At 50.3% G+C, this 64,102-nt stretch overlaps 59 non-coding genes across 59 annotated transcripts; all 59 read right to left on the reverse strand.

Annotated features, from left to right (window-relative positions):
• Positions 1-23,077: 23,077 nt before the first annotated feature.
• Positions 23,078-23,159, reverse strand: TRNAL-CAG (transfer RNA leucine (anticodon CAG)). The gene has a single exon. It is a non-coding gene; the product is annotated as a tRNA-Leu (tRNA).
• A 211-nt stretch (positions 23,160-23,370) lies between these two features.
• On the reverse strand, positions 23,371-23,452 carry TRNAL-UAG (transfer RNA leucine (anticodon UAG)). Its single transcript has one exon. It is a non-coding gene; the product is annotated as a tRNA-Leu (tRNA).
• Positions 23,453-23,848: 396 nt separating this feature from the next.
• TRNAL-AAG (transfer RNA leucine (anticodon AAG)) lies at positions 23,849-23,931 on the reverse strand. The gene has a single exon. It is a non-coding gene; the product is annotated as a tRNA-Leu (tRNA).
• A 204-nt stretch (positions 23,932-24,135) lies between these two features.
• TRNAL-CAG (transfer RNA leucine (anticodon CAG)) lies at positions 24,136-24,217 on the reverse strand. The gene has a single exon. It is a non-coding gene; the product is annotated as a tRNA-Leu (tRNA).
• Positions 24,218-24,428: 211 nt separating this feature from the next.
• On the reverse strand, positions 24,429-24,510 carry TRNAL-UAG (transfer RNA leucine (anticodon UAG)). Its single transcript has one exon. It is a non-coding gene; the product is annotated as a tRNA-Leu (tRNA).
• Positions 24,511-24,903: 393 nt separating this feature from the next.
• On the reverse strand, positions 24,904-24,986 carry TRNAL-AAG (transfer RNA leucine (anticodon AAG)). The gene has a single exon. It is a non-coding gene; the product is annotated as a tRNA-Leu (tRNA).
• A 204-nt stretch (positions 24,987-25,190) lies between these two features.
• TRNAL-CAG (transfer RNA leucine (anticodon CAG)) lies at positions 25,191-25,272 on the reverse strand. Its single transcript has one exon. It is a non-coding gene; the product is annotated as a tRNA-Leu (tRNA).
• Positions 25,273-25,483: 211 nt separating this feature from the next.
• Positions 25,484-25,565, reverse strand: TRNAL-UAG (transfer RNA leucine (anticodon UAG)). The gene has a single exon. It is a non-coding gene; the product is annotated as a tRNA-Leu (tRNA).
• Positions 25,566-25,960: 395 nt separating this feature from the next.
• Positions 25,961-26,043, reverse strand: TRNAL-AAG (transfer RNA leucine (anticodon AAG)). The gene has a single exon. It is a non-coding gene; the product is annotated as a tRNA-Leu (tRNA).
• Positions 26,044-26,247: 204 nt separating this feature from the next.
• On the reverse strand, positions 26,248-26,329 carry TRNAL-CAG (transfer RNA leucine (anticodon CAG)). The gene has a single exon. It is a non-coding gene; the product is annotated as a tRNA-Leu (tRNA).
• A 211-nt stretch (positions 26,330-26,540) lies between these two features.
• TRNAL-UAG (transfer RNA leucine (anticodon UAG)) lies at positions 26,541-26,622 on the reverse strand. The gene has a single exon. It is a non-coding gene; the product is annotated as a tRNA-Leu (tRNA).
• A 395-nt stretch (positions 26,623-27,017) lies between these two features.
• On the reverse strand, positions 27,018-27,100 carry TRNAL-AAG (transfer RNA leucine (anticodon AAG)). Its single transcript has one exon. It is a non-coding gene; the product is annotated as a tRNA-Leu (tRNA).
• A 204-nt stretch (positions 27,101-27,304) lies between these two features.
• Positions 27,305-27,386, reverse strand: TRNAL-CAG (transfer RNA leucine (anticodon CAG)). Its single transcript has one exon. It is a non-coding gene; the product is annotated as a tRNA-Leu (tRNA).
• Positions 27,387-27,597: 211 nt separating this feature from the next.
• Positions 27,598-27,679, reverse strand: TRNAL-UAG (transfer RNA leucine (anticodon UAG)). Its single transcript has one exon. It is a non-coding gene; the product is annotated as a tRNA-Leu (tRNA).
• Positions 27,680-28,080: 401 nt separating this feature from the next.
• Positions 28,081-28,162, reverse strand: TRNAL-AAG (transfer RNA leucine (anticodon AAG)). The gene has a single exon. It is a non-coding gene; the product is annotated as a tRNA-Leu (tRNA).
• A 204-nt stretch (positions 28,163-28,366) lies between these two features.
• On the reverse strand, positions 28,367-28,448 carry TRNAL-CAG (transfer RNA leucine (anticodon CAG)). Its single transcript has one exon. It is a non-coding gene; the product is annotated as a tRNA-Leu (tRNA).
• A 211-nt stretch (positions 28,449-28,659) lies between these two features.
• Positions 28,660-28,741, reverse strand: TRNAL-UAG (transfer RNA leucine (anticodon UAG)). Its single transcript has one exon. It is a non-coding gene; the product is annotated as a tRNA-Leu (tRNA).
• Positions 28,742-29,140: 399 nt separating this feature from the next.
• On the reverse strand, positions 29,141-29,223 carry TRNAL-AAG (transfer RNA leucine (anticodon AAG)). The gene has a single exon. It is a non-coding gene; the product is annotated as a tRNA-Leu (tRNA).
• A 204-nt stretch (positions 29,224-29,427) lies between these two features.
• On the reverse strand, positions 29,428-29,509 carry TRNAL-CAG (transfer RNA leucine (anticodon CAG)). The gene has a single exon. It is a non-coding gene; the product is annotated as a tRNA-Leu (tRNA).
• Positions 29,510-29,720: 211 nt separating this feature from the next.
• Positions 29,721-29,802, reverse strand: TRNAL-UAG (transfer RNA leucine (anticodon UAG)). The gene has a single exon. It is a non-coding gene; the product is annotated as a tRNA-Leu (tRNA).
• Positions 29,803-30,199: 397 nt separating this feature from the next.
• Positions 30,200-30,282, reverse strand: TRNAL-AAG (transfer RNA leucine (anticodon AAG)). Its single transcript has one exon. It is a non-coding gene; the product is annotated as a tRNA-Leu (tRNA).
• Positions 30,283-30,486: 204 nt separating this feature from the next.
• TRNAL-CAG (transfer RNA leucine (anticodon CAG)) lies at positions 30,487-30,568 on the reverse strand. The gene has a single exon. It is a non-coding gene; the product is annotated as a tRNA-Leu (tRNA).
• Positions 30,569-30,779: 211 nt separating this feature from the next.
• On the reverse strand, positions 30,780-30,861 carry TRNAL-UAG (transfer RNA leucine (anticodon UAG)). Its single transcript has one exon. It is a non-coding gene; the product is annotated as a tRNA-Leu (tRNA).
• A 398-nt stretch (positions 30,862-31,259) lies between these two features.
• TRNAL-AAG (transfer RNA leucine (anticodon AAG)) lies at positions 31,260-31,342 on the reverse strand. Its single transcript has one exon. It is a non-coding gene; the product is annotated as a tRNA-Leu (tRNA).
• Positions 31,343-31,546: 204 nt separating this feature from the next.
• On the reverse strand, positions 31,547-31,628 carry TRNAL-CAG (transfer RNA leucine (anticodon CAG)). Its single transcript has one exon. It is a non-coding gene; the product is annotated as a tRNA-Leu (tRNA).
• Positions 31,629-31,839: 211 nt separating this feature from the next.
• On the reverse strand, positions 31,840-31,921 carry TRNAL-UAG (transfer RNA leucine (anticodon UAG)). The gene has a single exon. It is a non-coding gene; the product is annotated as a tRNA-Leu (tRNA).
• A 399-nt stretch (positions 31,922-32,320) lies between these two features.
• Positions 32,321-32,403, reverse strand: TRNAL-AAG (transfer RNA leucine (anticodon AAG)). Its single transcript has one exon. It is a non-coding gene; the product is annotated as a tRNA-Leu (tRNA).
• Positions 32,404-32,607: 204 nt separating this feature from the next.
• On the reverse strand, positions 32,608-32,689 carry TRNAL-CAG (transfer RNA leucine (anticodon CAG)). Its single transcript has one exon. It is a non-coding gene; the product is annotated as a tRNA-Leu (tRNA).
• A 211-nt stretch (positions 32,690-32,900) lies between these two features.
• On the reverse strand, positions 32,901-32,982 carry TRNAL-UAG (transfer RNA leucine (anticodon UAG)). Its single transcript has one exon. It is a non-coding gene; the product is annotated as a tRNA-Leu (tRNA).
• Positions 32,983-33,381: 399 nt separating this feature from the next.
• On the reverse strand, positions 33,382-33,464 carry TRNAL-AAG (transfer RNA leucine (anticodon AAG)). Its single transcript has one exon. It is a non-coding gene; the product is annotated as a tRNA-Leu (tRNA).
• Positions 33,465-33,668: 204 nt separating this feature from the next.
• TRNAL-CAG (transfer RNA leucine (anticodon CAG)) lies at positions 33,669-33,750 on the reverse strand. Its single transcript has one exon. It is a non-coding gene; the product is annotated as a tRNA-Leu (tRNA).
• A 211-nt stretch (positions 33,751-33,961) lies between these two features.
• Positions 33,962-34,043, reverse strand: TRNAL-UAG (transfer RNA leucine (anticodon UAG)). Its single transcript has one exon. It is a non-coding gene; the product is annotated as a tRNA-Leu (tRNA).
• Positions 34,044-34,441: 398 nt separating this feature from the next.
• On the reverse strand, positions 34,442-34,524 carry TRNAL-AAG (transfer RNA leucine (anticodon AAG)). The gene has a single exon. It is a non-coding gene; the product is annotated as a tRNA-Leu (tRNA).
• A 204-nt stretch (positions 34,525-34,728) lies between these two features.
• On the reverse strand, positions 34,729-34,810 carry TRNAL-CAG (transfer RNA leucine (anticodon CAG)). Its single transcript has one exon. It is a non-coding gene; the product is annotated as a tRNA-Leu (tRNA).
• Positions 34,811-35,021: 211 nt separating this feature from the next.
• Positions 35,022-35,103, reverse strand: TRNAL-UAG (transfer RNA leucine (anticodon UAG)). The gene has a single exon. It is a non-coding gene; the product is annotated as a tRNA-Leu (tRNA).
• A 399-nt stretch (positions 35,104-35,502) lies between these two features.
• Positions 35,503-35,585, reverse strand: TRNAL-AAG (transfer RNA leucine (anticodon AAG)). The gene has a single exon. It is a non-coding gene; the product is annotated as a tRNA-Leu (tRNA).
• A 204-nt stretch (positions 35,586-35,789) lies between these two features.
• On the reverse strand, positions 35,790-35,871 carry TRNAL-CAG (transfer RNA leucine (anticodon CAG)). Its single transcript has one exon. It is a non-coding gene; the product is annotated as a tRNA-Leu (tRNA).
• Positions 35,872-36,082: 211 nt separating this feature from the next.
• On the reverse strand, positions 36,083-36,164 carry TRNAL-UAG (transfer RNA leucine (anticodon UAG)). Its single transcript has one exon. It is a non-coding gene; the product is annotated as a tRNA-Leu (tRNA).
• A 399-nt stretch (positions 36,165-36,563) lies between these two features.
• Positions 36,564-36,646, reverse strand: TRNAL-AAG (transfer RNA leucine (anticodon AAG)). Its single transcript has one exon. It is a non-coding gene; the product is annotated as a tRNA-Leu (tRNA).
• A 204-nt stretch (positions 36,647-36,850) lies between these two features.
• On the reverse strand, positions 36,851-36,932 carry TRNAL-CAG (transfer RNA leucine (anticodon CAG)). Its single transcript has one exon. It is a non-coding gene; the product is annotated as a tRNA-Leu (tRNA).
• Positions 36,933-37,143: 211 nt separating this feature from the next.
• On the reverse strand, positions 37,144-37,225 carry TRNAL-UAG (transfer RNA leucine (anticodon UAG)). Its single transcript has one exon. It is a non-coding gene; the product is annotated as a tRNA-Leu (tRNA).
• Positions 37,226-37,623: 398 nt separating this feature from the next.
• TRNAL-AAG (transfer RNA leucine (anticodon AAG)) lies at positions 37,624-37,706 on the reverse strand. Its single transcript has one exon. It is a non-coding gene; the product is annotated as a tRNA-Leu (tRNA).
• Positions 37,707-37,910: 204 nt separating this feature from the next.
• TRNAL-CAG (transfer RNA leucine (anticodon CAG)) lies at positions 37,911-37,992 on the reverse strand. The gene has a single exon. It is a non-coding gene; the product is annotated as a tRNA-Leu (tRNA).
• Positions 37,993-38,203: 211 nt separating this feature from the next.
• TRNAL-UAG (transfer RNA leucine (anticodon UAG)) lies at positions 38,204-38,285 on the reverse strand. Its single transcript has one exon. It is a non-coding gene; the product is annotated as a tRNA-Leu (tRNA).
• Positions 38,286-38,683: 398 nt separating this feature from the next.
• Positions 38,684-38,766, reverse strand: TRNAL-AAG (transfer RNA leucine (anticodon AAG)). The gene has a single exon. It is a non-coding gene; the product is annotated as a tRNA-Leu (tRNA).
• A 204-nt stretch (positions 38,767-38,970) lies between these two features.
• On the reverse strand, positions 38,971-39,052 carry TRNAL-CAG (transfer RNA leucine (anticodon CAG)). The gene has a single exon. It is a non-coding gene; the product is annotated as a tRNA-Leu (tRNA).
• Positions 39,053-39,263: 211 nt separating this feature from the next.
• TRNAL-UAG (transfer RNA leucine (anticodon UAG)) lies at positions 39,264-39,345 on the reverse strand. The gene has a single exon. It is a non-coding gene; the product is annotated as a tRNA-Leu (tRNA).
• A 399-nt stretch (positions 39,346-39,744) lies between these two features.
• On the reverse strand, positions 39,745-39,827 carry TRNAL-AAG (transfer RNA leucine (anticodon AAG)). Its single transcript has one exon. It is a non-coding gene; the product is annotated as a tRNA-Leu (tRNA).
• A 204-nt stretch (positions 39,828-40,031) lies between these two features.
• TRNAL-CAG (transfer RNA leucine (anticodon CAG)) lies at positions 40,032-40,113 on the reverse strand. The gene has a single exon. It is a non-coding gene; the product is annotated as a tRNA-Leu (tRNA).
• A 211-nt stretch (positions 40,114-40,324) lies between these two features.
• Positions 40,325-40,406, reverse strand: TRNAL-UAG (transfer RNA leucine (anticodon UAG)). The gene has a single exon. It is a non-coding gene; the product is annotated as a tRNA-Leu (tRNA).
• A 398-nt stretch (positions 40,407-40,804) lies between these two features.
• On the reverse strand, positions 40,805-40,887 carry TRNAL-AAG (transfer RNA leucine (anticodon AAG)). The gene has a single exon. It is a non-coding gene; the product is annotated as a tRNA-Leu (tRNA).
• Positions 40,888-41,091: 204 nt separating this feature from the next.
• TRNAL-CAG (transfer RNA leucine (anticodon CAG)) lies at positions 41,092-41,173 on the reverse strand. The gene has a single exon. It is a non-coding gene; the product is annotated as a tRNA-Leu (tRNA).
• Positions 41,174-41,384: 211 nt separating this feature from the next.
• TRNAL-UAG (transfer RNA leucine (anticodon UAG)) lies at positions 41,385-41,466 on the reverse strand. The gene has a single exon. It is a non-coding gene; the product is annotated as a tRNA-Leu (tRNA).
• A 403-nt stretch (positions 41,467-41,869) lies between these two features.
• On the reverse strand, positions 41,870-41,952 carry TRNAL-AAG (transfer RNA leucine (anticodon AAG)). The gene has a single exon. It is a non-coding gene; the product is annotated as a tRNA-Leu (tRNA).
• A 204-nt stretch (positions 41,953-42,156) lies between these two features.
• TRNAL-CAG (transfer RNA leucine (anticodon CAG)) lies at positions 42,157-42,238 on the reverse strand. Its single transcript has one exon. It is a non-coding gene; the product is annotated as a tRNA-Leu (tRNA).
• Positions 42,239-42,449: 211 nt separating this feature from the next.
• Positions 42,450-42,531, reverse strand: TRNAL-UAG (transfer RNA leucine (anticodon UAG)). Its single transcript has one exon. It is a non-coding gene; the product is annotated as a tRNA-Leu (tRNA).
• A 396-nt stretch (positions 42,532-42,927) lies between these two features.
• Positions 42,928-43,010, reverse strand: TRNAL-AAG (transfer RNA leucine (anticodon AAG)). The gene has a single exon. It is a non-coding gene; the product is annotated as a tRNA-Leu (tRNA).
• A 204-nt stretch (positions 43,011-43,214) lies between these two features.
• On the reverse strand, positions 43,215-43,296 carry TRNAL-CAG (transfer RNA leucine (anticodon CAG)). Its single transcript has one exon. It is a non-coding gene; the product is annotated as a tRNA-Leu (tRNA).
• A 211-nt stretch (positions 43,297-43,507) lies between these two features.
• TRNAL-UAG (transfer RNA leucine (anticodon UAG)) lies at positions 43,508-43,589 on the reverse strand. The gene has a single exon. It is a non-coding gene; the product is annotated as a tRNA-Leu (tRNA).
• Between the last annotated feature and the right edge of the window lie 20,513 nt (positions 43,590-64,102).

Here is a 64,102-nt window from a genome sequence, read left to right on the forward strand (position 1 = left end):
AGGATAAATATTATTTATTTGGTGCTTTCAGTGTGCTTGATGCTGTACAAACATGCAAGAAAATACTACCATTTCCATGAGGAACTTACCAGCTAAAAGAGACAGTACAGTGTAGAGTCATAATACAAATGGCAAGGTGAATGTTGAAGGTTTTTTTAAATACCCCGGCTATTTTAGCAGAGGGTGTTAATATTCTGCACCTCCTCTTTTTCTCTAGTGTCTACTGAAAAACATAAGGCATCCCCATATAGCGCCCCATCCACCTGGTTACCTCCTGTAGCACCAAACTCCTTATAGGATTTGATGAACAGGCCTGGGTTAATCTGGCTCCTGCCTCCAGCACAGTGTTTGTTTTTCCATATGAATTTATTTGGCGGTGCTGCTACCCCTTCACGGCAGGGTCACCAAGGCAGCTTGAAAGGAAAATTTTAAGCACAAAGTAACTCCCACTTACTTGTTAAATAGTTGGAGATGCCCAAGAAATAACATAAACACACACAATATACTCAGCAGAGTGATTTTAATAAACAGAAAGTAAATATAAGCTAGCAGGGTAAAACACTGCTTTCAGGGTCACTGGAATCCACGTTGATAATACCTATGGATTTCCCCAGTCATGTGACCTGATAGAGCAAGCGTAAAATTCAGTATCCCATTGGCACACGCACTTCCTTGATGTCTTGTGGCAGTGATATCTTCTGTAGCAGCAATGCAACTTGGCTGACTGGATTCAGTAGAGCCTCAAAGACTCACACGTGGAGTAAGATGGTAAGTCCTTCCACAGGTTTAATTGACAGCAGATAATATAATCCCTAAACCTCTGACTTGAGGACACAGTTTGGGGAGTAAGGGGGATCCCAAACAATTTCTCTGACTATCTATCTAAAAGATGGTGCACTCACAAATCTGCAATTGATTCTTAGGTTCAAAGATGAATCTGGACTCCTCAGCAGCTGCAGAAGTGCTGACAATCCCAGCTGGCAGGGAGCATCCGCATGCAGGAAGCAGGCTGCTTCTGTTCCCAAGATTTCCCTTCACCACAAAGGGCTGCAGGGCTCAAGGTGCAAACTAAAATAACTCTAATTCTGATCTCCTGCCCTAGCGTAGGATACACTCACAGCAGGCAGCGCTGAGCTAACAGCAAGAGCAAAACCTGCCACATGGTAACTCAGGGTTTCTACAGGTATGTTAGCAACAAGAAAAAGGTCAGGGAAAGTGTGAGCCCCTTACAGAAAGGGGAAGGTATGATATAAGCAGTGACAGATAATGTGGAAAAAGCTGAAGTACTCAATGCTTTTTTTGCCTCTATATTGATAGACAGGGTCAGCTCACAGACTACTGCACTGGGAAGCACAGAATGGGGAGGAGGTGAGCAGCCCTCAGTACTGAAAGAACAGGTTCAGGACTATTTAGAAAGGCTGGACATATACAATTCCATGGGGCCGGATGCAATGCATCTGAGGATAATGATGGAGTTGGCTGATGTGATTGCAGAGCCATTGGCCATTATCTTTGAAAACTCATGGCGATCTGGAGAGATCCTGGATGATTGGAAAAAGGCAAATATAGTGCCCATCTTCAAAAAAGAGAAGGAGGTTCTGGGGAACTACATACTGCTCAGCATCACCTCAGTCCCTGAAAAAATCATGGAGCAGGTCCTCAAGGTATCCATTTTCAGGCACTTGGAAGAGAGCAAGGTGATCAGGAACAATCAGCGTGGATTCACCAGAGGCAAGTCATGCCTGACCAACCTGATTGTCTTCTATGATGAGATGACTGGCTCTGTGGATGTGAGGAAAGCGGTGGATGTGATATACCTTGACTTTAGCAAAACTTTTGATATGGTCTCCCACAGTATTCTTGCCAGCAAGTTAAAGAAGTATGGGTTGGATGAATGGATTATAAGGTGGATAGAAAGCTGGCTAGATCATGGGGCTCAAAGGGTAGTGATCAACGGATCGATGTCTAGTTGGCAGCTGGTAACAAGCAGAGTGCCCAGGGTTTCGGTCCTGGGGCTGGTTTTGTTCAACATCTTCATTAATGATCTGAACGATGGGGTGGATTGTACCCTCAGCAAGTTTGTAGATGGCACTAAGCTGGGGAGAGAGGTAGATACGCTGGAGGGTAGGGATAGGATACAGAGTGACCTAGACAAATTGGAGGACTGGCCCAAAAGAAATTTGATGACCTTCAACAAAGACAAGTGCAGAGTCCTGCACTTAGGATGGAAGAATCTCATGTACTGCTACAGACTGGGGACCAACTGGCTAGGCAGCAGTTCTGCAGAAAAGGACCTGGGGGTCACAGTGGATAAGAAGCTGGATATGAGTCAACAGTGCGCCCTTTTTGCTAAGAAAATTAACGGCATACTGGGCTGCATTAGTAGGAGCATTGCCAGCAGATCGAGGGAAGTGATTATTCCCCTCTATTCAGCACTGGTGAGGCCACATTTGGAGTATTGTGTCCATTTTGGGTTCCCCCACTACAAAAAAGGATGTGGACAAGTTGGAGAGAGTCCAGTGGAGGGCAACAAAAATGATTAGGGGGCTGGAGCACATGACTTATGAGGGAATTAGGCATGTTTAGCCTGCAGAAGAGAAGAATGAGGGGGGATTTGATAGCAGCCTTTAACTACCTGAAGGGGGGTTCCAGAGAGGATGGAGATAGGCTGTTCTCAATGGTAGTAAATGATAGAACTAGGAGCAATGGTTTCAAGTTGCAGTGGGGGAGGTTTAGGTTGGATATTAGGAAAACGTTTTTCACTAGGAGGGTGGTGAAGCACTGGAATGGGTTACTGAGGGAGGTGGTGGAATCTCCATCCTTTTAAAGTGTGTCTTGACAAAGCCCTGGCTGGGATGATTTAGTTGGGGTTGGTCCTGCTTTGATCAGGGGGTTGGACTAGATGAGCTCCTGAGGTCCCTTCCAACTCTAATTTTCTATGATTCTAGGATTCTATCTCAGGATGAACCCAGCATGCAGGCCTGGGATTCATCAGTTTATCTCACAGCCAGTCCTGCCCTTTACAGTGGCTGGCTTCAGGTTTCTGCAAAGTGGTTTCTCCCCTCTCACAGTGCTCCCAAGGGTGGGCTTCTCACTTCCTGTTGGTCATGCTAGCTCTTCTTCCCTGACTTTTCCTTGTCAATCATTTGACTCTACCCCCACTCCTTTCTGTCACACATTGCTCGTCTTTGGTGCAGATGTGCGCCCTGCTATCCTCCCTGAGCCAACAGGGGCCCTTGTTGCTTGGAACAGTGTCTCTCCTCACTCTCTTTTGGTTGCCTAGCAGACACAAAGTCTGTCCTTGGCTTCCCTTCCCTCCAGGGGCAGCATGCCTCTCCCTCAGCTACAAGCACAGAGACCCAGGAACCAAGATAAACTCCTTGGTGGTTACACCCAGAAAGAGTGATGCAGTGGACAGAGTGACAGACTGGCAACCAGGAAAGCTGGTTTGCATTCTTGGCTTTGCTACTGTTCTGTGGTCTTGGACACAGAACTCATAAGAACATAAGAATGGCCATACTGAGGTCAGACCAATGGGCCATCCTGCCCAGTATCAACGTAGCCAATGTCAGATGCTTCAGAGGGAATGAACTGAACAGGGCAATTATCAAGCGATCCATCCCCTGTCATTCAGTCTCAGTATCTGGCTGTGAGAGGCCCAGGGATACCCAGAGCATGGGGTTGCATCTCTCACCATCTTGGCTGATATCTATTGATGGACCTTTTCTCCATGAATTTATCTAATTCTTTTTTGAACCTCATTATAGTTTTGGCCTGCATAACACCCCAACATCCCAATGAGTTCCACAGGTTGACTGTGCATTGTGTGAAGAAGTACTTCCTTCTGTTTGTTTTAAACCTGCTGTCTATTAAATTCATTGGGGTTTGGGGCTTCTGACCTCTGGTTCTTGAGTTTCATGAAGGAGAAAATAACACCTCTTTATTCACTTTCTCCACAACATCCATGATTTTATAGCCCTCTATCTTATCCTCCCCTTAGTCATCTCTTTTCCAAGCCGAATAGTCCCCGTCTTTTTCATCTCTCCTCATATGGAAGTTGTTCCGTACCTCTTAATCAGTTTTGTTGCCCTTCTCTGTACTTTTTCCAATTCTAATATATCTTTTTTAAGAAGGGGTAACCAGAACTGCACACAGTATTCAAGATGTGGGCATACCACGGATTTATAGTGGCATTATGATATTTACTGTCTTATTACCTGTCCTTTTCCTAGTAGTTCCTAACATTCTGTTAACTCTTTTGATTGCCACTGCACATTGAGTGGATGTTTTCAGAGAACTATCAACGATGACTCTAAGATCTCTTTCTTAAGTGGCAATAGCTAATTTAGACCCCCATCATTTTGTAATTATATTTTCCAATGTGCATTACTCTGCATTTATCAACATTGAAGTTCATCTGCCCTTTGTTGCCAACACAGATGAGATCCCTTTGTAACTTTTCGCATTCTGCTCAGGGCGCCAGGCTTCTGCCCCACGGGCACTGGGACTCAGGTTTCAGCGACAGGGCACTGGGGTTTGGGTCTTCTGCTGCAGGGCCGGGGGGCTCCGAACTTTAGCCATGCAGCTTCGGGGCTCAAGGCTCCAAACTTTCTGCCCTGGGCCCCAACCAGTCTAACACTGGGCCTGCTTCACAGACCCTCCCTCCTGCTGAAACCAACTCACAGATCCCCAGGGGGTTGCAGATCCCTAGTTGAGAACCACTGACCTAGCACACAGAGAAACTAAGTGACTTGCCCATGAGCACATGGAAGTCAGCAGCAATACCAGGAACAGAACCCAGATCTCCGATCCAGTGCCTTAGACATAAGGGCAGTCTTCCTTTCACGTCTGCTTGTCTCTCCCTATCCCTCTTGCTCTCCTCTTTCCTATGGTCCCCACCCACACCCCTGTCCATCTCCCCTTCTTTCCCTGGGTTTTCCCAATTTTGCTCCCTCTCCCCCTCAATTTCCGATTTTTTCTTCCCCTCACCTGTCTACCCTCTCTCACTCCCACTGAAGGAGCCCAACTTTATACTAGCTGCCACTCTTTCTGTGGGCCTTCTAGATTTTTTTCCTCTCAACTTTCTCTGTGTCAGTTTTTCATTTTCTATCTTTGGCTTGCCTTGTTCCTGGTATCTTGCTCTTCCCTTTCCTATCTCACGTGCCTGCACTTGCTCCTCCACCCATCCACTCATTCATTCTCATGCTCATTGTATCATAATTCACCCATATTCACCTACTCATTCATTCTCACACATTCATTCATTTACTCCTCCAGTCACTCCACTTCATTCACTCACACACACACTCCCACACTCACCTACCCTGTCTTTGTACTCAAATGCTGGAATGATCTCCGATTTTTGTCAGAGTCCTGTACTCTAATTCATGTCCTGAAACACTGGCTTGGTTAGTAATTTATTACACATACCTAATTGCTCCTGCCCTACAAGTGAAAAATAGACTGCTCTTTGTCCAAATCTCAGAATACACTAGTGTAAGATACTGACCCTAATTCACCCTTGGTGACCTTCACTGAAGTGAATAGATTTACGCCAGGGATGAAACGGACTCAGTGCATCAGCCAATTTCAATAGCACAACCACCTTGTTAGCTTAATTATTGGTAAGTACACATTATGAAGACAATCTACTAAGTACATTAGTCAAAAAATATGAAGCAACACAAATAAAATGTTAGAGCTGGTTGCAAATTGGAATTTCTGTCCCACAGGAAACATTTGAAAATTTGTTTTCATCACAAATCATGTAAAAAAGTGGAAATATCTTCGTCTCCCTAACCTGCCCATCCAGCATAAGGGAAATTCTGAAAAAAATTTGTTCTAGAAATGTAGAAATGTTTAATTTATACATCCCTGGAATGATATGAAATGTTTTGACATTCCTGGATTGAAATGTTTTCAGTTCAACATTAATCTGTGTACCCCTGAGTTGCTGTGATGCCTCATGTAGTTCATGTACCTCATACATGGGGCGGTGTTCTTGGCTGGATTATATAACCCTGTGGTGGGGCGTCTGCCCCACACTAGCCAGGAGAGGGTTAATAAAATCCTAGGGAAGCTGCGCTAAGAGCATCCAAACAGGGCTGAGGAGACCCTATATAGGCAGCCAGCAGAGCAGGCTGTCATTTCTAGAAACTCAGGAAGAGGTTATCAGGAGTGGCATTTGAACCCATCCCTCTGCGGAGATTGCGACTTGAACACAGCACCTTAGACCGCTCAGCCATCCTGACCCAATACAGCTGTCTGCCGCCTCTCTCTTCAGTGCTGCTCTCTCTGCCCGGGACACGGCACGCAATGGAGTCCCACCCTGTCTTTGACTGGCCGAGGTCCCGGAGGAGGACAAAGGCAAGGCACAAACGACAGCAGAAGAAAATCGGCAGGAACCCACAACAAAGGGGAACCTGAAATAAACAAAAAATATTTCAATGTTCCCTCAGAAAGATTGAAATTTTTTGGAAAAAATCAAAGTTTTCCAGTGAAAATTATTCCATAAAAAACAGTTTCAATGGAAAATTCCCAATGACCTCCAGGAAATATCTACAACAATCTTTTACTTCATATACTGCAAGTAATAATTATTTTTTCTGTTCACATTTTTTTATTTTTTCCTCTACACAAACTATAAACCCAAGTAACCCTCTAATTATCAGGCACAGAAATGCTGATGATCTATATTGGTAGCAGACAGCTGATTCCCTGAGAAGCATATTGTATTCTGTAAAGCTCTGGCATTGGGATTGTGGAAGGGCTAAGGCCAAAGATCTGGAAGATCTGGGCCAAAGTTCTTAAGAATGGTCAGTGATTTTGGGTGCCCATTTTGGTTCTAATTTTCACAAGTTCTCGGCACTCCAGTAGAAGTTAATGGATGACATGGATGCTTTGCATCTCTGAAAATCAGGGCTAAGGTGTCTGAAGTTGGGCACACAGAATGACTGGCCACTGTTGTAAATTTAGGTCCTGAGAGTTTTTCTTGTTCTTTCAGCCTGAATAATAATTGAAGCTGAGCTTTATCACATTGAACTCACCAATAGTATTTCAAGCCTCGTACGAAGAAGGACTGGGAGGCTTGGTTAAAGTTCGTTTTAATGGCAGTGGCGCTCAGACCCTTCTCCAAGCTGAGCTGGTCAGACTCAGCACTGAGTACATTGATGTTGGTGCAGAATGCTCCTACCACTGTGCTGGAATCTCGGCACCATTCACCATCCCAGGTGCCCAGAAAGAAACACAAGCAACAGTGGGCAGAGAGGGGCTGTTCCCCAAGTCAGGAGAAGATTGGCTGCACAGCATGTGCGAGGGGTATAGCAGGCTTGTGGAGGCTAAGCCCTGCCTGGAAGCTCCTGCTCCCCCTCTCTGCCCTGCCCACGCTCCATCCTTGCTCCACTCCACCTTGCCCATCCCTGCCCAGTTGGAGGGCACAGGGCCGCAGGAGTGACTGCTGTGACCCTGCGAGGAAAAGGACCCATGCTGGGGCTTTGTGGGCTAGAAACCCCCGGGCCCTTTGGGGTGGGATGCCCAGGGCTGGCTGCGGACTCAGGGCCTGGCACAGAGCCCAGGGCTGCCTGGGACATGGCCCCCTTCTTGCTCCCTGATCTGCATTGCCGTGGGAGCGCACCACACTCAGGAGCAGGGAGGCAGCAGCAAAGATGGACTCATGGCTGCTGCAGCTGCTGGGAACGAGCGAGTGCATCCAGGTTCTCCCCCCCGCCCTCAGTTTCCCCCCATGGCCTCACAGGCCACCCCTGGACTCACCCTCTGCGCAGAAGCCTCTCCCAGGGCATCTCCCCTCCACCTAGCTGCTGCTGCCCTGCAGCTGCCGACCCCATGCCCTGCTCCTGCATCCCAGCCATGCGCCCGCACCCCACTCCCCAGCAAGATGCTGCCCTCATGAGTGGGAGGGTGGCTTCAGGAGAGGGGGACTGAGCAGGAACGAGGCCTTAAGCAGAGCGGGGGTGGAGCGTGGGCTTGGTCTCCCCGCCCCTCTCACCCAGCCTCCCCAAAAGCAGTAGGCACATGCCACCCATGGTGCAGAGTGCAACTGAGATCAGGCCACTTCTGCACCTCAGCGCTGCAGGTGGCACTGTCAACTCCGGGCCGTTCACAGGTTCCCTTGAATCTGGTTCCGAGTGGTCGATGTGGTGCCAGCACTGGAGCGGTGCTGTCCACTCCAGAAGCGTTTGATTTGGCCAGAGACCAACTGGCACTCTCGGTTCTGCCGTTGACGGCACTACAAGAGTTGGCAGCTTCACTGCCAGTGGGCAGAAGGGAGCAAAGGGGCCCAAGCTGCTGCCCAATGGTACCATCTAGAAGGAAGCCATCCTTACTGTCCCTGGCACAAGCTTCCCTGCTCCAGCGCTGGTCCCCGGCACTCATGGGAACCGCACCCTATGATCCCCGGAGGAAGGCTCATCTTCTGAGCCAGATGCTGGATCTTACGCCTCACGCCCCTGAAGCCACTCTGATAAACTTTCCAGGCTGCCTTCCCCCACCATGGACCCGGGTGCATGGATGCCTCAGAATGCCTGGCCCAGTGGTCACTGGCTGATGCCAATGCTTTGGCCTTTTTGTAACCCATAGGGATGTTCCCCAGTGCCTGGAACCCATTTGAGGCACTCCTTCTTGGTGTCCTTGGAGAGAAGGGTGCCTCCGTCCCACCACATGGCACCCGATCTGGACTCTGGTGCTGAGCCCAGTATTGACCTTCAGATCTGGACTTCAAGGATCTGGTCGGTGCGGAGAAAGATGAGGGGGTGTGACCCTTCCCATGCCCAGGGTAGCCCCCTGAAAATGCCAAGATCAGAGCAGGCTGCAAACGGAGAGCAGATTCTCCCAGCACTGGTGGGTGGCACTGAAGCCAGACTTCCCAACCAGCCACAAACTGCGCTTCTGAATCCCCACAGAGACCAGTATACACACAGTCCCCTTTACGGCATTTCAGATTCTGGCTCCCAATCAGCCACTAGGTCCAGTAAAGAGACCAGCTATTTAAACTCTATGCTCTTTACTTAAAAGGTTCCCTCTGACCCAAAGGGTCAGTCAGAGTACCAGATCAATATACGTTTGGATCTTACCCAAAATATCACACTGCCAGCCAGTCCTTTAAACTAAAGGTTAATTGCAAAAAGAAAGAAACAAACTATAAGAGAAATGTTAAAAGGTCAAAGCAAATCAGATACATACAAATGATGGAAAGTCCATATACATCAAGTTTCTGGAAGAAATGTGGAGTTGCAGGCTTGTACAGTTCCTCTGGCATACATCCAGTATCTGGATGGGTCTTAGTCCTTCGGTTCAGTTGCAAATTAATTGATCCAGAGGCAGGTCTATGTCTGTAGCTGAACAGGAACAAAAACAAAATGGTTTCCCAGGCCACTGCCTTATATACCTTCTGGCCTTGGCCATGCTGTTTGTGGAATTTTACAGGGACTAAAATGGAGTCCAGAGTCACATGGGCCAGTCCTGGTGCCTCATCAGGTATGCCTTTAGTTTCTTCTTGGACTCCTTGCATCTGTGAAGGTTTCAATGGGCCTTCAAGCAGGCAATTGTTTTGCATCCATCCTGTCTGAGTCATTTCCCAGACAGCACAATTTGAAATACAGATATATCAAATATATCTATAACTTCTATTTCACATATCACACAGGAACATAAGTATTATCATCTTATTTAGCATATTACAACTTTTCTAACATCATGTATCTGACATGGCTTAGCTCACATGAATTATTATGATTTTGACATATTGATGTTAAATGCTCCCCCCAATCTAACCAGCATGACAGGGGGGAGTCTCCCTGCCGGTGCAGGCCACATCCCCAGACAAGGAAGTGTCAGTTGTGGGCATGTTGCCTCCCCAGGATGACTTCAAGGCCCACCAGGAATTATTAAAGAGGATGGCCTCGAACTTAAGTTTGCAAGCAGAGGTACTGAAAGAATCCTCCCATACCACTATTGACATCCTGGCCACTGCAGGCCCATCTAAAGTGGCCTTCCCTCTCAGTGAAGCCATTATGGAATCAGTAAAAGCCCTGTGGCAAACCCCGGCTTCCCTTCCCCTTAGCTCAGAAAGGGCTGAGAAGAAGTACTTTGTGCCCACCCAAGGTATGAGTTCCTCTACTTGCACCCGCCCCCAGGGTCTCTGTTGATCTCACTGGCCAATGAACAGAAAAGACAGGGGCTGCACGGAGCGCCACCTAAATCAAAATCCAAGAAACTGGATCTTTTTTGCAGAAATGTTTATTCTATGGGAGGGTTACAACTCCGTATCACCAACCAGCAGGTGTTGCTGGGTAGATGTGATTTTAACTTGTGGGACTCAATGTCAAAGTTCAAAGCCTTGCTTCTCCAGGAGTCCAGACAGGAGTTCCTCTCCCTGGTGGAGGAGGGGAAGGTGATAGCCAGGACTTCCTTGCAAGCCACCCTGGATGCAGTGGATTTTGCGGCCAGGTCCATGGGTTCAACAGTAGTCATACGTAGGAGTTCATGCCTACACTCCTCTGGTCTCTCCACTGAGGTCCAGCAGTCCCTTCAGGATCATCCCATTACAGGGGTCTCACACTTCTTGGAGCAGATGGGCACAAAGCTCCCTGGGCTGAAGGGCTCCATAGCTACCCTCAAGTCCCTGGGCCTGTATACTCTGTCGACATTGAGGCAGCACTACAGATCTCAGCAGCCCAGCCATTTTTTGGCCTCACCATCCCATGAAGACCGGTATAAGAAATGCAACATGGGTTTTAAGCATCGGCATCCTCCCCTGCCCACCTCAGTGTCCTAGTTGGGCCCAGCGAGGCACTCAGGGAGCCCAAAAAACTACTTTAGTTGTGGTGCCCAAAGATGTTATACCAGTTCCCGTGTTACGGGTCCTGTGGCCCCTTTATTTGCAAACCGCCTGTTCCATTTCAGCTTGGCATGGTCTCTCATCATCACAGACCACAGTGGATGTGGGTTACCAGCTCTGGTTAATTTCTACTGCTCCCTCCCCCTCTTTAGGGACCCTTCTCAAGAGAAACTTCTAATCCAGCAGGAGCAAGCCCTTCTCTGAGTGGAGACTATGGAAGAGGTTCCACAGGACCTAAGAGGGAAAGGTTTTTACTCCCACTATTTCCTAATTCCAAAAGCCAAGACTGGTCTCCGACCTATTCTAGGCCTGCACTGGCTTAACAGCTACTTCAGGAAGCTAAAGTTCCACATGGTCTCCCTGGTTTCCATTATCCGCTCCCTGGATCCTGTGGACTGGTACGCCATTCTCAACTAAAAAGATGCTTATTTCCATATAGGCTCAATTTTCCAAGGCCACAGGACTTTTCTCAGGTTTGTTGTAAACAGAGCCTATTCACAGTTCTCCTTTTTGGCCTCTTGGTGGTCCCACAGGTCTTGACAAAGTCCATGACAGTAGTGGCGACCTTTCAGAGCCAACAGTGAGGGCAAGTCTACCGTAGCTAGACGACTGTTTTGTTAAAGTAGGCCAGCCCATGGCTCAGGTAGAAATCAACATCCGCCTAATACAGTCTACCTTCCAAACCCAAGACCTGCTAATAAACGAGCAGAAGTCTTCTTCTCGTGCTACTGCAAAGGACAGAATTAATTGGAACAGTGCGTGACTCCACCCAGCCCAGGGCCTTCCTCCCAGAGGGTGGCTTTCAGACAACGACATCACTAATAATGCATGTCAGAAACCACCCCATTATGACAACCCATTTCTGCCTAAGACTTTTAGGCCCCATGCCACATGTGCGTACATGGTGCAGCATGCAAGGCTACCACTCTGGCCCCTTCAGCCCTAGCTAGTTTCAGCGTATGCACAGTGCTTTCCCCAGTCCTCGCCATTCATGACTGGCATCAGGACACAATATGGGGCGACAGAGGCATTTCTTTCACACGGCTCCAACCTACCATATCCCTACTCTCAGATGCTTTGGAGTTAGGCTGGCATGCTCAGCTGTGTCCCCTCAGAACACAAGGAATATGATACCCAGATCAGCTTTCATTGCACATTAAAAACTACAAAGCTAGAAGACACGCCACCAAAAACACAGTGCTTTAGACCACGTGGAAACCCTCTCTCAGCTCACTGTTGCCTGAGAGGGCAACGCACAGTCGCAGTGAAGTCAAGGCCCGCATGTGGGGCCCAGAGCATGTAGCTGAGCATCAAGAAAAGCAAATGACTACCTTCCCTGCCATGTACTACCTACACCACCAGCAGGCCCTGGAGGAGGAAGGGGGAACTCCACCTCTGAGGAAATAAAAGGCAGACACACAAAAGTCAAGGCCCGATCCTGTGGGTGAGAAAAAACCACTAGCTCCTGAAGGAAAATAATTGTCTGCTTGACTATAGTTACTCCATTTTTGCAGCTTCTTTGTTTATAAGGCAAGGCCGTTTCACTCTATGCACAGATCATGGAAAGTTCTTAGGAATGCAGAATGAGATAAGCCTCGGCTGAATTCAGCAAGCTCTGCAACCTTGATAGATAAGTTGTAGTTAGCTGCAAAATATCTGTAAAAGTATCTTATGAATAATAATATAGACCAATAGCTATAGAGAAAATAGGTTTGTGCCCTTGTAAGGGGGATATGTATGGTCTTGTCATGAATGTTTAAGTAGCAATAAGGTATAAAACTGTCTGTAATCCTTTGTTCGGGGTCTTTTTCCACTGTCCACTTGTGGGCTTGGGAATTGACCTTCTGCAGAATAAACTCTTTTGGAGACTGTCCAGCCTGAAATCCTGTGTGGGTCTCTTATCGGTGCAAGGTAACGAACCACACTTGGAATCTTTTTCCAACATTCCCAGTGATAGAAACCAAAACAGCAGGCACATAGCACAATAGAAAGGCCAAACAGGAATGTTAGGACAGGGATTCAAACCCATGGACGCAGCCAAAATTGCGCAAAGTCCAGGTACTCTGTTGTAGGCCAGAGCATGATGCTGAGTGCCAACAAAAGCAGCAGACTCTCCTCCCTTAAAAGCGCAAAACAGCAACACCAGCCTGAGGATTTGAAACACCAATTTTAGGGGAAACTATAACCTTAAAGCACCACTTTAAACTGTTCAGCCACTCACACTTGAAGCACCCATCTTCTGTCTTTTTCTTGAGTGCTCATTTCTGAGGCCAGGGCACAGCACTCAACGCAATCCCACTCTGGCTTCGACAGGCCTGGCTCCCTCAGGAGGAAGTAGCAACGCCTCCTCTGAAGAGATATAAGGCAAGCTACAAACGAGAGCAGAAGACAAATGGTAGGAACACCCGTCCCCCCATCCAAAAAAAAACAAAAAACCCAGCCATCTTGATGGAAAGCAGCTGTCTGTCTTCTCTTTGTTGACCGCTGCTTTCTGCACAGTGCACCACAGCGTCCCGCTCTGGCTTAGAGAGGCCAATGTCCATCAGGAGGAAATGGCAAAGCCTCCTCAAAAAGATTTAAGGCAAGGCACAAATGACAGCAGAAGAAAACCTGCAGGAACCCACAAAAAAGGAAAAAACCCACAGCAGTTTTTCAAGTGTGGGATTTGAACCCACACTTCCGAGGAGCCTGCAGTCTAAATACAGTGCCTGCAATCTTGATCCACATAGAAAATGTCATTCTGGAGGGGAGTCGAAGAAAAAGCACATCATGGTGCCAAGGATAGGAGAAGAGAGCACCAAAGCTCTTTTCTGTGAGAAGCAGAAGAATGCTGGTGTAGGGGTCTCCCCAGTTGAGCTTTTCCACTTAACCAGGGAAAGATTTGAACCCATGATTTTAGGGGAGACTGCCACCTGAATACAATGCCTTAGACTACTCAGCTAACTTAATAGTCTGGCTGATGATCTTGCTCAGCTAGCTGTCAGCTACTTTAACGCAGGGCCTTATACTGCTCGGCCACCCTGACCCAAAAAGCCTGTCCGCTCCTCTCTGCGGCCGAGGCATGGTGGGCAACACAGTCCCACTCTGGCTTTGACAGGCCGAGTTCTCTCAGGAGGAAACAGCAACTGCTCCTCTGAAGAGATATAAGGCATGATACAAATGAGAGAAGACAACTGGCAGGAACCCGCAAAAAAGAAAAACCATAGAGGTGACTGCAGGGAATGGGATTTGAACTCATGCTTTGAAAGGAGATTGCAACACAGGGTTTTGGACTGCTTGGCTACTCTGATCCAAAGCAGCCATCTGCTGCCTCTTTCTTGAACATGCCTTTTTTTGCGGCTTGGGCACAGCATGCAACACAGTCCCGCTCTGGCTTCGACAGGCTGAGCTCCCTCAGGAGGAAGTGGCAACTCCTCCTCTGAAGAGATATAATGACATTACAAAACAGAGCAGAAGGCAACTGGCAGGAACCCAAAAAGGAGGAAAAACCATCCAGCAGCTTTGTCAGGAGTAGGATTTGAACCCATGTCTCCTAAGACACTGCAGCCTAAACACAACACCTATGACTACTCAGCCACCCTGACAAAAGGCTCGTTTTAGGAGGGAGTCGAAGAAAAAGGCACACCATGGCGCCTAGCATAAGGGTCAAGAATCTCAAAGCTCTTTTCTGTGAGAAGCAGAAAGAAAGGCACCGTAGGGGTCCCCCCACAGGGAAACTTTTCCTACTGCATGATTTGAACCCTTGGCACAAGAGAAGGCTGTAATTTGAACCAAGTGTCTTAGACTGCTCCGTCATCCTCACTACCCAGCAGGAGGGTCTTTTGAGGGGTGTCAAAGAGAAAGCATTGTACAGAGGATGGCACATGGCTATGAGCACCACAGCTCTTTCCCAGGAGCAGCAAGAGGAGCACCACTCCACAGGTCACCCCCCAATACATTAAGGGGTAAGCACCAGGGAGGGTGAAGAGCTGTTGAAATAAATGGATGATATTGGCGTAAAAGCACATGGCTTAAACTGGCCATGAACAGATTCAAGCTACAAATTAGAAACAAGTTTCTTATCACCTGAAGGATGAGGTGTTGGAACAGCTTCCCAATAGGAGTTGTGGGGGGCAAACAACATAATTAGTTTTAAATGAGAGTTGGACACATTTGTGAATTATGAGGTTAATTGTTGCAGTAGACAGCAGGGAACAGCAGTCCCAGGGCTCATTTCTGGTTTATGATGTCTGTTTCTAACCTGAAGCATGAGCTTTTTTCAGCCACCTACCTGCAGGGGTCAGAAGGAATCTCCCCCACCATGTGTTCTGGGTGGTTTTCATTTATCTCCTTCCTCTGAAGCATCAGGGATGACGTAGCTGGAGATGGGACACTGGACAGGTGGGTCAGTGTTCTAAGGTGGTACTGAGCTCCTGCTCTCTCTTGCAGCTGATTGGCTGCTTGGTTCTTCTTCACATGCTCAGTGTCTAATGGATTGCCATGTGGTGGGGTCAGGCAGGAATTTTCCCTCAACACCACTTGAGACTGGTAGTGACCTTGGGGTTGGTTGGTTTTTTTTTTTTTTTTCCTTTCTGCTGCAGAATGTGGATACGAGTCACTTGCCAGGATTGCCTGGGTATATCTCTGTGATCCTAGGCACCCCTCTGTTCACATCTAACACACTACTGCAAAAAGTGTCTTGGGAGGTATCGTTTGAAAATGAACAACGCCTCAATTTCCTGAGCAGTATCCTGATTGGTAAGCAAAGCGAGATAGCTACCACTCCTAGGTGAAGACTGTCTCTTCTTCCTTCAGGTTCCCTCAGGCCCTTGGTCTATTTTCTGAGTCCCTCATAGTAGGGTTTTGGCTACCCCGAGGCCTTCTGATCTATGATCCCTTGGAGCAGGGTCTAGGTTACCCTGAGGCCCTCTGATCTTAATCCTTCTTCTGTCCAACAGTATCACTGGCCCTCTTGGATACATGCAATATAGATAGAAATGGTAGATACCATGTGATCTTCCCAATACGTATACCCTCCTCCCAAAGGAGTCACATATCCCTACAATATGCATAATATGCTTTGCCAGTGAATTATGTGGCATATCCCAATTAATTCATAATTTGGGAAAGGGCTGCAGGGACTGGTTGATATTCACTTATCGTGGACTACTCCCCTCCAGGTACCTGATGTCACGTCATTCTATAGGGTTAGTTGATCCAGGTCAGCTCATCCCAGATTCGCCATTACACGCCTCCACATGTACACACCAGGAAAACTGGCCACTGGCTGACCGTGACCGTTGGTCTTCCACATCAGCATACCTGCTTACACAGGGGCTGGACAAACATTTGTGACACGTATTGATGCCAAGTGCAAGTTTGGCCTTTTCAGTGATGTTTCATAGTCTAGTGATATGAGACCCTGCTCCCAGAATCCTCTAACACTCAGGCTCACCAAACTTGTCCACTGTGATACTACTAGTGATTCAGCACCGTCCCAGCAACGATTCTGATTGCTGCAGCCCAAAAAAGGCCTGTAACTCAGTTGGAAGCAGTTAACCACTTGCTGTTGGAATATTGCAGACAACTGGGCTAAGGAGACAATTGGCTCAGTAACTGGGTGCATCTATATTTAGGAGGACCAGACATTCATGGAGAGTGTTCAGAAGGGGGCGGGAAGGCTCTGTGTAAGTCTTCTACTCTTGCTGTATGCCTGCGTATGTTCTGTTTTGCTTGGGAAGTAAATAATCCGTGTACGTGTGGTGAAAGGGAAGCAGCCTGGGTGTGTTTGTGACTGAAAGATCATGAAAGCAGGTTAGGCAGCGCTGCTCACAGGGCAGCGGAAGAAGTGTCCTGTGACACTCAGTATCATTTAATGTGTGATCTCTTGTTATTAAACTTGTTTTGCTTTTGTTATAAATCATCAGTGCTGGGTAAGCTCAGTAAAGCGTGTGCTTCCAGTAAGCTATTAGGTCAGAGTGTCGTACTGTCTCTGGACAGGCAATGTACCTAATACTTTTGGTCCAGTGAGCGTAAATAGCCCCTTGAGGAGGAGGATTTTAGGACAAATTCGGGGCTGGAAGGGTCCTAAAATCAGCCTTCCAGGAGTATCAAAGTTGGGTGAGGCTTGTGGCTGGTGGGCAGGCTCTTGGGGGTCAGTGCTGAATCAAAGCTGCACAGCCACAAGACAGCCAGGGTTACAAGGCAGACATTGACTGAACCCTTTCCTGGCCTTGGTGAACCATTATACTGTCATTTCCCTGCCTGAGTGGAATATCCACAGTGACCCAGTAGCAGAGGGGGTAGCTACAGTCCAGCAGACAGGTAGGTATAGCCTAAAGAAATTTGGGTCTGGCAGGTGGCCTGCAGTTGCCTCATTCTTAGTGCAGAGGGGCAGTCCATGAAACCTGTCATTCCCAGCATACATTGCAGCCAGGCTGTCCAGATCAACAGGGCGTATTATCTATGGGGCCTTGTATATTCTCCACACTACACATCCATTGTAAAAATTAAGGCGGCTGCAAGCTGGCCTATTATCTACAAGTGAGGTGTGGTTTTCCTTCAGCTGGGCAAACTTTGAACACCTCAGTGCTTGGAATCACAATTTGCCTTTCCTCTAATGATCTCCAAGTGCTTTACAAAGGTTCAGAGAGGAAAACTGAGGGGTGGAGGGGCTAAGTAACTTGCTTTCAGTGCTCTAAGTGAGTCCGTTAGGAGTAGAACCAGATCAGCTAATCCCTGTGTCTTAAAACTATTGCCTACGCTCTAGTAAGTGACAGGGGACCTGGAATATGAAAAGGCAGCCAGAAAAAGAAAGGGTATTTCAATATAATGGATCTGTTTGGCCATGAATACTGACGGTGTGGGAACAGAGAGATAAGGCTAACTGTGATTCATTGCAGAGCAACGTGGTTCGGGCTGTAGCCTGCTATGTTGCATGCACTGCTGCATTGTTGCATTTGTATGTATTTAAGAAACCTGACTGGAAAACTGACATGTAACTAACTACTCTTGCTATTTAATTTGCCTGATGTGTGCTGCTTTTCTAGAGGTGACATAGCTAATATTGATGATGGCCATCGTTTAAATACGGTGCTCGAGAAAGAGCTCCCTGATCTCTCTCCCATCTATTCCTGACATGTTTAGCACACAGATTCTTTTTCTTTGCGCTTTCTATATCCCAGGAAAGCCAGCTGATTCATATTTAATAAGTTTTCCATTTAAAGGGATGTGACACAAATTATAAAGCTCAAATGTCTTTGTGTGTCACAGAGTACATACATCCCACTGATTTGGAATGTGAACTACAGCAGAAACTAAGTCAACCACCTCTTAGCTGCCAGGTGTTTAAAAAAAACCCAGCATTTTATTCTAGACATTTCTGTTCATCTCCATTTTTACAGTAAACCACTAGGTATGTTGTGCCACCAACTGGCAAAAAATACAATGGCTTAAGAACCGGGGGGGTTGAAACAGAATCTATAGGTCCTAATGTGAATTGAGTTTCTTCCAGTAAAGTGCTTCAGAAGTCTTTTGGGAAGGTTTCCAGGAACTCAGTATTAAAATTTCTCTGCTTCTGACAGAGCTCACCTGCCTTTCAAATACTGCTGTATCAGCCATGCCAGAGACGTCCTCACTCTGTGTTATGATTTTTCCCAGTTTTCAAGCCTTGGTGAGCATGTATGGCTCTGCCTGCCAAGCTTTATTATAAACTAGAGGGAACATCTTGTTAAACTACATGGAGCACAACTCGTGTACATTCCCTCAGATCAACATCCAAAACGGGATGATAAATAAAATATGCTGTGTCTATCCTGGGCCTTGAGAGAAAAAAACGTGTGATGTTTTTCTGCCACTTGCTTCCCCATCTTTGCCCCCTTCTCATAGGTTCCTCTGGTCGATTATTATTAGCAAGCCACTCAAGCTGAATAACTGACTAGAAGAAGATGCAGGTTGCTGGAGAAGCACCAGGAGCCAGGATGAAGGCAGGTAGTTGTTTCAAAGCTCCACGTGACTAGGCAGAGTGGGTCAGTTCACATCATCCCCAGCCATTCTCTTTGCACATCTGCCAATCATGTCCCTTTTGATTTTTGTGAGCAACCCTGATTGAGTTGTCTGGGATTAAAAGCCAAAATGGGTCACAAAATGCAAAAACCCACTCCACATCAATTCCATTTAAACCAAAAAGCGGGATGAGCGGTGATCAAGGGAAGCCAAAGTCACTTTTTTTTAAAGGAAATGTATACAGGGTGGGGGGGGCATCACCCACCCACACACAGCCCCTCCATTTCCTTCCGACACAAGTGCCGTCCAGCTTCACTACTATCTGCCTTTCAGTGCTTTAGTGAGTCCGTTAGGAATAGAACCAGGTCAGCTAATCCCTGTGTCTTAAAACTATTGCCTACGCTCTAGTAAGTGACAGGGGACCTGGAATATGAAAAGGCACAAGTGCTGTCCAGCTTCACTACTATCTGCCTTTATCCCCCCCACCCCGCTGGCCAGTGTCAATGAGTGGGAGTAACATGCACGTGCACCTTGTCCCTTGGGGCTGCAGCCACAGAGCACTGATTCCTCTAGATTGGCGCCTAGCCCTTGAGTGCTGCTAGGCGGGATCTGCAAGTAGCTCGGCTGCCTCCCCTCCTTCTTTCTCGCTGCTTCCCCTGCTGGATCTTAGCTAGCATCAAGAAACTGGCACCAAAAAGGAGACAGGCATGAGGGGAAAAAGTGCCAATGGCTCACGCAGTGCCCTGAGGAACAGGGTTGGAGTTGGTGCACAGGCTGGATCAAGTCAGGATATCATTAAGATGTTGGAAAGAATTCAGGATTTTGTCTGCTGCTTTGTTCTCTACCCCATCCTCCAGGTTGTCTCTTGCCTTTCTACTCATCTGTCTCACTGTTCTTTGCCTCCCTGTGCTGGTAGGCACTTATGGGGCTAATGCTGAAAGTCTTAGTATGCTCAGGGGGCGTGCTGACTGTTAGGGTCACTGCCAGATTTGCAAATACATCACTTATCTCGGTGGGAACCGCACACCCCTCTCCATGCTCCCGCCTCCGTCATAACATGACCCTGTCAGCAGACCTAAGGAAGTCAGCAGGAACAGGGGAACAGCCTTTGTGAGCATGCACTCCGTCTCTTGCGCTCTCTGTCTGGGTTTGTGCCTCAGAAGTTCTTTGGGGCCAGGATTGTCTTTTGGGTATATTTACACTGCAATTACAAACTCACAGCTGGTCCTTGCCGGCTGACTCAGGCTCTTGGGGCTCTGGTGCGTTTCATTGCAGTGTGGACATCTGGGCGGCAATGAAATAGCCCTGTGAGCCGGAGTCAGCTGGGACGGGCTAACCATGAGTGTCTAATAGCAATGTAGACATACACTTTGTTATGTCTGTACAGGGCCTGGCACAACATGGTCTTGATTTCTGTGGGAGACCCATAAGTGCTACTCCTAAGTGTTAAGAGTCAAATAATTAAGGAAAGCTCCAGACCACACAAAGGCATTAACCTATGGTAAGTTATTGATCCATATACTCAAACTTGAGTAAAAATCCTTGAAAGGATCTTGAAGCTAGCAAAATTAGTGGGAAATTCTGAGTTCAGGTTCAACTTGAATGAAACTTGACTGTTTGACAGAACCTGTGTAATAAAGGCAGCCAAGATTGTCCATGTGGCCCCCAGAACGCCACTCTGAGGTGACCTTTTGCATCTGTAACAGTTTCAACACATCAGTGACCATGGCAAACTTGAATCTTGAGTGTATAGATCAAGATTTTCAAAAGGGATTTTTGGGTCTGGCTTGAGAGCCATTACTGGACTGGATTGGGCTCAGCACTTTCTGAAAGTCAGGATTCTTCAAAGCATCTCAAGCTGGGCCTTCACAAGTGCAATTCGTATTTTGAAAGTCTTGGCCACAGCATGAGGGCCATCCCCAATCCACAGTAATAACTGACAAATGCCTTGTGAGGTGCTAGGTAGCTTGTCTACTCATAAAAGTCTTCTAGGGCCAGATCAGGATTTTACAGCAGTGTCCTGAACACAGAATGTTAGTGTAGCGATGAAGTAGCATGCTTACCATCAGAAACGTGTGCATCCTGTGACCAACTGTTTCATACACAGTGTCACTTTCAGGACAATGCCCCAAACAAAATGATCACCAAACCACCCCCCCAACAGTACAGCATTTTTTAAAAGACTAGACACTGCTTGCAGCATGCTACAAGAGAGAATTTGTGAGATCATATAACATATGTAAAAGTGCCATCTGGTAACTGCATTTTCACATGCATCCCAGAGTGCTGGTGAAATCGCAACCCCCAGTGATCTCACGCTGCGCTTATGATGTCCTCAAAACTTTCCAAACTGAGTTTGTGTTTGAAAACAGCTGTTTTTTCTCAGCGGCGGCCTCTAACCGTCTCCCATATTGGGAAGAGTTTAGGAAAACAGAGGTTCAGGGAGACAGACATAACAGGTACCTGGAGACCAGTTCATTCTAAAAACTTGTGTAAACATAGGCACCCTGTACTTCAGGGGCCTTGGAACTTAATTGGGAGTTTTACAGTTGGGAAGATCCCAGGAGACTACAACTCCCATGATGCCTTGGGGAAAAAGGAGAGAGACTCTTCCCCTTCCAGGGAGCTCAGGAAAAAAGGATGTGGGGACTCCATTTTGACTTTTGGGGTGGCATGTGGCCGAGGCTGGACACTGCTGGTGAGAGCTTGCTGGAGTTTTTGATTGAGCGGGAGCTTCAGAGGTTGGTGGCATTGCGCAAGCCAGGGCAGGGACTGAGCCTAGAGCTGACTGAGGTGGGCCTGCAGTGAAGGTGGTGTGAGTACCCCCCCCCCCTTTTTTGTTTGGGGCAGGGCTTGTAAAAGAAGGGGCACAGCAGAGAGACAGTCTCTTTGAGCAGGGACAACTCCAAATCTTCAGCTTGATACCTTGGCTGAACTGATACACTGAATCAACAGCGTGCTATCTCCTGCTTCAGAACTTCAAATGAGCCCACGCAAGCAAGGAGTCAGGGTTCTGAACTCTAGGGGAGTGTACACTCCGGAGGTGGGGTAAATAGTGGCAGTGTAAATGCCAGTTAAGCAAGTTTCATTTCTTACTCATACTATTTTTATTAATTGATTTATTCAACTGCCCCTGTGGATTTAAAATAGTAGTGATGTTTAATTTCAGTCTGTTATGCCATATTTCCTTAATTGTCAAGTAAAGGTGTGTTAACTCTAATATAAGTATATTGGTTGTTTAGTTTGCATAATTGCAATTTTTGAGTTAGACCCATGCCACAGATTATTAGAATTATTATTCTAGGTTTAGTCCTGGAAACTCCCAAGGCCCGCTATTGAGCATGTACAGAATACAGCCAGGTGGAGGCACTGCCAATTTTAAATTCCTTTAAGAGTAAAGGGACTGAAGCAGAGGGGTGGATAGAGGATTCCCACCAATCCTACATGATCACTGGGATACTCTGGATCTCCTTTGTTGTAAGCAACCTTAGGCACTCTTGCACACCGGTGAGCATTGCCTGCTCCCAAGTAACCCAGAAAAAGAAGCGGGGTTACAAAAACAATTAAGTATGTTGCTTAAAGAGAGGATAAAATTGAACATCATTCTTTGTTATGGTCTGACGTATAAGTTTTAACTCAGACAAAACAGAAGCTATTCGATGAGCTAACCTTTTGTGCTGAGCGGTTTTATCCATAGCCTCATCCCAGGAGGCAGAAGTAGGGCTGTGTAACATCGCAGGGGTCAGTTCACAACAATTCAATTCCTAGGACCAAACAGCAGAGGAGCAGTGGTGGGGGAACACAGTCCCTCCAAGGGAGGGGAAGTGGTGGCAGGTATGAGAGAGGTCTCAGAGAAAAGATGCGGGGAGCAGCGACTGCCTTGCAAAGATCTGCAGCTGACACAAGAAAGGTCTCATCAGGCTTTTTGTTTTATGTCAGTCGCTCCTCTGTCAAATACTTTTCTCACATATATTATTTTGTTCAGCTTTGTAGATATGATAAATCATATCAGGCTCGACATTTCTTAGCATTTACTAACCATGTCACTCACTTGAAAGCAGCTTTCTGTGGACAAGACACAGCGCACAATGGAGTCCCGCTCTGACTTCGACTGGCCGAGGACCCGGAGGAGGAAGTGGCAACTCCTCTTCCGAAGAGATAGAAGGCACGCTACAGACAAGAGCAGAAGACATCCGTCACGAACCCCCACCCCCTTTCCCAACAGGGAGGCCAGCGGCCTGTCAGAAGTGGGATTCGAACCCACGCCTCCGAGGAGACTGCGACCTGAACGCAGCGCCTTAGACCGCTCGGCCATCCTGACCCGAAGCAGCTGTCTGCCTCCTCTCTCTTCAGCGCTGCTCTCTCTGCCCGGGACACGGCGCGCTACGGAGTCCCGCCCTGGCTTCGACTGGCCGAGGTCCCGGAGGAGGAAGTGGCAACTCCTCCTCTGAAGAGATAAAAGGCAAGGCACAAACGACAGCAGAAGAAAAGCGGCAGGAACCCACGAAAAAGGAAAAACACCCACCGCAGGCTGTCAGGAGTGGGATTCGAGCCCACGCCTCCGAAGAGACTGCGGCCTAAACGCAGCGCCTTAGACCGCTCGGCAATCCTGACCCACCCAAAAAGCCTCCTTTTGGAGGGGAGTCGAAGAAAAAGCGCACCCCGGCGCCAAGCACAGGGGAGGAGAGCGCCGCCGCTCTTTTCCACCAGAAGCAAGCCGCTCCAGGGATCTCGCCCAAGGGAGCTGTTCCATCTGTCAGGGGGAGGATTGGAACCCACCTATCCGCAGGAGACCGGCACCTCAACGCACTGCCTTAGACCGCTCAGCCAAGCTGAGGGCCGGGCCGCCGACGTCGCTCAGCTAGCTCTGGGCGCGGAGGGCAACGCTCACTCGCACTAAAGTCGAGGTCCCCCTCCTGCCCGGCGGAGCAGCCCCAAAAGCAGCGGCCTCCCTTCCCTCGCCACAACGGGCAGGGAAGACTAGACTAGACTAGGCAAGCCAGAGGCCAATGTCAGGGGAGGGATTTGAACCCCCGCCTCCAGGGGAGACTGCGACCTTAACGCAGCGCCTTAGACCGCTCGGCCACCCTGACCCGAAGCAAGCCTCGGCTGCCTCTTACTTGAACGTTCTTTTCCGCGGCCGGGAACACAGTCCCGCTCTGGCTTCGACGGGACTGGCTCCATCAGGAGGAAGTGGCAACTCCTCCTCCGAAGAGATCGAAGGCACGCTACAGACAAGAGCAGAAGACATCCGTCACGAACCCCCACCCCCTTTCCCAAAAGGGAGGCCAGCGGCCTGTCAGAAGTGGGATTCGAACCCACGCCTCCGAGGAGACTGCGACCTGAACGCAGCGCCTTAGACCGCTCGGCCATCCTGACCCGAAGCAGCTGTCTGCCTCCTCTCTCTTCAGCGCTGCTCTCTCTGCCCGGGACACGGCGCGCTACGGAGTCCCGCCCTGGCTTCGACTGGCCGAGGTCCCGGAGGAGGAAGTGGCAACTCCTCCTCTGAAGAGATAAAAGGCAAGGCACAAACGACAGCAGAAGAAAAGCGGCAGGAACCCACGAAAAAGGAAAAACACCCACCGCAGGCTGTCAGGAGTGGGATTCGAACCCACGCCTCCGAAGAGACTGCGGCCTAAACGCAGCGCCTTAGACCGCTCGGCAATCCTGACCCACCCAAAAGCCTCCTTTTGGAGGGGAGTCGAAGAAAAGCGCACCCCGGCGCCAAGCACAGGGGAGGAGAGCGCCGCCGCTCTTTTCCACCAGAAGCAAGCCGCTCCAGGGATCTCGCCCAAGGGGCTGTTCCATCTGTCAGGGGGAGGATTGGAACCCACCTATCCGCAGGAGACCGGCACCTCAACGCACTGCCTTAGACCGCTCAGCCAAGCTGAGGGCCGGGCCGCCGACGTCGCTCAGCTAGCTCTGGGCGCGGAGGGCAACGCTCACTCGCACTAAAGTCGAGGTCCCCCTCCTGCCCGGCGGAGCAGCCCCAAAAGCAGCAGCCTCCCTTCCCTCGCCACAACGGGCAGGGAAGACTAGACTAGACTAGGCAAGCCAGAGGCCAATGTCAGGGGAGGGATTTGAACCCCCGCCTCCAGGGGAGACTGCGACCTTAACGCAGCGCCTTAGACCGCTCGGCCACCCTGACCCGAAGCAAGCCTCGGCTGCCTCTTACTTGAACGCTCTTTTCCGCGGCCGGGAACACAGTCCCGCTCTGGCTTCGACGGGACTGGCTCCATCAGGAGGAAGTGGCAACTCCTCCTCCGAAGAGATCGAAGGCACGCTACAGACAAGAGCAGAAGACATCCGTCACGAACCCCCACCCCCTTTCCCAAAAGGGAGGCCAGCGGCCTGTCAGAAGTGGGATTCGAACCCACGCCTCCGAGGAGACTGCGACCTGAACGCAGCGCCTTAGACCGCTCGGCCATCCTGACCCGAAGCAGCTGTCTGCCTCCTCTCTCTTCAGCGCTGCTCTCTCTGCCCGGGACACGGCGCGCTACGGAGTCCCGCCCTGGCTTCGACTGGCCGAGGTCCCGGAGGAGGAAGTGGCAACTCCTCCTCTGAAGAGATAAAAGGCAAGGCACAAACGACAGCAGAAGAAAAGCGGCAGGAACCCACGAAAAAGGAAAAACACCCACCGCAGGCTGTCAGGAGTGGGATTCGAACCCACGCCTCCGAAGAGACTGCGGCCTAAACGCAGCGCCTTAGACCGCTCGGCAATCCTGACCCACCCAAAAAGCCTCCTTTTGGAGGGGAGTCGAAGAAAAGCGCACCCCGGCGCCAAGCACAGGGGAGGAGAGCGCCGCCGCTCTTTTCCACCAGAAGCAAGCCGCTCCAGGGATCTCGCCCAAGGGAGCTGTTCCATCTGTCAGGGGGAGGATTGGAACCCACCTATCCGCAGGAGACCGGCACCTCAACGCACTGCCTTAGACCGCTCAGCCAAGCTGAGGGCCGGGCCGCCGACGTCGCTCAGCTAGCTCTGGGCGCGGAGGGCAACGCTCACTCGCACTAAAGTCGAGGTCCCCCTCCTGCCCGGCGGAGCAGCCCCAAAAGCAGCGGCCTCCCTTCCCTCGCCACAACGGGCAGGGAAGACTAGACTAGACTAGGCAAGCCAGAGGCCAATGTCAGGGGAGGGATTTGAACCCCCGCCTCCAGGGGAGACTGCGACCTTAACGCAGCGCCTTAGACCGCTCGGCCACCCTGACCCGAAGCAAGCCTCGGCTGCCTCTTACTTGAACGCTCTTTTCCGCGGCCGGGAACACAGTCCCGCTCTGGCTTCGACGGGACTGGCTCCATCAGGAGGAAGTGGCAACTCCTCCTCCGAAGAGATCGAAGGCACGCTACAGACAAGAGCAGAAGACATCCGTCACGAACCCCCACCCCCTTTCCCAAAAGGGAGGCCAGCGGCCTGTCAGAAGTGGGATTCGAACCCACGCCTCCGAGGAGACTGCGACCTGAACGCAGCGCCTTAGACCGCTCGGCCATCCTGACCCGAAGCAGCTGTCTGCCTCCTCTCTCTTCAGCGCTGCTCTCTCTGCCCGGGACACGGCGCGCTACGGAGTCCCGCCCTGGCTTCGACTGGCCGAGGTCCCGGAGGAGGAAGTGGCAACTCCTCCTCTGAAGAGATAAAAGGCAAGGCACAAACGACAGCAGAAGAAAAGCGGCAGGAACCCACGAAAAAGGAAAAACACCCACCGCAGGCTGTCAGGAGTGGGATTCGAACCCACGCCTCCGAAGAGACTGCGGCCTAAACGCAGCGCCTTAGACCGCTCGGCAATCCTGACCCACCCAAAAAGCCTCCTTTTGGAGGGGAGTCGAAAAAAAGCGCACCCCGGCGCCAAGCACAGGGGAGGAGAGCGCCGCCGCTCTTTTCCACCAGAAGCAAGCCGCTCCAGGGATCTCGCCCAAGGGAGCTGTTCCATCTGTCAGGGGGAGGATTGGAACCCACCTATCCGCAGGAGACCGGCACCTCAACGCACTGCCTTAGACCGCTCAGCCAAGCTGAGGGCCGGGCCGCCGACGTCGCTCAGCTAGCTCTGGGCGCGGAGGGCAACGCTCACTCGCACTAAAGTCGAGGTCCCCCTCCTGCCCGGCGGAGCAGCCCCAAAAGCAGCGGCCTCCCTTCCCTCGCCACAACGGGCAGGGAAGACTAGACTAGACTAGGCAAGCCAGAGGCCAATGTCAGGGGAGGGATTTGAACCCCCGCCTCCAGGGGAGACTGCGACCTTAACGCAGCGCCTTAGACCGCTCGGCCACCCTGACCCGAAGCAAGCCTCGGCTGCCTCTTACTTGAACGCTCTTTTCCGCGGCCGGGAACACAGTCCCGCTCTGGCTTCGACGGGACTGGCTCCATCAGGAGGAAGTGGCAACTCCTCCTCCGAAGAGATCGAAGGCACGCTACAGACAAGAGCAGAAGACATCCGTCACGAACCCCCACCCCCTTTCCCAAAAGGGAGGCCAGCGGCCTGTCAGAAGTGGGATTCGAACCCACGCCTCCGAGGAGACTGCGACCTGAACGCAGCGCCTTAGACCGCTCGGCCATCCTGACCCGAAGCAGCTGTCTGCCTCCTCTCTCTTCAGCGCTGCTCTCTCTGCCCGGGACACGGCGCGCTACGGAGTCCCGCCCTGGCTTCGACTGGCCGAGGTCCCGGAGGAGGAAGTGGCAACTCCTCCTCTGAAGAGATAAAAGGCAAGGCACAAACGACAGCAGAAGAAAAGCGGCAGGAACCCACGAAAAAGGAAAAACACCCACCGCAGGCTGTCAGGAGTGGGATTCGAACCCACGCCTCCGAAGAGACTGCGGCCTAAACGCAGCGCCTTAGACCGCTCGGCAATCCTGACCCACCCAAAAAGCCTCCTTTTGGAGGGGAGTCGAAGAAAAAGCGCACCCCGGCGCCAAGCACAGGGGAGGAGAGCGCCGCCGCTCTTTTCCACCAGAAGCAAGCCGCTCCAGGGATCTCGCCCAAGGGAGCTGTTCCATCTGTCAGGGGGAGGATTGGAACCCACCTATCCGCAGGAGACCGGCACCTCAACGCACTGCCTTAGACCGCTCAGCCAAGCTGAGGGCCGGGCCGCCGACGTCGCTCAGCTAGCTCTGGGCGCGGAGGGCAACGCTCACTCGCACTAAAGTCGAGGTCCCCCTCCTGCCCGGCGGAGCAGCCCCAAAAGCAGCGGCCTCCCTTCCCTCGCCACAACGGGCAGGGAAGACTAGACTAGACTAGACTAGGCAAGCCAGAGGCCAATGTCAGGGGAGGGATTTGAACCCCCGCCTCCAGGGAGACTGCGACCTTAACGCAGCGCCTTAGACCGCTCGGCCACCCTGACCCGAAGCAAGCCTCGGCTGCCTCTTACTTGAACGCTCTTTTCCGCGGCCGGGAACACAGTCCCGCTCTGGCTTCGACGGGACTGGCTCCATCAGGAGGAAGTGGCAACTCCTCCTCCGAAGAGATCGAAGGCACGCTACAGACAAGAGCAGAAGACATCCGTCACGAACCCCCACCCCCTTTCCCAAAAGGGAGGCCAGCGGCCTGTCAGAAGTGGGATTCGAACCCACGCCTCCGAGGAGACTGCGACCTGAACGCAGCGCCTTAGACCGCTCGGCCATCCTGACCCGAAGCAGCTGTCTGCCTCCTCTCTCTTCAGCGCTGCTCTCTCTGCCCGGGACACGGCGCGCTACGGAGTCCCGCCCTGGCTTCGACTGGCCGAGGTCCCGGAGGAGGAAGTGGCAACTCCTCCTCTGAAGAGATAAAAGGCAAGGCACAAACGACAGCAGAAGAAAAGCGGCAGGAACCCACGAAAAAGGAAAAACACCCACCGCAGGCTGTCAGGAGTGGGATTCGAACCCACGCCTCCGAAGAGACTGCGGCCTAAACGCAGCGCCTTAGACCGCTCGGCAATCCTGACCCACCCAAAAGCCTCCTTTTGGAGGGGAGTCGAAGAAAAGCGCACCCCGGCGCCAAGCACAGGGGAGGAGAGCGCCGCCGCTCTTTTCCACCAGAAGCAAGCCGCTCCAGGGATCTCGCCCAAGGGAGCTGTTCCATCTGTCAGGGGGAGGATTGGAACCCACCTATCCGCAGGAGACCGGCACCTCAACGCACTGCCTTAGACCGCTCAGCCAAGCTGAGGGCCGGGCCGCCGACGTCGCTCAGCTAGCTCTGGGCGCGGAGGGCAACGCTCACTCGCACTAAAGTCGAGGTCCCCCTCCTGCCCGGCGGAGCAGCCCCAAAAGCAGCGGCCTCCCTTCCCTCGCCACAACGGGCAGGGAAGACTAGACTAGACTAGACTAGGCAAGCCAGAGGCCAATGTCAGGGGAGGGATTTGAACCCCCGCCTCCAGGGGAGACTGCGACCTTAACGCAGCGCCTTAGACCGCTCGGCCACCCTGACCCGAAGCAAGCCTCGGCTGCCTCTTACTTGAACGCTCTTTTCCGCGGCCGGGAACACAGTCCCGCTCTGGCTTCGACGGGACTGGCTCCATCAGGAGGAAGTGGCAACTCCTCCTCCGAAGAGATCGAAGGCACGCTACAGACAAGAGCAGAAGACATCCGTCACGAACCCCCACCCCCTTTCCCAAAAGGGAGGCCAGCGGCCTGTCAGAAGTGGGATTCGAACCCACGCCTCCGAGGAGACTGCGACCTGAACGCAGCGCCTTAGACCGCTCGGCCATCCTGACCCGAAGCAGCTGTCTGCCTCCTCTCTCTTCAGCGCTGCTCTCTCTGCCCGGGACACGGCGCGCTACGGAGTCCCGCCCTGGCTTCGACTGGCCGAGGTCCCGGAGGAGGAAGTGGCAACTCCTCCTCTGAAGAGATAAAAGGCAAGGCACAAACGACAGCAGAAGAAAAGCGGCAGGAACCCACGAAAAAGGAAAAACACCCACCGCAGGCTGTCAGGAGTGGGATTCGAACCCACGCCTCCGAAGAGACTGCGGCCTAAACGCAGCGCCTTAGACCGCTCGGCAATCCTGACCCACCCAAAAAGCCTCCTTTTGGAGGGGAGTCGAAGAAAAAGCGCACCCCGGCGCCAAGCACAGGGGAGGAGAGCGCCGCCGCTCTTTTCCACCAGAAGCAAGCCGCTCCAGGGATCTCGCCCAAGGGAGCTGTTCCATCTGTCAGGGGGAGGATTGGAACCCACCTATCCGCAGGAGACCGGCACCTCAACGCACTGCCTTAGACCGCTCAGCCAAGCTGAGGGCCGGGCCGCCGACGTCGCTCAGCTAGCTCTGGGCGCGGAGGGCAACGCTCACTCGCACTAAAGTCGAGGTCCCCCTCCTGCCCGGCGGAGCAGCCCCAAAAGCAGCAGGCCTCCCTTCCCTCGCCACAACGGGCAGGGAAGACTAGACTAGACTAGGCAAGCCAGAGGCCAATGTCAGGGGAGGGATTTGAACCCCCGCCTCCAGGGGAGACTGCGACCTTAACGCAGCGCCTTAGACCGCTCGGCCACCCTGACCCGAAGCAAGCCTCGGCTGCCTCTTACTTGAACGCTCTTTTCCGCGGCCGGGAACACAGTCCCGCTCTGGCTTCGACGGGACTGGCTCCATCAGGAGGAAGTGGCAACTCCTCCTCCGAAGAGATCGAAGGCACGCTACAGACAAGAGCAGAAGACATCCGTCACGAACCCCCACCCCCTTTCCCAAAAGGGAGGCCAGCGGCCTGTCAGAAGTGGGATTCGAACCCACGCCTCCGAGGAGACTGCGACCTGAACGCAGCGCCTTAGACCGCTCGGCCATCCTGACCCGAAGCAGCTGTCTGCCTCCTCTCTCTTCAGCGCTGCTCTCTCTGCCCGGGACACGGCGCGCTACGGAGTCCCGCCCTGGCTTCGACTGGCCGAGGTCCCGGAGGAGGAAGTGGCAACTCCTCCTCTGAAGAGATAAAAGGCAAGGCACAAACGACAGCAGAAGAAAAGCGGCAGGAACCCACGAAAAAGGAAAAACACCCACCGCAGGCTGTCAGGAGTGGGATTCGAACCCACGCCTCCGAAGAGACTGCGGCCTAAACGCAGCGCCTTAGACCGCTCGGCAATCCTGACCCACCCAAAAAGCCTCCTTTTGGAGGGGAGTCGAAGAAAAGCGCACCCCGGCGCCAAGCACAGGGGAGGAGAGCGCCGCCGCTCTTTTCCACCAGAAGCAAGCCGCTCCAGGGATCTCGCCCAAGGGAGCTGTTCCATCTGTCAGGGGGAGGATTGGAACCCACCTATCCGCAGGAGACCGGCACCTCAACGCACTGCCTTAGACCGCTCAGCCAAGCTGAGGGCCGGGCCGCCGACGTCGCTCAGCTAGCTCTGGGCGCGGAGGGCAACGCTCACTCGCACTAAAGTCGAGGTCCCCCTCCTGCCCGGCGGAGCAGCCCCAAAAGCAGCAGCAGCCTCCCTTCCCTCGCCACAACGGGCAGGGAAGACTAGACTAGACTAGGCAAGCCAGAGGCCAATGTCAGGGGAGGGATTTGAACCCCCGCCTCCAGGGGAGACTGCGACCTTAACGCAGCGCCTTAGACCGCTCGGCCACCCTGACCCGAAGCAAGCCTCGGCTGCCTCTTACTTGAACGCTCTTTTCCGCGGCCGGGAACACAGTCCCGCTCTGGCTTCGACGGGACTGGCTCCATCAGGAGGAAGTGGCAACTCCTCCTCCGAAGAGATCGAAGGCACGCTACAGACAAGAGCAGAAGACATCCGTCACGAACCCCCACCCCCTTTCCCAAAAGGGAGGCCAGCGGCCTGTCAGAAGTGGGATTCGAACCCACGCCTCCGAGGAGACTGCGACCTGAACGCAGCGCCTTAGACCGCTCGGCCATCCTGACCCGAAGCAGCTGTCTGCCTCCTCTCTCTTCAGCGCTGCTCTCTCTGCCCGGGACACGGCGCGCTACGGAGTCCCGCCCTGGCTTCGACTGGCCGAGGTCCCGGAGGAGGAAGTGGCAACTCCTCCTCTGAAGAGATAAAAGGCAAGGCACAAACGACAGCAGAAGAAAAGCGGCAGGAACCCACGAAAAAGGAAAAACACCCACCGCAGGCTGTCAGGAGTGGGATTCGAACCCACGCCTCCGAAGAGACTGCGGCCTAAACGCAGCGCCTTAGACCGCTCGGCAATCCTGACCCACCCAAAAAGCCTCCTTTTGGAGGGGAGTCGAAGAAAAAGCGCACCCCGGCGCCAAGCACAGGGGAGGAGAGCGCCGCCGCTCTTTTCCACCAGAAGCAAGCCGCTCCAGGGATCTCGCCCAAGGGAGCTGTTCCATCTGTCAGGGGGAGGATTGGAACCCACCTATCCGCAGGAGACCGGCACCTCAACGCACTGCCTTAGACCGCTCAGCCAAGCTGAGGGCCGGGCCGCCGACGTCGCTCAGCTAGCTCTGGGCGCGGAGGGCAACGCTCACTCGCACTAAAGTCGAGGTCCCCCTCCTGCCCGGCGGAGCAGCCCCAAAAGCAGCAGCAGCCTCCCTTCCCTCGCCACAACGGGCAGGGAAGACTAGACTAGACTAGGCAAGCCAGAGGCCAATGTCAGGGGAGGGATTTGAACCCCCGCCTCCAGGGGAGACTGCGACCTTAACGCAGCGCCTTAGACCGCTCGGCCACCCTGACCCGAAGCAAGCCTCGGCTGCCTCTTACTTGAACGCTCTTTTCCGCGGCCGGGAACACAGTCCCGCTCTGGCTTCGACGGGACTGGCTCCATCAGGAGGAAGTGGCAACTCCTCCTCCGAAGAGATCGAAGGCACGCTACAGACAAGAGCAGAAGACATCCGTCACGAACCCCCACCCCCTTTCCCAAAAGGGAGGCCAGCGGCCTGTCAGAAGTGGGATTCGAACCCACGCCTCCGAGGAGACTGCGACCTGAACGCAGCGCCTTAGACCGCTCGGCCATCCTGACCCGAAGCAGCTGTCTGCCTCCTCTCTCTTCAGCGCTGCTCTCTCTGCCCGGGACACGGCGCGCTACGGAGTCCCGCCCTGGCTTCGACTGGCCGAGGTCCCGGAGGAGGAAGTGGCAACTCCTCCTCTGAAGAGATAAAAGGCAAGGCACAAACGACAGCAGAAGAAAAGCGGCAGGAACCCACGAAAAAGGAAAAACACCCACCGCAGGCTGTCAGGAGTGGGATTCGAACCCACGCCTCCGAAGAGACTGCGGCCTAAACGCAGCGCCTTAGACCGCTCGGCAATCCTGACCCACCCAAAAAGCCTCCTTTTGGAGGGGAGTCGAAGAAAAAGCGCACCCCGGCGCCAAGCACAGGGGAGGAGAGCGCCGCCGCTCTTTTCCACCAGAAGCAAGCCGCTCCAGGGATCTCGCCCAAGGGAGCTGTTCCATCTGTCAGGGGGAGGATTGGAACCCACCTATCCGCAGGAGACCGGCACCTCAACGCACTGCCTTAGACCGCTCAGCCAAGCTGAGGGCCGGGCCGCCGACGTCGCTCAGCTAGCTCTGGGCGCGGAGGGCAACGCTCACTCGCACTAAAGTCGAGGTCCCCCTCCTGCCCGGCGGAGCAGCCCCAAAAGCAGCAGCAGCCTCCCTTCCCTCGCCACAACGGGCAGGGAAGACTAGACTAGACTAGGCAAGCCAGAGGCCAATGTCAGGGGAGGGATTTGAACCCCCGCCTCCAGGGGAGACTGCGACCTTAACGCAGCGCCTTAGACCGCTCGGCCACCCTGACCCGAAGCAAGCCTCGGCTGCCTCTTACTTGAACGCTCTTTTCCGCGGCCGGGAACACAGTCCCGCTCTGGCTTCGACGGGACTGGCTCCATCAGGAGGAAGTGGCAACTCCTCCTCCGAAGAGATCGAAGGCACGCTACAGACAAGAGCAGAAGACATCCGTCACGAACCCCCACCCCCTTTCCCAAAAGGGAGGCCAGCGGCCTGTCAGAAGTGGGATTCGAACCCACGCCTCCGAGGAGACTGCGACCTGAACGCAGCGCCTTAGACCGCTCGGCCATCCTGACCCGAAGCAGCTGTCTGCCTCCTCTCTCTTCAGCGCTGCTCTCTCTGCCCGGGACACGGCGCGCTACGGAGTCCCGCCCTGGCTTCGACTGGCCGAGGTCCCGGAGGAGGAAGTGGCAACTCCTCCTCTGAAGAGATAAAAGGCAAGGCACAAACGACAGCAGAAGAAAAGCGGCAGGAACCCACGAAAAAGGAAAAACACCCACCGCAGGCTGTCAGGAGTGGGATTCGAACCCACGCCTCCGAAGAGACTGCGGCCTAAACGCAGCGCCTTAGACCGCTCGGCAATCCTGACCCACCCAAAAAGCCTCCTTTTGGAGGGGAGTCGAAGAAAAGCGCACCCCGGCGCCAAGCACAGGGGAGGAGAGCGCCGCCGCTCTTTTCCACCAGAAGCAAGCCGCTCCAGGGATCTCGCCCAAGGGAGCTGTTCCATCTGTCAGGGGGAGGATTGGAACCCACCTATCCGCAGGAGACCGGCACCTCAACGCACTGCCTTAGACCGCTCAGCCAAGCTGAGGGCCGGGCCGCCGACGTCGCTCAGCTAGCTCTGGGCGCGGAGGGCAACGCTCACTCGCACTAAAGTCGAGGTCCCCCTCCTGCCCGGCGGAGCAGCCCCAAAAGCAGCAGCAGCCTCCCTTCCCTCGCCACAACGGGCAGGGAAGACTAGACTAGACTAGGCAAGCCAGAGGCCAATGTCAGGGGAGGGATTTGAACCCCCGCCTCCAGGGGAGACTGCGACCTTAACGCAGCGCCTTAGACCGCTCGGCCACCCTGACCTGAAGCAAGCCTCGGCTGCCTCTTACTTGAACGCTCTTTTCCGCGGCCGGGAACACAGTCCCGCTCTGGCTTCGACGGGACTGGCTCCATCAGGAGGAAGTGGCAACTCCTCCTCCGAAGAGATCGAAGGCACGCTACAGACAAGAGCAGAAGACATCCGTCACGAACCCCCACCCCCTTTCCCAAAAGGGAGGCCAGCGGCCTGTCAGAAGTGGGATTCGAACCCACGCCTCCGAGGAGACTGCGACCTGAACGCAGCGCCTTAGACCGCTCGGCCATCCTGACCCGAAGCAGCTGTCTGCCTCCTCTCTCTTCAGCGCTGCTCTCTCTGCCCGGGACACGGCGCGCTACGGAGTCCCGCCCTGGCTTCGACTGGCCGAGGTCCCGGAGGAGGAAGTGGCAACTCCTCCTCTGAAGAGATAAAAGGCAAGGCACAAACGACAGCAGAAGAAAAGCGGCAGGAACCCACGAAAAAGGAAAAACACCCACCGCAGGCTGTCAGGAGTGGGATTCGAACCCACGCCTCCGAAGAGACTGCGGCCTAAACGCAGCGCCTTAGACCGCTCGGCAATCCTGACCCACCCAAAAAGCCTCCTTTTGGAGGGGAGTCGAAGAAAAAGCGCACCCCGGCGCCAAGCACAGGGGAGGAGAGCGCCGCCGCTCTTTTCCACCAGAAGCAAGCCGCTCCAGGGATCTCGCCCAAGGGAGCTGTTCCATCTGTCAGGGGGAGGATTGGAACCCACCTATCCGCAGGAGACCGGCACCTCAACGCACTGCCTTAGACCGCTCAGCCAAGCTGAGGGCCGGGCCGCCGACGTCGCTCAGCTAGCTCTGGGCGCGGAGGGCAACGCTCACTCGCACTAAAGTCGAGGTCCCCCTCCTGCCCGGCGGAGCAGCCCCAAAAGCAGCAGCAGCCTCCCTTCCCTCGCCACAACGGGCAGGGAAGACTAGACTAGACTAGGCAAGCCAGAGGCCAATGTCAGGGGAGGGATTTGAACCCCCGCCTCCAGGGGAGACTGCGACCTTAACGCAGCGCCTTAGACCGCTCGGCCACCCTGACCCGAAGCAAGCCTCGGCTGCCTCTTACTTGAACGCTCTTTTCCGCGGCCGGGAACACAGTCCCGCTCTGGCTTCGACGGGACTGGCTCCATCAGGAGGAAGTGGCAACTCCTCCTCCGAAGAGATCGAAGGCACGCTACAGACAAGAGCAGAAGACATCCGTCACGAACCCCCACCCCCTTTCCCAAAAGGGAGGCCAGCGGCCTGTCAGAAGTGGGATTCGAACCCACGCCTCCGAGGAGACTGCGACCTGAACGCAGCGCCTTAGACCGCTCGGCCATCCTGACCCGAAGCAGCTGTCTGCCTCCTCTCTCTTCAGCGCTGCTCTCTCTGCCCGGGACACGGCGCGCTACGGAGTCCCGCCCTGGCTTCGACTGGCCGAGGTCCCGGAGGAGGAAGTGGCAACTCCTCCTCTGAAGAGATAAAAGGCAAGGCACAAACGACAGCAGAAGAAAAGCGGCAGGAACCCACGAAAAAGGAAAAACACCCACCGCAGGCTGTCAGGAGTGGGATTCGAACCCACGCCTCCGAAGAGACTGCGGCCTAAACGCAGCGCCTTAGACCGCTCGGCAATCCTGACCCACCCAAAAAGCCTCCTTTTGGAGGGGAGTCGAAGAAAAAGCGCACCCCGGCGCCAAGCACAGGGGAGGAGAGCGCCGCCGCTCTTTTCCACCAGAAGCAAGCCGCTCCAGGGATCTCGCCCAAGGGAGCTGTTCCATCTGTCAGGGGGAGGATTGGAACCCACCTATCCGCAGGAGACCGGCACCTCAACGCACTGCCTTAGACCGCTCAGCCAAGCTGAGGGCCGGGCCGCCGACGTCGCTCAGCTAGCTCTGGGCGCGGAGGGCAACGCTCACTCGCACTAAAGTCGAGGTCCCCCTCCTGCCCGGCGGAGCAGCCCCAAAAGCAGCAGCAGCCTCCCTTCCCTCGCCACAACGGGCAGGGAAGACTAGACTAGACTAGGCAAGCCAGAGGCCAATGTCAGGGGAGGGATTTGAACCCCCGCCTCCAGGGGAGACTGCGACCTTAACGCAGCGCCTTAGACCGCTCGGCCACCCTGACCTGAAGCAAGCCTCGGCTGCCTCTTACTTGAACGCTCTTTTCCGCGGCCGGGAACACAGTCCCGCTCTGGCTTCGACGGGACTGGCTCCATCAGGAGGAAGTGGCAACTCCTCCTCCGAAGAGATCGAAGGCACGCTACAGACAAGAGCAGAAGACATCCGTCACGAACCCCCACCCCCTTTCCCAAAAGGGAGGCCAGCGGCCTGTCAGAAGTGGGATTCGAACCCACGCCTCCGAGGAGACTGCGACCTGAACGCAGCGCCTTAGACCGCTCGGCCATCCTGACCCGAAGCAGCTGTCTGCCTCCTCTCTCTTCAGCGCTGCTCTCTCTGCCCGGGACACGGCGCGCTACGGAGTCCCGCCCTGGCTTCGACTGGCCGAGGTCCCGGAGGAGGAAGTGGCAACTCCTCCTCTGAAGAGATAAAAGGCAAGGCACAAACGACAGCAGAAGAAAAGCGGCAGGAACCCACGAAAAAGGAAAAACACCCACCGCAGGCTGTCAGGAGTGGGATTCGAACCCACGCCTCCGAAGAGACTGCGGCCTAAACGCAGCGCCTTAGACCGCTCGGCAATCCTGACCCACCCAAAAAGCCTCCTTTTGGAGGGGAGTCGAAGAAAAGCGCACCCCGGCGCCAAGCACAGGGGAGGAGAGCGCCGCCGCTCTTTTCCACCAGAAGCAAGCCGCTCCAGGGATCTCGCCCAAGGGAGCTGTTCCATCTGTCAGGGGGAGGATTGGAACCCACCTATCCGCAGGAGACCGGCACCTCAACGCACTGCCTTAGACCGCTCAGCCAAGCTGAGGGCCGGGCCGCCGACGTCGCTCAGCTAGCTCTGGGCGCGGAGGGCAACGCTCACTCGCACTAAAGTCGAGGTCCCCCTCCTGCCCGGCGGAGCAGCCCCAAAAGCAGCAGCAGCCTCCCTTCCCTCGCCACAACGGGCAGGGAAGACTAGACTAGACTAGGCAAGCCAGAGGCCAATGTCAGGGGAGGGATTTGAACCCCCGCCTCCAGGGGAGACTGCGACCTTAACGCAGCGCCTTAGACCGCTCGGCCACCCTGACCTGAAGCAAGCCTCGGCTGCCTCTTACTTGAACGCTCTTTTCCGCGGCCGGGAACACAGTCCCGCTCTGGCTTCGACGGGACTGGCTCCATCAGGAGGAAGTGGCAACTCCTCCTCCGAAGAGATCGAAGGCACGCTACAGACAAGAGCAGAAGACATCCGTCACGAACCCCCACCCCCTTTCCCAAAAGGGAGGCCAGCGGCCTGTCAGAAGTGGGATTCGAACCCACGCCTCCGAGGAGACTGCGACCTGAACGCAGCGCCTTAGACCGCTCGGCCATCCTGACCCGAAGCAGCTGTCTGCCTCCTCTCTCTTCAGCGCTGCTCTCTCTGCCCGGGACACGGCGCGCTACGGAGTCCCGCCCTGGCTTCGACTGGCCGAGGTCCCGGAGGAGGAAGTGGCAACTCCTCCTCTGAAGAGATAAAAGGCAAGGCACAAACGACAGCAGAAGAAAAGCGGCAGGAACCCACGAAAAAGGAAAAACACCCACCGCAGGCTGTCAGGAGTGGGATTCGAACCCACGCCTCCGAAGAGACTGCGGCCTAAACGCAGCGCCTTAGACCGCTCGGCAATCCTGACCCACCCAAAAAGCCTCCTTTTGGAGGGGAGTCGAAGAAAAGCGCACCCCGGCGCCAAGCACAGGGGAGGAGAGCGCCGCCGCTCTTTTCCACCAGAAGCAAGCCGCTCCAGGGATCTCGCCCAAGGGAGCTGTTCCATCTGTCAGGGGGAGGATTGGAACCCACCTATCCGCAGGAGACCGGCACCTCAACGCACTGCCTTAGACCGCTCAGCCAAGCTGAGGGCCGGGCCGCCGACGTCGCTCAGCTAGCTCTGGGCGCGGAGGGCAACGCTCACTCGCACTAAAGTCGAGGTCCCCCTCCTGCCCGGCGGAGCAGCCCCAAAAGCAGCAGCAGCCTCCCTTCCCTCGCCACAACGGGCAGGGAAGACTAGACTAGACTAGGCAAGCCAGAGGCCAATGTCAGGGGAGGGATTTGAACCCCCGCCTCCAGGGGAGACTGCGACCTTAACGCAGCGCCTTAGACCGCTCGGCCACCCTGACCCGAAGCAAGCCTCGGCTGCCTCTTACTTGAACGCTCTTTTCCGCGGCCGGGAACACAGTCCCGCTCTGGCTTCGACGGGACTGGCTCCATCAGGAGGAAGTGGCAACTCCTCCTCCGAAGAGATCGAAGGCACGCTACAGACAAGAGCAGAAGACATCCGTCACGAACCCCCACCCCCTTTCCCAAAAGGGAGGCCAGCGGCCTGTCAGAAGTGGGATTCGAACCCACGCCTCCGAGGAGACTGCGACCTGAACGCAGCGCCTTAGACCGCTCGGCCATCCTGACCCGAAGCAGCTGTCTGCCTCCTCTCTCTTCAGCGCTGCTCTCTCTGCCCGGGACACGGCGCGCTACGGAGTCCCGCCCTGGCTTCGACTGGCCGAGGTCCCGGAGGAGGAAGTGGCAACTCCTCCTCTGAAGAGATAAAAGGCAAGGCACAAACGACAGCAGAAGAAAAGCGGCAGGAACCCACGAAAAAGGAAAAACACCCACCGCAGGCTGTCAGGAGTGGGATTCGAACCCACGCCTCCGAAGAGACTGCGGCCTAAACGCAGCGCCTTAGACCGCTCGGCAATCCTGACCCACCCAAAAAGCCTCCTTTTGGAGGGGAGTCGAAGAAAAAGCGCACCCCGGCGCCAAGCACAGGGGAGGAGAGCGCCGCCGCTCTTTTCCACCAGAAGCAAGCCGCTCCAGGGATCTCGCCCAAGGGAGCTGTTCCATCTGTCAGGGGGAGGATTGGAACCCACCTATCCGCAGGAGACCGGCACCTCAACGCACTGCCTTAGACCGCTCAGCCAAGCTGAGGGCCGGGCCGCCGACGTCGCTCAGCTAGCTCTGGGCGCGGAGGGCAACGCTCACTCGCACTAAAGTCGAGGTCCCCCTCCTGCCCGGCGGAGCAGCCCCAAAAGCAGCAGCAGCCTCCCTTCCCTCGCCACAACGGGCAGGGAAGACTAGACTAGACTAGGCAAGCCAGAGGCCAATGTCAGGGGAGGGATTTGAACCCCCGCCTCCAGGGGAGACTGCGACCTTAACGCAGCGCCTTAGACCGCTCGGCCACCCTGACCCGAAGCAAGCCTCGGCTGCCTCTTACTTGAACGCTCTTTTCCGCGGCCGGGAACACAGTCCCGCTCTGGCTTCGACGGGACTGGCTCCATCAGGAGGAAGTGGCAACTCCTCCTCCGAAGAGATCGAAGGCACGCTACAGACAAGAGCAGAAGACATCCGTCACGAACCCCCACCCCCTTTCCCAAAAGGGAGGCCAGCGGCCTGTCAGAAGTGGGATTCGAACCCACGCCTCCGAGGAGACTGCGACCTGAACGCAGCGCCTTAGACCGCTCGGCCATCCTGACCCGAAGCAGCTGTCTGCCTCCTCTCTCTTCAGCGCTGCTCTCTCTGCCCGGGACACGGCGCGCTACGGAGTCCCGCCCTGGCTTCGACTGGCCGAGGTCCCGGAGGAGGAAGTGGCAACTCCTCCTCTGAAGAGATAAAAGGCAAGGCACAAACGACAGCAGAAGAAAAGCGGCAGGAACCCACGAAAAAGGAAAAACACCCACCGCAGGCTGTCAGGAGTGGGATTCGAACCCACGCCTCCGAAGAGACTGCGGCCTAAACGCAGCGCCTTAGACCGCTCGGCAATCCTGACCCACCCAAAAAGCCTCCTTTTGGAGGGGAGTCGAAGAAAAGCGCACCCCGGCGCCAAGCACAGGGGAGGAGAGCGCCGCCGCTCTTTTCCACCAGAAGCAAGCCGCTCCAGGGATCTCGCCCAAGGGAGCTGTTCCATCTGTCAGGGGGAGGATTGGAACCCACCTATCCGCAGGAGACCGGCACCTCAACGCACTGCCTTAGACCGCTCAGCCAAGCTGAGGGCCGGGCCGCCGACGTCGCTCAGCTAGCTCTGGGCGCGGAGGGCAACGCTCACTCGCACTAAAGTCGAGGTCCCCCTCCTGCCCGGCGGAGCAGCCCCAAAAGCAGCAGCAGCCTCCCTTCCCTCGCCACAACGGGCAGGGAAGACTAGACTAGACTAGGCAAGCCAGAGGCCAATGTCAGGGGAGGGATTTGAACCCCCGCCTCCAGGGGAGACTGCGACCTTAACGCAGCGCCTTAGACCGCTCGGCCACCCTGACCCGAAGCAAGCCTCGGCTGCCTCTTACTTGAACGCTCTTTTCCGCGGCCGGGAACACAGTCCCGCTCTGGCTTCGACGGGACTGGCTCCATCAGGAGGAAGTGGCAACTCCTCCTCCGAAGAGATCGAAGGCACGCTACAGACAAGAGCAGAAGACATCCGTCACGAACCCCCACCCCCTTTCCCAAAAGGGAGGCCAGCGGCCTGTCAGAAGTGGGATTCGAACCCACGCCTCCGAGGAGACTGCGACCTGAACGCAGCGCCTTAGACCGCTCGGCCATCCTGACCCGAAGCAGCTGTCTGCCTCCTCTCTCTTCAGCGCTGCTCTCTCTGCCCGGGACACGGCGCGCTACGGAGTCCCGCCCTGGCTTCGACTGGCCGAGGTCCCGGAGGAGGAAGTGGCAACTCCTCCTCTGAAGAGATAAAAGGCAAGGCACAAACGACAGCAGAAGAAAAGCGGCAGGAACCCACGAAAAAGGAAAAACACCCACCGCAGGCTGTCAGGAGTGGGATTCGAACCCACGCCTCCGAAGAGACTGCGGCCTAAACGCAGCGCCTTAGACCGCTCGGCAATCCTGACCCACCCAAAAAGCCTCCTTTTGGAGGGGAGTCGAAGAAAAGCGCACCCCGGCGCCAAGCACAGGGGAGGAGAGCGCCGCCGCTCTTTTCCACCAGAAGCAAGCCGCTCCAGGGATCTCGCCCAAGGGAGCTGTTCCATCTGTCAGGGGGAGGATTGGAACCCACCTATCCGCAGGAGACCGGCACCTCAACGCACTGCCTTAGACCGCTCAGCCAAGCTGAGGGCCGGGCCGCCGACGTCGCTCAGCTAGCTCTGGGCGCGGAGGGCAACGCTCACTCGCACTAAAGTCGAGGTCCCCCTCCTGCCCGGCGGAGCAGCCCCAAAAGCAGCAGCAGCCTCCCTTCCCTCGCCACAACGGGCAGGGAAGACTAGACTAGACTAGACTAGGCAAGCCAGAGGCCAATGTCAGGGGAGGGATTTGAACCCCCGCCTCCAGGGGAGACTGCGACCTTAACGCAGCGCCTTAGACCGCTCGGCCACCCTGACCTGAAGCAAGCCTCGGCTGCCTCTTACTTGAACGCTCTTTTCCGCGGCCGGGAACACAGTCCCGCTCTGGCTTCGACGGGACTGGCTCCATCAGGAGGAAGTGGCAACTCCTCCTCCGAAGAGATCGAAGGCACGCTACAGACAAGAGCAGAAGACATCCGTCACGAACCCCCACCCCCTTTCCCAAAAGGGAGGCCAGCGGCCTGTCAGAAGTGGGATTCGAACCCACGCCTCCGAGGAGACTGCGACCTGAACGCAGCGCCTTAGACCGCTCGGCCATCCTGACCCGAAGCAGCTGTCTGCCTCCTCTCTCTTCAGCGCTGCTCTCTCTGCCCGGGACACGGCGCGCTACGGAGTCCCGCCCTGGCTTCGACTGGCCGAGGTCCCGGAGGAGGAAGTGGCAACTCCTCCTCTGAAGAGATAAAAGGCAAGGCACAAACGACAGCAGAAGAAAAGCGGCAGGAACCCACGAAAAAGGAAAAACACCCACCGCAGGCTGTCAGGAGTGGGATTCGAACCCACGCCTCCGAAGAGACTGCGGCCTAAACGCAGCGCCTTAGACCGCTCGGCAATCCTGACCCACCCAAAAAGCCTCCTTTTGGAGGGGAGTCGAAGAAAAAGCGCACCCCGGCGCCAAGCACAGGGGAGGAGAGCGCCGCCGCTCTTTTCCACCAGAAGCAAGCCGCTCCAGGGATCTCGCCCAAGGGAGCTGTTCCATCTGTCAGGGGGAGGATTGGAACCCACCTATCCGCAGGAGACCGGCACCTCAACGCACTGCCTTAGACCGCTCAGCCAAGCTGAGGGCCGGGCCGCCGACGTCGCTCAGCTAGCTCTGGGCGCGGAGGGCAACGCTCACTCGCACTAAAGTCGAGGTCCCCCTCCTGCCCGGCGGAGCAGCCCCAAAAGCAGCGGCCTCCCTTCCCTCGCCACAACGGGCAGGGAAGACTAGACTAGACTAGGCAAGCCAGAGGCCAATGTCAGGGGAGGGATTTGAACCCCCGCCTCCAGGGGAGACTGCGACCTTAACGCAGCGCCTTAGACCGCTCGGCCACCCTGACCCGAAGCAAGCCTCGGCTGCCTCTTACTTGAACGCTCTTTTCCGCGGCCGGGAACACAGTCCCGCTCTGGCTTCGACGGGACTGGCTCCATCAGGAGGAAGTGGCAACTCCTCCTCCGAAGAGATCGAAGGCACGCTACAGACAAGAGCAGAAGACATCCGTCACGAACCCCCACCCCCTTTCCCAAAAGGGAGGCCAGCGGCCTGTCAGAAGTGGGATTCGAACCCACGCCTCCGAGGAGACTGCGACCTGAACGCAGCGCCTTAGACCGCTCGGCCATCCTGACCCGAAGCAGCTGTCTGCCTCCTCTCTCTTCAGCGCTGCTCTCTCTGCCCGGGACACGGCGCGCTACGGAGTCCCGCCCTGGCTTCGACTGGCCGAGGTCCCGGAGGAGGAAGTGGCAACTCCTCCTCTGAAGAGATAAAAGGCAAGGCACAAACGACAGCAGAAGAAAAGCGGCAGGAACCCACGAAAAAGGAAAAACACCCACCGCAGGCTGTCAGGAGTGGGATTCGAACCCACGCCTCCGAAGAGACTGCGGCCTAAACGCAGCGCCTTAGACTGCTCGGCAATCCTGACCCACCCAAAAGCCTCCTTTTGGAGGGGAGTCGAAGAAAAAGCGCACCCCGGCGCCAAGCACAGGGGAGGAGAGCGCCGCCGCTCTTTTCCACCAGAAGCAAGCCGCTCCAGGGATCTCGCCCAAGGGAGCTGTTCCATCTGTCAGGGGGAGGATTGGAACCCACCTATCCGCAGGAGACCGGCACCTCAACGCACTGCCTTAGACCGCTCAGCCAAGCTGAGGGCAGGGCCGCCGCTGTCGCTCAGCTAGCTCTGGGTGTGGAGGGCAACGCTCACTCGTACTAAACCAACCAGAGACTGTCAGGATGGGGATTCAAACCCACGCTTTGGAGAAGACTGCGTTCTAAATACAGCACTTTAAACCAATGTCACAGAGGCGTAACCGGCAATGTGTTTTTTGGATAGATAAAAGCTAAGGCACATACAACAGCAGACGACATCCAGTAGGAGCCCCCGCCCTTTCCAAAAGGACCCCAGCAGTAGGGTGGGATTCAAACCCACATCTCCAAGGCAACTGTCGTGTAAATGTCGTACCTAACGCCACTGTAGCATAGTTATTTTTACAGGTAGTTGGAGATAAAACACACCACAGCCTAAGGCACACTTTTGCTTCAATAAAGCTCACCGCTGTCCAGAGGTTTTCGGAGTGTCATGGCTCTTCTCAGCTATTTTGTTCCAAGTGATTTCATCTCTTCTTCTTTAGATGGTCAGCTCTCCCTACATTCAGCTCTTTTTCTCCTCAGGTGATCTCAGGTCTCTATGAAGCTTAGCCTTCTGACTGAGGGCTTTATATACAGTTTGGTCACCCAAGCTCAGCCAATCTGCTTGAAGGCCATCTAATATGCTAATTAGGTTGTGTCTGCCATGTTAATTAGGGTCTGCTGTAAAAACACTTGAAGCCTATCAATTACTTAATATGTTAATTAGCCTAACCTTTTATGCTAAAAAGTCTCACCTTCTGTGCTAATGAGGGCTTGCCAGAGAGTTATGTGCCATGGAAGGCGGGGGTTACATTAGGAGTGAGAACAGCAAAATGGATAAGGGAGGCGCTTTGAGTGAGGGAGAGGGAATCCCCCTTCAAACTGCCCTTTCTCAGCTGTCACTTGTTGGATCTTTCTTAGTACTAATCCTTATCCAAGAATCCTATTCCTAAAACTAATCATTATTCCTAATGTTATAAAATGTCCTGATACTGATACCACTCTTTTCAATTACCCAAATATTCAATCCATCAATCTCAGTATTTTTTTAAACCCCATTTGAGGTTTTTCTGCAAGCCTTTATTTCAACATTCTTTTTGGCCATTTAGACAACTAAAGCAAAAATCTCTGGCTACACCCTCCTTAAGGTGCTAAAAGTGTAACACACAGGAATGCTGGTGAGAGATGGATCTTTGTTTTTCGGGTCCATCACATAGTTAATCCCTGTCACATGGCAGGGATCAGTAGTCACTGACCACAGTGGCTAATGTTACCCTTTTTATAATCAGGTATTAAGTGAGGGTGATTATTGCCTTTTTCAGGGTTGAGAGGTGTTACCTTTCTCTAGAAAGCAGAGTGGCTCCTTTTGGTTCCATTCCACTGAAGACTGGGAAAAAGAAGGCTGGATCAGGAGACCAACCTAATTCTCCCCTCTTCTCATATAGGAAGGAGTCCCCTGTTCTCCAAGTGTCAAGACTAGCAGAAACAGTTTCCAGTTGCAGGCAAAGATTCATACGTAGGACCATTTTGAATGTGCGTTAAGAAACTCCCTGGTCTACGGTTCTGTAGGTTTTCACCCATTAGACCCATATCTTGAAGCAGAAAATAAAGAAAAGGACAGATGTAGAGAAAGCAGCTTCTCCTTCAAAGTCATTTTCCATTTTTTATCTTTTCAGTTCATGGAAAGTACCCAGGCCGACCACAGCAGAGTCTTTTAAAGAGCATCTCACTAGAGTACCCCCCAAAATGATTACCTGTAAACCCCACAACTTGGAACAATCTGTAATAAATCAACCAGTTCAATTCTCAAAACAATGAATTTCAGCATTCTCCATGTTCTCCCTTGACATTATCCTGGCTAAGGATGGTCAGGTTTAAGGCAGACTGTACTTCATTAGTCAATAACGTCATAGCCATTTTGCAGTTTTTTTCCACCAGTAGGCCCGATTGAACAGATCCATTGTCATGATAGCTGGGGATTGTGCCTTACAGAGGAGAAAACTCTAAACCTGCAGTAACTAGCATCACCAGTAATAAGTGAGCTGTAGTGGTCATATAAAATGCTACTTCACACAGCTGTGGTTCAAATTCATCTGTGGTTTCAGCATGCAAGACATTTAAGCCGAATTTTCATTTGGAAAGCTTTTTCCTGCCGACTTCTGGGTTTTCTGTATTTTGCCTAATTTACTAGCAAAACTGAAACAGCAACTTGTTTAAATCCTTAATGACTAGTTCAAGACAGGGCCTGAGGGCCCACAGTGTCAAGAGAAACTGTGGTTGTTCATAACCTCTCAGGTGTTGCCTGATCCTTCTGATGGTTAGTAATACTTGTATTGGTTGCCAGTTGATTGGATTAACGAGCCGAGGGTAAGAGGGTTCTTGTCCCAGAATCAGGCTACACAGAACTAAAACCAATGAGTTCAGTATCTTGTAAGGAACGTTGAGGTGTATGGTAAGGATACTCACACTGAGGGCAAAGCCAAGCCTTAGAGATTTTTATGAAAACCAGTAATAAAGCCAGGAAGGCTCCAAGCCACATAAACAGATAGGAATAATTAGGAATAATACAGTATTGGGGAGATCTTTCTTTGCATAGGCTCTTAGATTCTTTGCATAGGCTCTTAGATTCGCATACCTACACCCTTCCTTGAGGATCTGGTGGTAAGAGACAAAGGACCAGCTCTATCTCTGGCATGCCAAATAAGTCCAATGGCCTAGGTTCCTTGATGCACAAGATTGATGGTAGAGAACAATAGAGCTGAAGGGTCAAATGATGGAGAGGTAGCCCTCCACATGGTGGTTTGCCCTATTATAGGGCCTAAGCACTATCATGAATATGTAAGCTAATGCTCAACCCAAATCTAACTTCCTCACCCTCATGACATTGGGGTGCACTTATCCTATAGGTTAACATATTAATATCATTGAACTCATTATGAGATCCGTCACCTCTTGCTCAAGCAGCTTTGCTGTTATTTTCCTGTGATTGCCATTTACCATTAGGTTTCAACTCCGGCCATTGAGCCAGCTATTCCTACTTCCCCAAAATCTAAAGGTAACTGTCAGACCATTTATCTATGCCAACGGCCACAGGTCTACTAAACTTGACTATATTTATGCTAATTTGCTTAAGCTAATGTCTTACAGGATTCAGACTTGTAGGTTCCTTGCATTACAGCTGAATATAATGAAGACAGGCCAGCACTATGGGCTACAAGAGTCAGGCCCCACATAGTAACATTTAAGACTATTTAAGCGCTGCACAATCTTGCCATGCCCTATAGTGCCAACATCACATGTGCTTGAAGTACTTATTTATAGCAGTTTATTAAGCTTGTCACAAACTAATTTAAATTAATTCTACTTGGTAATTTCCCAGCTAATAACCATTCTTTATTACTTGAATAACTGACATTTGTGGTGACAGCCAGATTTGGTAGCTTACCCTTTTCGTTAACATTAATCTTAGTGAGCTGCATTATAAGTAATTGGCACACTTACTTTCTGATGGAAACAATCATACCCCTTGCTGAAAGCATGACATATCTGGAAACTAAGAAAAGTGCCTGCCAAATGGCACTTTCACAGCAAGCAGTTAACTTCTCAATATTAAAATTGAATTCAGTTGTTTGATGTAGCAGACTTATAGTCTCTCTTCTTGCCGTTCCAGGTATAAAACTTATGAAGAATTAGACAGAATGGGTGTAAACACAGCATTGGAAATGCCAAGTCTGGAAAGTCCTTTTCTTCCTCATGCAGGATCTGGGAGACAATCTCTGTAATTTTATTTACTTTGACATCGATTGGTGAGCTGATAAAGGAGCTGACTTAAATACCATGTGGGCAAAGAAGACTTCTTGAGAAGCTCTGTTGCATGCTTTGTTGGAAGTAACTGCTTCAAATCCGATATGGAGAGGCTTGTCAATAGCAGAAGAGAAACTAGAAAACAGCATAATAAATTCCAGCAAAATTAACAGCCTAAGCCCCCAGTAAGAGTTTCAGACCAAGCAAATCTGGAGAAGGAAGCCATGATAATTAACAGAGATCCTTATCTAGCCTACCTGTTTTATTGTCCCATTACCCCACTCCCATTACTATTGGCTTTCCCTGTATTGTCAATCCCAAGAATACTTCAAGAATCAGAACACAGTCCAAAAATCATTAGATTGGGCTAAAAAATTATGATATTTTTAAATAAAGAATAAATTAGGTTTTTGGTCTGCCTTCTGGGTTCTATATACTCCCTCTCACCCGGGGTTCGGGGGGGTGTGACAATTACAGGTTGAAAATTCAAACCTAAATACATACAAATGAGTATGTACAAACATGCAGCCCCCTGCTTCTTGACTCCTCCCTCTCCCATTGTCGAGACCCCTTCCTGTTCCCCTGTATACCTGTTCCCCAGCTCTCCACCACCCTAGCACCTCACACACCCTGGCTCTTCCCCAGCCCCCCTGCACTTCAGCTCACATCTCAGTAGGCTCTAGCAGTCCCCCATCCCTCAGCCCCCATTCCCTTCTCTTGGAAGGCTCCAGCAGCTGCCCAGTCTCCAGCCTGCAGGTGAGAGGGCTGCCATGGGCTCCTCCTGACTTTAGGGGCCAAGTCTGCTGCTGCTGAGCTTGAGGAGGGGGCACTTTCGCTGTGTTGCACTTGCTCCATGGCTCTGCCCCATTCAGAGTGCACAAGGGCACCCTGGAACTGAAGCACAAATGGCAACAGCATCCTCTAGAGGCCAAAGTGGGAAAGTACAAAATTCCTAAGATGCCTGTTGTTGTTTGCAAGATTGTGAACATGCCCAGAAATGACCCAACATTGCAATTCTCACAATAACACCACGAATGTTGGCAGCACAGAATTTTCAGCCTATTGTCCAGAAGAATTTCCATCAACATGGATGATCAGTCCCAGGACAGGATCTCTTCTAACTCCCTCTGCCAGAAGTTAAAGGTTGACAAAGTTATATCTATCATACAAGCTTTAATGGTTTTCCTCTTTCTTCTTTCCTATCCTAACAATCTTCTTACAGAAGTGACATCAGAGTCAATGAATTCTTCAACTTCCTGAGAAGTCATGGTTCCCTTATTAATTGCGGTTGGGGGGGGGGGGGGGGGGGGCGTAAGACAACAGTTTCTTCCTGTCAAACATGTTTCCAAGGTTAGGGTCCAGTCTTGTGATGTGTTGAGCACCCTGAGCTCTCAATAACTTCACTCGGAGTTAAGGGCCCTTAGAACTTCACAAGAGATGTTCAGCATATGCAGGGCTGGGCCCACATATTTCAAACATGTATAAAATGTTAAATATATTTGAGGAGACAAGGGACAATCAAGGCACCTTGCAGACCTCACAGAAAGACTTCAGAGACTCTCTTTGGGAGCCATAGCCACAGCTCGAGAACCCCACAATCAAAGAGAACAAGCCTAGAGGAGCATTAGTGGCTCTTTCAGGATACATTCTGCTTTTGGTCACTCTCCCTCACTGTTACAGAATACAGAAATCATTAACCATATACTTTTCACCAGCACAGTAAAGTCTCCAATTTAAGGACATTGAACCAGATTCTGCTTTACTTGTCCATCTAAATCTGGAATAACTCCACTGATTTCAGTGGAGATACTCCATAATTACACCGGTGTATCTGAGAGCAGAAATTTGGCCCCATTTGCGATCTAATAACTGCACTAAACAGAGAAACCTGCAACTGTTACTATTGGTCACTAGAATGACCAAGTGCTTGATATTCTTCTATATCAAGTTGTGCAAATAATACACACTTATCCGCAGAGTTGTCAGATACAAAGCAACCTCTTGTGGACAAATCCTAATCAGTGTGATGTGCTGCACCACTTCTGAGAACTACAACACTGTTCTGCTATTAAAACTTTGACTAATAAACACTATATGAAGTGGCAAGATAAGCTATTTTCCTCACTATTATGAGGTGATCAGAAATTACTGCTATGTTGAGGTGCTATGCATTATGTGACCACAGCAATGAGCCAAAACAATTCAACTAACAACTTTTAACGTAACAGGGAGTTTCAGATCAACTATTTTTCTCTTAAGCCTCTGACCATGCTTAGCAGGCTGATGGCTAGCATTTTTAGGTTACAGATTATTTACATTATTAAATGGATTACATGACTGAGGCCTGGTCTACACTTACCTGGAAATTCGGTGACAGTCGACAGGAGTTACGCAAGCTACACAGAGTAGCTTGCGTAACTCCCATCGACTGCTGTGCTCCCCTTCTGCACGCTATCTTCACTATACTATGCCACTTGAGGAAGTGGTTTTACTAGGTCGACTTCCTGACCGATTGAGCCGATCTTCACTGACCGCTCAATCAATCCAGAAAAATCAATCTGATGGCAGCGACTGGATAAAAAATGGATGCCTGAAATGAGGCATTTAGGCACCTAAAAGTAAATTGTTATCTTTTCAAACAGTGGAACACCCCACAGTCCTCACTGAAGCCACCATTCAAATGTCAATATTGTGACCCTGGTGATATGTTAAAAGAAAGTTATTTATGTTGCAAAATCAAGCACTGAAAAGTTAGGAAATGCCCATGCAATCTTAATTCTGCCCCCACCATGTGTATGCATTATGCGACAGTCTTTTAATCACATGATTGCACACTATATTTTTCACATTTAATATACAGGATGGAGAGTGCTCAGAGGATGAGGCACCTGTTCAATATTTGTTTTTATCTCCTTATCTTTTTATGTGTGCCTCCACATCTTTTTTTACTGCACACCATCCAATCCCTGCACTGAATTATTAATTTCCTCATGGGCATTCCTCATCATAGTATCTAAGTGCTTCACAAACATTATGAATTTTCTTCACAGCTCTCCTGAAAGGTAAGAGAATACTGTTATTCCCATTTTTGATGAGGAAACTGAGCCAAGGACAAAGTCTCTTGCCAGAGATCTCAGACACTGAGTCCCTGACAGGACCAATATTAGAACTCAGAGATTTCTGACACCAACCCTATGCTTATCCCTTCATACCCCACTGCTTGAGGAGCTGAACACTCACAGATCCCAATGACATCAGTTGGAGGTGTGAATTCTCAGCACTTCCTAAAATCAGACCTCAGGTTGGCAATTTCCTAACCCAAAAAGCATTGCAACCAACACAGGGGAATACTATATTAGACTGTGTCTTGACAGATGAAGAGGAGCTAATCACAGAACTAAAAATTAATGGTAGCTTAGATACAAGTGATCATGACTTGATCACATTTATAATGTGCAAGCAGAAAACATTCCAGACCAGTAATATATATATATAAAAATTGGCCTTTTAATGCAATATATATATACTTGTTGCTTTAAAAGGCCAGTTGCACAAAACTGAAATCAATTATGAGCCAAATCAGCTGAAAGGAAGAATTTAATAAGAAAAATGTGAATGATAATAGGGAATCATTTAAGAACCCCTTAGTACTAGATGCCCAAAAGACCACAACTGAGGAAGAAGGCCATATTAGTTAAAAAACCGACCTGGTTTACAGGGCAAGTGAAGACAACTATAAAATATAAAAATATATATATCACAAATGGAAGAAAGAGGAAGTTGGTAGTAATGAACATAAATTTGAAGCTAGGAATTGTAGAAAAATGATAAAGGAAGCAAAAGAACACAAGGAGAAATCTATGACCAGCAGATTCACAGACTAAAAGCTCCTTATTAAGTATATTAATAGCAAAAAGAATCCTAACAATGATATTGGTCAATTAATAGCTGGAAATGGTAAAATTAATAATAATGCACATAAGGCACTAGTGTTCAATAAATATGTCTATTCTGTATTTGTGAAAATACGAGAGAAAGCAGTCATAGCATATGATAACACTCTTCCCATTCCACTAGTATCTCAGGAGGATGTTTAACAGCAGCTATTAAAGTTAGACATTTTTAAATTAGCAGGTACAGCTAACTTGCATCCAAGATTTTTAAAGGAGCTGATGGGGAGCTTACTGGACTGTTAATGTTGATTTTCAATAAGTTTTGGGTCAGGCAAAGTTCTGGAAGAAAGTTAATGTTGTGCCATATTTAAAAAGAGTATGTTGAATGACCCTGGTAATCATAAACCTGTCATTCTGTCATAAATCCCAGGCATGTTCACAGAGTAAATGATATAGAGCATGACTACTAAAGAATTCGAGGAGCATAATATAATTAATGCCAATCAAAATAGGTTTATGAAAGATAGACCCTGTCAAGCTAACTTGATTTTTTTCCTTTTTGGTTGATAAAGATAATAGTGCTGATGTAATATTCTTAAACTTCCGTAAAGTGTTTGACTTGATACTGCACGACATTTTGATTAAAAAAACTAGAATGATATAAAATTAACATGGTAAACCATTAAATGGATTAAAACCTGGCTAACTGATAAACTCAAAATGTAATTGTAAATTGGGGATCATTATCAAGTGGGTATGTTTTTAGTGAGTCCTACAGGGATCTGTTCTTGGCCCTACATTATTTAACATTTCTTCTCAATGACCTGGAAGAAAACATAAAATCATCAATGATAACATTTGCTGATGATACAAAAATTGTGAGAGTTGTAAATAATGAAGAGGACAGGTCACTGATAGAGAGCAATCCGGATCACTTGGTAAGAAAGGTGCAAACAAACAATATGTGTTTTAGTATGGCTAAATGTATACATCTAGGAACAAAGAATGTAGGCCATACTTACATGATGGGAGACTCTATCCTGGGAAGCCGTGACTCTGAAAAAGATTTGGAGATGGCAGTTGATAATTAGCTGAACATGAGTGCTTGGAACAACGCTGTGGCCAAAATGGCAGATACGATCTTTGGATGCATAAACAGGGGAATCTTGAGTAGCAGTACAGATAACCTTTTACCTCTGTATTTGGCACTCTTGTTACTACTTCTGGAATACTTTGTTCTGTTCTGATGCCCATAATTTATGGATGATGTTGAAAAATTGGAGAGGATTTAAGAGAAGAGCCACAGGAATGATTAAAGGATGAGAAAACCGCCTTATAGCGATAGAGTCAATGAGCTCAATCTGTTTAGCTTAACAAAAAGAAGGTTAAGGGGTACATTATTACAGTCTATAAGGACCTACCTGGGGAACAAATATTTCATAATGGGCTCTTCAATCTAGCATAGAAAAGTACAATAAGATCCAATGGCTGGAAGTTGAAGTTAGATAAATTTAGACTAAAAATAAGGGATAAATTGTTAACAGTGATGATCATTAACCATTGGAACTATCTTCCAAGGGTCATGGTGGATTCTCTATCACGGGTAATCTTCAATCAAGATTTGATGTTTTTCTGAAATATATGTGCTCAGAATTATTTTGGGGAAGTTCTATGGCCTCAGTTAAACAGGAGGTCAAATGATGATAATGGTCCTTCCTGGCTTGGAGTCTATAGATTTAGACTAATATCTTATCGCTTCCAGATGGAGCATGTAGGAACAGCTGTTCATGCTTCAGATCATATAAACCAAAACGTCCTAAATAATAATCCTTATTTAGATGATTAACTACATTGCCTGGATTTCAAGTATTGAACATCCCACAGTTCCCACTAAAGCCAAGTTAATGCTGTTTAGCAAAAAAGGACCCAAAACATATGCATTTGGAACTGACTTTGACAAAGAAAAGAAGCCTGTGTGATGAGAGGAAACTCAAAGGAGGAAGATAGATGGAGTTTCTTCAACCATGAAACACTGCACGATCTGTCAAATATATAAGTAAAAGTGTAGTGAGCCAGAAGTGGCTTTCATCCAAGCCTGACACTGAGGGACCACTACATTCTTCCTGCTGGGCGGAGCCAAGCTAACCCCAACCCCCCATGCCGGAAACAGAAGGGAAGGACAGAAAGTATAAGAGGTGGGCCCTTCAGCTCAGTTGGGCTGGAGCCAGCAAAGGAGGCAGACATCTCTGGCCCAATGCAGGACTCCAGACCAGATCCCAAGCTGTGCAGTGTCCTGCCCCTGAGGGAGTAGACCAAGAGTGGAGAGGAGCTGCTGGGATGGCCGTCCGCCACTTAACCTGAGGAGACTGAGGACCCCCAAACTACGGACCCTCATCAATGAACTGTAGTAGAAAGTAGGCCAGGGAAACTGAATATTAGTCAGGTTGTGCCATCACCATATGAGTTGGTGTATTTCAGCAGGATGCCCGCTGATCCACTGGTGTGGTTGAGAGGTCCAGAGGTTGAGCAGGTATGCAGGGAGCTGAGGGAGAGGACAAGAAGCAAAGTCAGAGGATAGCAGTTATTCCAGTACCTATCATCCATGATAGTGTCCCTTTAACTAATCATACTGTTAAAAATCATGAAGCAAAACATATTTGGTGCTCACTTACCAATTCTGAATTATGACTGGCTAAAATTAAAGTAAAAAGAATTTCAGACTCTACTTCAGTGCTTATGTGACAGAAAATGAAGGGTTAAAAACATTAAAATCACAATTACAATGATTTGACTCAACTTATTTGTAGAGCCAAATTTAGCTTGGTAATAACTGCTGAGAGCTTGTCTATAGTTTAAAGGAGGAAAAAGATCTTTTGTATCAATACCCTGGATGAGTTGGTGGCAAGAATGCGTAATTTCTTTCCTTTAATATTATACTGTCCAAAGTCATACTGCGGTCTCCAGCATGATGACATTTGAAACACACACTGTGAACTGAGTAAATATATATCTGATTGGTCTGGTGAAGGAGAAAGAAAAGTTAAAGCTAATACTTATTGAAAGGATTTGACAGAATCTAGTGCTGTGTAAATGCAGGTTTAATACGGGGTAACTGGCTGAAATTCTATGGCCTGTGTTATGCAGGAGGTCAGACTAGATGATCATAATGGTCCCTTCTGTCCTCAAATAATCTGTACAATTGCCAGACATATATGACTGAGAAGTCATCCATGCTTCAGCAGCTTAGCTTCCTTTTAAACCAAAGCACAGTCATGCTCTCCTTTTTTTTTCTAGAACCATAAAACACTGTTGAAATAAAGTGTGACTTTCTCAGCGATTTAATCAGAACTGATATTATGAGACACTACTAATTTGAAAATGTATAATCATTCCATTGTGCAGCTTCCATTATGACCCATCATCACCAATTGTATTTATATATCTCCTCTCTGTCACTGGAATTCCAGATGAGTCACAAAAACAGACAGCAGACGTTGCAATAAACGGTTTTAAGTTAATTTAGAACACTTATACAAACCATAAGGAACAAACAGGGAGATAGGCCCAGATGCTCTCCAGTAGTATGAATAATAATAGAAATGCTAACAGTGTGATCCCAAAACATCCATGATTTTGGGGGACACTCACAGTAAATATGTGGTAAGCTATTTCAATATCCTCTTTCAGATCCCTCCTTTGCTGGGATGCTTACAAAAGACGTAACTGTTAGGCTGCTGATGTGCTGGGACACTGCCTATCATGCTGACCAATATGGTCTCATTGTTTCCATTTACTCCCTGGTCTATATCCATCTATTGGAAGACAGAGGGGAAATCTGCTCAACATCTAAGATGTCCATACAAAAATGCAAAGAGTGTGGGGAATATACAGGAAGAACTGGAAGTTTTAGCCCATAAGCTAAATTATGACTTAATTGTTGTCACAAAGACATGGTGAGATAAGTCTCATGACTGGAATATTGGTATAGGGGGGCATAGCTTGCTCAGGGAGGACAGGCAAGATAAAAAGGGAGGACATGCTGGTTATACATCAAGACTATACGCACTTGTTCTGAGGTCCAGAAAGAGGTGCGAGGCAGGGCAGTTGAGCATCTCTGTGTAAAGACAAAGGGGATAAAAAAATAGGGGTGATGTGAATGCAAATCTCCCCCACCCCTCCTGGTTGTGCAAAAACTCAGACTTTTGAAGCTATGCCCTGAGGAGGGGGTCATTGTCTGCTGCTCCCGGAAACTGAAGCCCCAAGCTGTGTAAAAGAAAGACTAATGTATTCATAGGCCTGCTTGTTCTGAGCTAAGGCTGTTATAACGTGTATCTACAGAAAATCCATCTTGGCAGGGATTGAAGGACGGGTTCCAACCAGAGCCCTTGTTGGAGTTGGGTTTATCTCCGGTAAGCTTATTAGAAGATGTGTAGATTCTTTTATTGTTTTTAATAAGTTTTCGGTGTAATGCTTTCACCTTAAGAATAAATGTGCTTGCTTAGAAAGAACGGTGTGATAACTTACAACAGGGCAATTACACTGTTTATAACATCTGGAGAGAGAGCAAAGTGCAGATGCTGGCCTGTTTAGGCAGTCTGGCTTGCTGGAATTATGTGTGTGTAAACAGGGAACAGTGCAGCTTGGAAAATCTCTGGTCAGGAGGGAGAGACACAGATCTCCGCCCAACAGAGGAACTGGGTTAGGAGCCAGGAGTCTAGAGTGGGCATGCTTGAGAACCATGAAGGGGGAAATACAGGTGCAGTTGCCCTAAACTGTGACAATAGGGCACAAAAATTGTATGGATGTTAGTGTTTCAAGGACTTTTAAGATCATCTACCAGAGGATCATATAAGAGTCCTCTGTCCAGCCCTCATTTCTTTCTTGGTATGGGAAAAAGAGATACTCTTGTTATGAGTATTATTATATGCTTATGAGTTCCAAAGGGGTAGCCATGTTACTCTGTTTTTAGCAAAACAGTCAGAGTCCTGTGGCACCTTAAAGACTAACACATTTATTTGGTCTTTAACGTGCCACAGGACTCTCGCTATTATATGCTTAGAGTCAAAAGCATCTTGTTGTATTTTGTTCCACTAGAGACTCTACATTGCAGATGGGACTTTCCAAACCTGTGAAAGAGCAGGTCACTACACTACATAGTCACAACCACTGAACGATCAGCTCTCCCTAAGAATTTGTTAAACAAGGTGACTACACAACAGACTCCATTGGACTGTTGAGGGTGAAATGTTCTGCAGAGAGCCAGACACTTAGTCAAGTATTTTGGAGTTTGCATTCCAATCCATTACAGTGTGGTTATGGTCACCGAAGGGATTATGCAAGATCTGCTCCTTCTTCCTCAACAGATGTGCTCCCTGTGAGTCTTTGAGTCACAGCTGCTAACTTTACTGACAAAAAACACATTTTTCTTTTTTTTTACTACTAACCCTGCCAAGTCATAAAGTAATGGAAGAAACAGCCATTTAGAATACAATCTTTTCACTTGGGTGGTTAAAATTAGGTAACAAAATCCATATCTAGGTAATTAAATAAACAGTCTGATTTGCAGGGGGGCTGAGAGTGACAGATATTGCAACTACACATAATATCTTTGTGGACCATAGTGTATGAAACTTATGAATGGTTTATGTATCACTGTGGGCCAGGGAGTGTATGCAATTGTAATGGGAGACGTACCACCACTCTTGCAGGAAGTGAAAACAGCAGTGGGACAGGGACTGAGGGAAATCACTCAGGTTGTAATCACCAGCGATGTTTGCATATACTGGTTCAAAACTGGGTTTTCCACAGACAAAAGGCTTATGATATAAAAAGGCTGGGTAGAAACTGAGTCAGGGCCTTTTTTCTGAAGGTTACAATTATGAGATTGGGGTACCTAACTCTCTTTGAAAATCCTAATGAATTGACTTGCCCAAAGGCACCCAGGCAGTCTGGCACACCTGGAACTGAGCCCAGATGTCATGAGTCCAACCCAGTGCCCTATTCACAAGACCATCCTTCCTCTCACTGTTAAGGAATACTTCTTCATTGGTAGGGGAATTATTATTCTACTAATCAACAAACAGAGCACCTACATTGTGCTAGGCACTTTTTAGGGCAAGTGTTTATCCTCTTTGTGAAGATTGCAAGTGGACATTCAGACAAGAGAGGGGTAGGACGAGTGACAAAAGCAAATGGCAGAACAGTGATGCTAAGCACGTCTTGGCAGTCCTACAACTTTTGTTAATAATTAGAGCTGGTTGGAATACAATTTCATCTACACATACTGGTTCACTAACGACTTTGTTGATTTTTTCCCCCCTCTGTAGCCTGGTGACTGGGAGACAAGTTCAAGTCTTCTCTGCCTGAGTCAAAGTGATCGAGGATGAACACTCTGCTTTGAATCAGGCGGGGACTTAAACCTGGGTCTCCCCTATCCCAGGTGAGCGCTTTACTTGGCTGGCTGCTACCAACTGACATGTGCTCTCTCTCTGGTATCAACACCTCTTGCCACATTGAAAGCTTCAGGTTCAGTCCAAAAAAGCCCCAGACATTTTGACATAATTCTGTTTTTGTGAACACAGTTGAAAGGTTTTGTTCCAATGAATATAGAAAAAACCCAAATTTTGCAAACTCAAAAGTTGCTGTTAAATATCACTGTCATTCTCCAGTCAGCTCTACTAATAAACATCTTGAGAAGAGAACTAGGGCTTTATAAACTTCATGGAAAAAGATTATCTAGATTGACTAATTGGCCTGCTAGGTCTTTTTGTTCCTCTGACTCTAGCTAGAAGTATTTTTTCATTAGTGCCTCACTCACCCCACCGCCCTTTGGTTTGTGACACTAAGATGATACTAGACACTAACTCACCACTCCAGAGATATATACAAGAAAGGCAAAATGCCAGGCTTCTTCAGGTGGCTTGCCACCATCCATCAACAAGCTTATTTCAAAGATGATTGCAATGAGTTGGAACAGAAAGCAGAATTCAAGATGTTTTCATAAACCACATTATACAAGGGAAACAAATACTATCCAGGAAACATTTTATGGGTCTAGATTGTAAATCATTCCTCAAAATGATTTTTATTTTACAGATGCATCAGGTGGGGTGCAGTATTTGACCACAGGCAGCTGGGCTGTTAATCAGCCAGGATCATTTACATCCCTAGCAACCTATAAGAGTTTTTCCACATCTGAGACAAATTAAAATAACCCCCAAACTAGCTTCTCCCTAAATGCAGGACTCCTCAGCTGAGCCCACCTCATGCAACAGTCTGGCTGAATGAAACAGAGTGACCTCTATCTCAGGGTATGTCAATGCTGACGGCGGCAAAGTCACCGCCACCAGATTGATCTTTCAGGATCGATTGAGTGGTCAGTGTAGACCCGCTCAATCGATCAGGAAGTCGACTGAGTAAAACCAACCCCTCAAGTAGCGTAGCTCTGCGTCGACGGGAACTTTGTTCCCGCACAGTGTAGTGAAGACACCGCGCAGAAGGGAAGCATAGCAGTTGACAGGAGTTACGCAAGCTACTCTGCATAGCTTGCGTAACTCCCGTCGACTGCCACCGAATCACCAGGTCAGTGTAGACCAGGGCTAAGTGTCTGTCTGGCTTTATTGCTACTGCCAATTAAATCAACATAAAAAAGTCACTACGTGGGGAGTGGGGTGAGGAAAGGAAGGTTTGGTGCTACTTTACCCACTACCTGCCTCTGAACCTGTACTCTTTCACTAAGAAAGCCAGGGAAATAAAAGAGAGACAAGGTGGGTGAGGTAATATCTTTTATTGGACCAACTTCTGTTGGTGAGAGAGACAAGTTTTCAAGCTTACTTAGAGACAAGCTGTCTCTCTCACCAACAGAAGTTGGTCCAATAAAAGACATTACCTCACCCACCTTGTCTCTCTAATATCCTGAGACCAACACAGCTACAACACTGCATACAATATAGGGAAATAAAATGCATGCAGAGTGTGGTGGCTGAAGAGACAGAGTGCTTACTGAATATATAGAAGGAATGTTTCTAACACACAACTAAGGATATTTCAATTCTAGTGGGAAAAGTTTTCTTGAGTTAAACAAATGGACATTCCCTCTCAGCCTTTGCAACCCAGTATCTGCTACTTGGAGCTAACACTACATGAGAAATAGAACAGGAACAATTAACAGTTTTGAAGCTGATTAGTCTGTTTTCATTATCCAAGCTGAGAAAGACAATGCAAAAAAAGAAAAACAGCACAACTAGTAAAAAGGTTCAGTTGTTTTTTGTTTTTTTTTTTAAATAATCTAAGGTAATCTTAGTAATAGATGTGAAGATTTACATGCACTTACACATAGCAAATATATAATGCGTATTGGATGTACAGTTTAGCTTGATGGGGTAGCTCTAATACTTATACAAATAAATAAATGTAAATAAATATGCATGTTAAGAGCTAACGGATGTCTATCAAGGTAAAGCTACTCGCAGGAGGGAATGCTGGGCCCTAGCAGAAGTGCCTGGTAGCATGTCTAAGGCATACTGCCCCCAGCTGTGCAGGAGCAGGGTGGTAACAGGTGACACTTGCTATTTCTTTATAAAGGTGCAACCTGTGATGCCTCTCTTGCAGTGTTCTCAGTGCTGTGTGGTATGAAAGGAGAGCCACATTCCACAACCAGTGCAAACATTAACCATCTGGGCTATTCAATGCTTAGAGTAGCACTATCACCACCCCACCCTGTTGCACCTGAGTATATGACTGTCTCCTGCAACTGAGCAAAAGGGGCACCCTGCAGTGCAAGCTTCCCCAGTCTGCCCTGAGAACCTGGTCCAACCCTGAGTAAGGGAGACCATCTCTACAGCAAGAGAGCGTGGTCTATTCAATACTTGGCCTCTGTGCTGAGCTTCCCAAGAGGGTGCTCAGTAGTGCCAGACACGAGGGTATGCTTTGTGGTGTAGATACCTGCCCACTAGGAACTGTAGTCTCCATTGTGCACTATGTGGTTCCCCTTCTATTGATAACCTCTCTACTGTAATCAGTCTTGGGGACTGAACTCTCCCAGATAATATAGGTGTGAATCCTGACCTCAAGGTGGGTACTTGGTTAAAGCAAGGCTACACCACACAATTACCACAGGTCACCTATTCGTTTGGGGTGGGATTTTAACAAGCACCGAGAGCTGGCTTAGTTATGCTGCCAGTGAAGTCAATGGGAGTTCTCATCAACTTCAACAGGACCACAGTCCAGCCAGCATGGAATACTTGTGAAAATCCCACCCTTTAAATACAGGGGGAAATGTAGTAAACTTGGGGCCCACTATGTGATAGATTTTGGTCAAGGCTGACCATAGTATGCTTGGGGACACCAAATACTATCTCTTCCTTCAAACCTCCAGCACCATAATACATGACTGGCAGTGTAGCACTTCTCTGAAACACTGTTTGAAGGGTGATGTTGGAGGACTTGAAAACAAATAGGGGATGGCAGATTCCTTGGATTCACGAATGGTTGGTTGTTCAAGAGACAAAAGGTAGAAAGTGATAATTTGTGCCTCACGTTCCAGACTGCCTGTTTGTGTCAAATGCATTCTTCTTGTTCAAAAACAATTCATTCCTATGTGAAGATTGCTCACCACAACAAAATGCTGTGAAGGTCAGTGAGAATGGGCTTATCTACTGCTTACATGCTCATCACACAAACAGAAATTGATGGGGAAAGAGCAAACTGTGCAACATGTTTATGTTTTGTACTTATGAGTTCACTGAAGTTGCAAACATAACCAAGACCTGCCCTTTGCTCAGAGTTTCCCACCCCACTTTTGCCTCTCACATACTATACCTCAATATTTCATAGGCCATCTTGCCTCCTGATATACAGCCACCACATGACTATATGCTAGTTCCCTGTGGGAAAGCAGCATTCAGCTGATTTTCTTTCTAAGGTATAGAAGTGGGCTGAATGCAGTCAGAAGTGGGAATGAAGTAGTCAGAATATAGCCTTAGATGAAGGTACTGAAAAAAGAAGGGTTAGATTAGGCAGAGCTAGCCCCTTGGGATCATTTTGTTTGATTGTACTACAGCCTGGTCTACACTTAAAATTGAGGTGGACATAGCTATAGCTATAACTGTGCCAACCTAGCCCCCGATACAGATGCAGTTAGGTTGATGGAAGAAAACTTCCATCAATCTTGCTGCCAATGTTTGGAGAGGTAGAGTTCCTACAGTAAAGGAAAAGCCCCTTCTGTCACTGTAGGCTGTGTCTACACTATGGCAATATGCCACGATAGCTAGGGTGCCATAGCTATGCTGTTACAATCCCTATAGTGTAGACATAGCCTAAGGAATTGAGCAAACTGAAATGTCAGCCAGCAAAACAAGTAAAATGTGAGTGAGACTCAAACCAGGAGTCCAGTTCCAGTCTAAAGAACTAAGTTGTATGAGACAAACTTTTTAGCAGCTTCTATCAAGCATGAGTCTTTGTCAGTGTTATCAAATTCAACACATAATTGGCTTTCATGATTAAGAAGGCCTTCAACAACGAGAGAGAAATTTGAAGTATCCTCTTGTCAAATATACAGACAGAATGACAACAAAGCTGGCAGACATGTTATCTCCCAGTAGGCTTGAGATATTTTTTAAATCTTCTGCACGCTGTCATTTATAACAACCTTGCAGCATCCACAAAACAAAAACAAACAGTTCATTTTTTGGCACCTGTTTGGCAGTCTTGACAGAGAAGCCAAGAACAGAATGGACAGAAAGATTGAGGTCCCAACTAAACACAATTCAGCCATGTCAAAAATGCTTTTCAGCCTGAGTTTTAAGGAAGGAAGTTCTCTGCAAATACAATTATGCTGTTCTATGTGGACAAGTATAACTTTGTTTAACCCATTTTTAGACGACATGAAACACAAGCTAATCTTTTGCTCTTGAAGATGTGAATTGTTCCCATCCCCAAAGGCACATGAAAACTAAAAACATTCATCTACCAAGGGAGGTGATGGAATCTCCATCTTTAGAGGTTTTTAAGGCCCAACTTGACAAAGCCCTGGCTGGGATGATTTAGTTGGGGTTGGTCCTGCTTTGAGCAGGGGGTTGGACTAGATGACCTCCTGAGGTCCCTTCCAACTCTAATCTTCTATGATTTGACTAAATAACCTTCTAATTCTATCCTTCCTGTAATAAACTTTTTTAAGGATCCAGTCCTGTGCCCCATACTCACATGAGTCTCCCCACTGAAGTCAATAGAACTGAGCGCATAGTAATGGCAAGGTCATACCCTTGGTAAATATTTAAAGAAGAAAAACCATGTTTTAATAGTTCAGTCCTGATAGTTACAGCTAGAAAAATCAGGTTTATTCAGACATATTCAGTAAATTAAAACTAAAGAGTGATGTTTTCCTGTATCTAAAAAAATGCAGAAAAGGCAGAAGTTCTCAATAGATACTTCTGTTCTGTGTTTGGGAAAAAGCCAGATTATGTATTTGTATCATATGATGATGATGATGACGTTCTTTCCATTCTAGTAGTAACAGAAGAATGTTAAACAGCAGCTACTAAAGTTAGGCATTTTAAAATCATGAGGCGTGGATAACTTGCATCCAAGAGTTTTAAAGGAGCTGGACAGGAGCTCTCTGCACCATTAGTTTTGCCTTTCAGTAACTCTTGGAACACTAAGGAAGCTCCAGAACACTGGAAGAAAGCTAATGCTGTGCCAATATTTAAAGAGTGTAAATAGAGCAACCCAGGTAATTATTGGCTTGTCAGCCTGATATTGATCCCAGGCACAATAAAGGAGTGGCTGGGACTTTTGTAATTATTTATTAACCCTAGAAGGATAATATATTTAATCCCAATCAATATACTTTTATGGAAAATAGATCCTGTCAAACTAACTTGGTTTTTATTAAAAGAGATTACAAATTTGGTCAATAAAAGCAATGGTGTTGATGTAACATTCTTAGACTTCTGTAAGCATTTGACTTGGTACTAACACAATATTTTGATAAAGAAACCAGAATGATACAAAATCAACAGGGTACACATTACATTGATTAAAACGCTTCTGGCAAAGACTGCCATCTGACCATACCCTGCCTTAGACCGCTCAGCCAACCTACCGATATCACTCAGCTAGCTGTCGGTGGAGACAGCACTGCTCACTTGCACTGAAGTCAAGGTCTGCTCCTGCCAGGCAGAGCACCCAGAAAAGCAGTGGGCTCTCTTCCCTCACAAACGCCCCAGAAGGGGCTAAGAAAACCTGACAACAGAAAGGGCACTGTCAGAAAAAGAATTTGAACCCACAACTTCAGGGGAGACAGTGACTATAATGCAGCACCTTAGACCACTCAGCCACCCTAACCCGATCGAGGGGTCTGCTGCCTTTTTTCTTGAATGCTTCTTTCTGCGACCAGGACACAGCAGGCAACACAGTCCCATTCTGGCTTCGACAGGCCTCGCTCTCTCAGGAGGAAGTGGCAACTCCTCTGAAGAGATATAAGGCACACTACAAACGAGAGCAGAAGACAACCCATAGGAACCCCCCAAAAAAGAAAAAGCAGGCAGCACACTGTCTGTCTGTCTATCAGAAGTGGGATTTGAACCCACACATCTAAGGAGACGAAGGTCTAAATACA

Source organism: Emydura macquarii, unplaced genomic scaffold, assembly GCF_026122565.2.
Source record: "Emydura macquarii macquarii isolate MOO-44397 ecotype Brisbane River unplaced genomic scaffold, CSIRO-AGI_Emac_v2 contig_3517, whole genome shotgun sequence".
In the NCBI taxonomy this organism is placed as follows: domain Eukaryota; kingdom Metazoa; phylum Chordata; order Testudines; family Chelidae; genus Emydura; species Emydura macquarii.